The sequence below is a fragment of the Corapipo altera genome, unplaced genomic scaffold, assembly GCF_003945725.1.
Source record: "Corapipo altera isolate COAL_440 unplaced genomic scaffold, ASM394572v1 61167, whole genome shotgun sequence".
NCBI classification, from domain to species: Eukaryota; Metazoa; Chordata; class Aves; order Passeriformes; family Pipridae; genus Corapipo; species Corapipo altera.
Genome location: NW_020884949.1, coordinates 648,175 through 720,263, shown reverse-complemented (window position 1 = coordinate 720,263; position 72,089 = coordinate 648,175). Strand labels below are relative to the sequence as shown.

The window sequence follows — 72,089 nt, the reverse complement described above, 5'->3', positions numbered from 1 at the left end:
TGCAGTAAATCATACCATCAGACTTTTTCAGGTTCTAAAATGGGATTTACTTAGTTTATTGTCATTCATTCATAGTCCTGTTAAAATGAGAACAACACATGATAATATGTTTATGTTCAAGTTACATACGTAATGTTCTTAATGGATTTGAAGTCAGTTGTATTTTTGACAATCTCATGAGAAGAAAGCTCTTTTAAGGTGCATAACTAGAGCTGACCAGCTCATCACATATTCTCTTTATAATACTTAGAGTGTAACAGGCGCTTTCCAACTGTTCCCTTTTAAAAATACACTCCGAATATTTTTGCTTTTGTTTGTCTTTTCCTGCACAAGACGCCAGGAACAATGAATTTGCAGCCATGAATTCAGCATAATGAATAATGAACCATACATTTCCCACTATCATAGATTTTGCAGAAGACATGCTATGAAAGAAGAAGAAGGGTCAAACCAAGAATGGCTTCACTAAAGATATCAAAAAACCCCAAAATGTATGGCTCTAGAATGCATTTTTTTGCATATCTTGCAAGAATATTCCTCAGGACTGTCAGCAATGATGAAGCAAAACCTGTTGCAAAGAAATCTCAGCTAGATTAGCTCCTGGGCCCTGTGCTAGATAACTCCAGCCCTTGGAACTTTTTAAGTCAGAAGTGGATTGAGAACTACATCTGAAAGTGTCTTATATTTACTTGTAAGGGAGCTCCACCTTTGCAGGTGTTCTAAAATCAGAACACAGTCTTGAGTTAACTCACATGATCTTATCTCCAAATATTACCCATAACTGTAATTAAGACAATTAGACTTTATTATAAATTATATATGTAGCATAAATTTTCATCCAAAAAAAGGAAAAAGTGTCAAAGAGTGATCATGATTCTGCAACACAAAGATGTCCACCTTCTCCAGTTACAAAATGTGCAGTATTGGCGCACCATAGGAATGCTGTCCTCTGGAATTTGTAAGAACAATAAAGTCACTGAATCAGAAGATAAGTCAATTCAGTCAGATATTTGCAAGTAGAAGGTAGATGTTTATGGTAAACTTAGAACCTTGATATTCTTAGAATTTTGTTATTTTAAATGCTTATAAAAATATACATGTTCTGCTGTCATCAAGCTCATATGATTTCTTACTCAGAAATTCTGTTGAAGCCATTAAGTAATTTCTTATGCTGCATTAAATTTTGTGCTTGTCTCATGCTGAAAAGAACTCTGTTAGCATGAACTGCTTGAAAATTAAATTCATCAGTAAATGGTCTTGTAGTAAAAAAACTGAGGGGAAGAAAAATAACAGAGGAGTTCAGACAACACAAGGGAAAAAAATAGGATGGACTTTTAAAGGGAACTACCTGTTATATGCTGCCAAAAATGCTAAGCAGTACCTTCTGATGTTTTCTATGGAAGTAGAAAATATTTTATTACTACCGTGTGTTACAACTATGGATTAAAAATATAGAAAGCCTGTTTAGTAGAAGCAGCCCTGGTACTTATCAAGATCTAAAGAATTCATTCAGAAACCAGCCTAGAATAAGGTCCCTGACAATTTTCTTCCATGCTGAAGATAATAAACATTACATTTTTTCCATATGAAAAAAAATCTGTATTTTAGAAAGAGTAGTATTGCCCATGGGAACAGAAAGCACTTCTCATATTAAAGAGTTGCCTTGTACATTGCCAGAATAAACTGTTGGGCATTATTATCCTACAAAAACATTTTTTAGATCCAGAACAGGGTAGTATCAGTATAGAAATATTATTAATCTTACTGCGAAGGATGTTTGACATTTCATAGCAAATACTGAAAGCAATAAGAAAAGTAAGCATTGCTTTTGTGCACCTTACTGAAGCCACAAAATACACCTGTTTTTTTAGTCTTTCCTATAAATTACATATAAGTGTAAGACAAGTAACAGGGCTGCAGTTACGCTCTTTTGATTTACTAACCAGTGGAAAGCCACCCTCCCATGCTACAACCAGCCAATTTCCACAATAAAACATATTTCTGAGCAAAAGAGTGAATTACGACTAGCAAGATTTTATACTAAAAAGAATGAGAAGAAAACACAACTTGCACACTGTTGAACTACATGCAGAAAATGAATACATGCTTCAGTTGCATAATTATATTTGTATTTACCATTTCCTTCTGTTGACTTTTCATGCTTAGGCATCGTGCTTATTTCAGACGGCTGCTGCAGGTGCTACCTATACAGGAGAGAGTCTGAAGGTTGAGTGGTTCAAGATGAAGTGTACCACAACATCATCCTGTCTGTCACTGAACAGATGGCGCTGGTGAAGTTTCATTCACTGAAATATAAGAAGATACTAATTTCCTAAGTGATTAATCTTTCATGAATGTTTAGCTTACTATTTAGGTTTGACAGGTTAGGATCAAAAGAATCAAACATGTTGTTCACCTTCTTTATTATTATTGCTGAAAATAACAAAAACTCTCCTGCCATGTACTTACTTATGACTAACACTAATATTTAAATACTTAAGTGCCTTACTGAGCAAGGATGTTGCACAATGTCCACATGGACACGCTCTTATGCTGTTCACATGTGAAGGAGGATACAGGGATTATTTTTTTTTCAGGGAAGTCAGCTTATACCTTAGACGTATTTAAATTGCATGGCTTTAGCAAAACAGCCTAACACTGATTTAAAAAATCTTAGCAAAACTAGCAGGATGCTGATATATCTACTGGTTTCTCTTTGCATTTCCTTGGAGTTCTATTAAGACCCTGCCTTTATCCAGATATTACATCCTAAGTTTATTAGTTTTACCCTGATTGACTTTTTATCTAAGTTAATGGTGAAAGAAAGCAAAAATGTAGTTAGCAAGACAGATGAGGCTTGGAAGTAAAGGATATGAAATAATATATTACAAATAATACAATATGTTGCAGATAAAACAGCATAAAATATAATTCTTGGTCTGTATTTAACCAGGTTATTCCATAATAATTTCCTCATATTACTCATCTGAAATTCTTTCAGTGTTAGTCAGCTGAAAAAAAGTGTAAGCATCTGCAGAATACTCTGCATTCTCAGATTTTCCTGTTTGAACATCTGGTTTCTGGATCCTCTTACCCACATGGCTATGAATGCAATTTTTTTTCTTTGGAGCTTTCATTCAGATGTCTGAAGGAAGTTTATCTGGATGTTAATCCAGTGATGCTGGATACCTTAGCTTTTAATTTTCAAGTTTGGGCTTTTTGTTTGGGGCTTCTTTTTCTTGTTTTGTTTTGGTTTTGTTTTGTTTTGTTTTGTTTTGTTTTAATTGAAATGCATTCCTATTTCTGTTAGATCACTAACATTCTGTGTTTGGAATACTCCTGAAGAAATTAAGCTCACATATGCAATTATAAGAGTCCCTAGCAAATGTTTTCTGAACAATTATTTCCTTTATTGCATTCTCATATTAGTCATTACAAAATATCTAGATCCTGTGCTTTTAGATACCTGGGAAAGACTTCTATTTCAAACAAAGAAATGCAAGAAAACATTGAAATCATCTCTCAATATCCATAGTTGGACTATGTTTCAAGTTTCAGAAAAATAATAGGTTCCAAAAATTCATTTGGTAGACTTCTGTACTTTAATAACAGAAAAAAGAACGTCTTGGGAAGAACGGTGAGTATGGAATTCAAGTTAATGGTTCTGCAAGCATTTGCAAAAAGAAGCAGGCAAAGAATTCTAACAAGGTGTTTTGCAGTTGCAGTCCAATCAGGACCATAGAATTGATGAAACTGTATGAGCCTTCATCAGAATTTAAAGTTAATAATACCTCACTTACGTCTATTAGCCACATTGGAAAATATTTTACTGGATATATGAAAAGGAAAGGGACAAATATTGATGGCTGATTAATTAATCTTTCCTGAAAAAAAAAAAAAAGACAAAAAAAAATATAAAAATCAAGGATGCAAAGGTAATATTTAAAAAGACACCTAAGTAAAAGAATTAAGATCATATATGCAGTCTGAAGTGGTCTCTGGGTGAATATTTGTTATGATATATGTGAATTGCACATCCCATTTTATTTGTTTCTCAAGGTATCCTGACTCAGTCAGTGATCAGATTTAACTAAATACTTTTCTCACAGTACAACTACTTAGTGTAGACAAGCCAGATCCAGTCTGGTTTGTGGTTTATATTTGTGGCTATAGGAGTTAACTGTTTCTTTGAGTTCCATTACTTGCTGCCCTCAAAAGTGTGCCACTAAAAATGTCCATGGGTCTGCCCTGCAGACTGGGTCACTAATCAAAGCAAATAATCAGTTTCTTAAGTCAGCTTAGTGCAGTGATCCCATCCACAGCACGGTCCACAAACAATTGTATTAACACAGAAGTGGCAATCAAATTGTGGCATGATGTGGGAAAGGGCAGCCAGGATCAGGAGACAGAAAGAGGCTGCAAACCTTTGAAGACAGACGTGCCACTGGATATAACATAGCAAGGAGATACGTGCTATATTTCTCTTTAACCTTGGAGTTCAAATAGTGATCAGAGATTAAGAATAAACTGCACAGTTTTCATTTACACAGGGTTCTCTTTACAGCACACCAGGCTTAAAAGACAAAAAAAAAAACCAAAACAAACTACCAAAAAAAAAAAAAAAAAAACTCTTAAACAAAATTAGCTCTATTTAATAGTAATAAAATCAGAATAATGCAGAATGCTATTAATACATAAACATTATTAGAATGGCCCCAGTGCAGACAGGTTTAGTGAACTCACCTCATTCCTAACTGGGTTTGTTAAACACTGCAAAATTTTCCATTGTTGGAAAATACATCACATTTTTCTTCCTTTATTCAAATCTCTATCTTCTTATCAGAAACACTTACTATATATCCTAAGAGCTGAAGCATGCACGGTATGCCAAAGTTGAGAATGGAAATACACAATTATCTCTTTACCACAGCTGAAAACCCATAATGAAGGAGAAATGGAAAGTATTGGTTCATATTCTCTTCCACATCCCGCTAAAGTGATAAACCATTTGATAGCCATCTGCCAAACAAATAAATCTACCAAGGAAAAATAATGATGACACCAAATACTGTTGCCATAACTATGTTTGGTACAAACATTAGTGCCTCAGTAAATCTGCTAGCATCAATTTTGCTTTTAATTTACAGTGCCATAACCTACGCACAAAGAACGAACCACTATAATTTCTTTCCTTAGACTTTTGCACATCAGCTGTAAACGCTTTCTACAATAACTGAATGTTGATTTTTCCATGTTTCAAGGTGAATTTTTCCTTGATTTCTAAACTTACTGCAAAACTTAGGGCAAGAAATTGTTTTCTGACTTTATTGCTAAAGGTGATTCTTTTAAGGATGGGATTTTAAAATGCCATTTTGTTTAGAGGTACACAAAATGTATATTCTGCCCTGTTGAAGGACATGATACAATTAGGCAGTTCTGGAAGTAGATACGTAAATAAGCTGAAGTCATGGCACTGTAGCCATACTAGCTAAAATGCCTTTTTCATTCTAATGTAATACATAATGTAATACATAATGTTGATCTTTCATGCCAGAAACTTTCAAAATCTGGCTCGCATTCTTTTCAAATATTAACTCCCAAGTCAACAAGTTCAGCTCTTGAACATTGATTAAGGAATGTCATGTAACAGAAACACAAGTAATGTTGTTCTTATGCTGCACTGGTCTTCACAGAGAAAATAGTTACAGTTTAAGTCTACTCATAGACAAAATTTTAGTTGTGTAGAGATCTCTGAGGCCCTCATGAAAAGGAAGTCTAACAAATAAGTAAAAAAAATACATGACATTCTGAAAATACTACTTATAAGCCATTTGTAACTTTTCTGATGTTTCTGAAATACTATATTTCAAGTTTTTTCTGAAAAACTGGAAATTAAGCTAGAACTACAGTAGGATGTAATTTTCATTATATTCAGGTTCTTTAGATTCTCCTGGTAGACACAAGCACTGGGTTCAGAGAAAAAACAACAGAAATCACATGGAGAAGCCAGTTTAAAAAAATTTTCTGGTCAATCAATCTGAATTACAAGAAATTAGGGTAATATATATGATTTAAAGGAATTTATCCAAATTTATCTTGGTCACTGAACCTATCCTGCTATATATTAGTTATCAGAATACCTTATTAGAAGTTCAAAACCAACTTTAAAATCCTAAATATTCACTAAAATTCTGTAAAATTATCTGGTTTTGTTAGAAAGGAAAATATTTAGCAGAATTTCTACAGATCCATATGCTCTGTTCTTCGGACCCCTTCTGAAAATTTGTAGCTGGGAGCATTTGTGAAGTTCCTGTGAAGATATGACTATATATATTTCCTATAGTAATAATGCTACTTAGAAATAGATAATTCTACTTAGAATCATATTCTTGTCTTTATCCTAGCGAAAAGGAAGGATTGAATGAAGTGTCACTAATAGAACTGCTTTCTTTATTAAGATCCAGTATCACACTCTGCCGGCTACATCTGACTGCTCACAGCTCTATGCTCACAAATGGGCACACTGCTCAGATAATTGCATTTACTACTTAGTTGTGGCTGCATCTAGTGAAGGGACTCCAGATTTACTTCCATTACTGGAAAAATACTAGAATACTCCAACCCTGGACACACAAACTGAGGTTTAAAACACATACCTGAAACCATAAAATCCCATTCTCATTAAAATCAAAGCTATAAAGTTAAGTACCCTTGAAAGCATTATTTGTAACTTCAAAAATCCTATGAAAAAATATCATTAACTTAAATTTACTATGGCATGACACACAAAGCCCTTTTGGCTGTTGTTTCTAGTAGTAAATGGATGCTGACACGCACAAATTGACCTTCTCAACAATGCAAACTTGAGAAGAAAACAAGATGATCTGCATTCTTTAATCCATCTCTTCTTTCATCCAGAAGGGAAAAAAATGGGGGGGGGAGGAGGCCTGTTGGGTTTAGCAAAACTTTTGTTGTTGTCTATTACAGTATCCTTATGGATAAATTGGCCAGCACATACCTAGACAAATCCATAATATTTGGGTGATTGGTTCGTTGATGGGTCAGGCTCAAAGGGTGATAGTAAATGGGGTTACATCAGACTGGTATCCAGTTAACAGAAGGGTTTCCAGTGCTCACCTTTAGGGCCAGTGCTTTTTAATACTTTCATAAATTTTCTGGACACAGGAATCAAATGTAAATTCATTCAGTAATTTTGCCTAGCATGCTAAACTAGGAGGAACTGTAGAATCTGTTGAGGGTAGAGAGGCCTTACAGAGATATGTAGATAGATCTGGGTAATCACCAGCCATATGAAATTTAACAAGAGCAAGAGTTGGATTCTGCATCTAACATGGAGAAATTCCAGGCATTTATGCAAAATGAGGGATGAGAGGCAGAGGAGCAGCCCCACAGAAAGAGATCTGGGGGTTTGGGTTGGTGGCAGGTTGAATATGAGTAAGCAGTATGCCCTGGCAGCCAAAAGAGCCAACCATGTCCTGAACTACATCAAAAACAAAATCATGGGTTCATTGAGGGAGGTGATCCTCCCACTCTACGCTGCACTGGGGTGGCTGTACCTCGAGTCCTGTGTGCAGTTTTCGGGTGCCTCAATACAGGAACATCAGACTCTAGAGTTTGATTGGAGGAGGGTGACCACGCTGGTGAGAGGACTCAAGTGCAAGACTTATGAGGAGCAACTGAGGTCATTTGTTCAGCTTGGAGAAGAGAAGGCTGACGGCTAAATCCGTGGAAGGGTAGCAGCAGAGAGGGAGGTGCTTGTCTCCTCTCTCTGGGCACGAATGATAGGACATAAGGAAAGCAAATGCAGCTGCATCAGGAGACATTCAGATTAGTCATTAGGAAAAGGTTCTTCACTGAAAGAAGAACTTCCTGTCAGTCACCGGAACAGGATCCCCAGGGAAGTGGTCATCAAGTCTGTCAGATTTTAAGTAGCCTACAGACAACGCTCTCAGTCATGTGGGTGTTAGATAGTCCTGTGAGGAGCAGGGAGATGGACTTGATGATCCTTAGGGATCCCATCCAATTTGAGATATTCTATGATTCTGTGATTCTATAATTAGCTGTTTTGCCATTATCTATGAGTACATTGATTGAATGTTTCAGTGGAGGCACATGAGCTTCTGTCCCAAGATACCTTCAAAGGTAGCAGAAAGGATAAGGAATGGGAAGAACCATTATAAGTGAAGAACTAGGATGCTAAGATACGTATAGTTTGTCTGAGTACCAGCATGAAGACTTGAAGGTCTAGGACCTGTTGCAGGTCTCTGGAGGTCTGGGTCCTGGATGCAGTGGGAATTGCAAGGGTCCTGCTAGGGATGCAATTAACCCTACAGTCCTGGATAAAGGAAGACACACACAGTAAAGATGGCAGTGAAAACTACCATGAAGGAACTAATACAAAAGCTCTTGAAAGAGAAGCATGACTACTTGTAAGTACCTATTACATATGAAAAGAGCCAGTAGATGGCACACAAGTATATGTATCACTCTTCCCAGGGCTGACAAGGAGAGGTAGTGCTGTTTTACTTGCTACAGGTTGCTGTGTGCTGCTTTTTACACACGGGGGAAATTTGAATCTCTTAGTGATGTTAAAAATGCAGGTGCAGGAATGAGGCATCTCCTTAGCAGCCAGTACAAGCGCTCCTGGTATTCTCCACAGTCCCCAAGGTGCTGAGGGACCTTGTGGTCTCTACTCTGAATAACAAAAGTTTCTTTCCTGCTTCAGCAGGACAAGCTAGAGATGTCAGTTAGTCAAAGTTTATCTGCAAACCAGGGTTGGCAAGAGCGTAATAGAGGAAATTGTTTTAGAAAACAATGAGCAGAGGATATTTGTGCTGTGAATGCAAGACCCTTCTTGTCTTCTGAAAGGCTTTAAGTTTTTTAAGTGCTTCTTTTAAGGTATGTTCTTTTACTGACAGCAATGACTTCAAAATTACAGGTGAGCAGGTTTTTTCTCCCTTGGAGCAGTATTGGAGTACATCAAACACAGAATCCACTGGTCTTCACAGTGGCCATTACAGGGCTATGTTTTGCATTTGTGCTGAACAGGGGGTTGATAATATAGACATGTTTTTGTTATTGCTGAGCAGTGTTTACATAAAGCCAAGGCCTTTTCTGCTTTTCATACTTCCACACTGGCGAGGAAACTGGGGGTGCATGGGAGGCTGGGAGGAGATTCAGCCAGGAGAAGTGACCCAAACTGACCAAAGAGATATTCCATACCATATGACATCATGCTCAGTATATAAAGCTGGGGGGAAAAGGAGAAAGAGTGGGACATTTGGAGTGAAGGCATCTGTCTTCCCAAGTAACCATTATGTGTGATGAGGCTCTGCTCTCCTGGAGAGGCTGAACACCTGCCTGTCCATGGGAATCAGTGAATTAATTCCCTCTTTTGCTTTGCTTGCATGAGTAGATTTTCCTTTCCTTATTAAATTGTCTTTAACTTAACCCACGAGTTTTCCGGCTTTTATCTTTCTGATTCTCTCCCTGATCCTGCTGGTAGAGGAGTGAGTGAGTGGTTGTGTAGGGCTTGGCTGCTGGTTGGGGTTAAACCATGACATCATTCATGATAAATTTGGGGGCCTTCTATGACGGACGACTGATGGATAAGAAAAGAACAACAGACATCATCTACCCAGACTTGTGCAAAACATTTGACGCTGTCCCACATTACATCTTTGTTTCTAATTTGGAAAGACAAGGATTTTACAGATGGACTACTCAGTGTATAAGGAATTGGCTAGGTGGTCACACTCACAGAGTTACCATCTATGGCTTAGTGTCCAAGTGGAAAGCAGTGATGAGTAGCATTCCTGAGGGGTCAGTACTGGGACCAGTGCTGTTCAACATCTTTGTTGGTGACATGGACAGTGGGACTGAGCACACCCTTGACAAGTTTGCCGATGACATCAAACTGTGTGGTGTAGTCCACATGTTGGAAGGAAGAGATGCCGTCCAGAGGGACATGGAGAGGTTTGACAGTACAGGCCTGGACCAACCTCATGAAGTTCAACAAGGCCAAGTACAAGGTCCAACACCTGGTTCAAGGCATTCTGAAACAGAAATACGTGTGGGAGGGTGGAGAATGGATTGAGAGCAGCTCTGAGGAGAAGGACTTTGGGCTGCTGGCAGACCAGAAACTCAACATGAGTCCACAATGTGTGCTTGCAGCTCAAAAAGCCAACCACATCCTGAGCTGCGTCAAAAGCAGAATGTCCAGCAGGTTGAGGGAGGTGATTCTGCCCCTCTACTCTGCTCTCATGAGACCAGAGGAGTGTTAGGTCCAGCTCTGGAGTCCTCAAGATAAGAAATGTTAAGAGATATTAGTTGTTTATTTATTAAATAAGTTCAAAGTAGAATGACTTATAATACTGCATGATTTAGTATTGTTTGTTTAAATTTAATTTCATGCCATGAGTAGCTGAATTTGCTGAATCCTTAGGCAGCAAGCTCTGAACATTCACCAAGATATGTTGTCATCTGGAACAGAGCTAATTTTCTTAGTAAATTTCCCAATAGCTAGTACAGTGCTGGGTTTTGTCTTTAATGTGAGAAGACTATTGATAGCACACCGATCTTTTGGCTATTTTAAAGTAATGGTTATCCTAAATCTAGGGAGAAGGACAAACCAAATGACAAGGAGACTACGGCATCAGCAGAAGCTACAACTCAACAAAATAAGAACAGTGAACAGCCCACCTGCAAGGACAAAGAGAAAGATGATTCAAGAACTGGAGCGCTTCTATGAAGACAGGTTGAGAGAGTTGAGGCCCAGAGGATGCTCCAGGGAGACCTTAGAGCCCTTTCCATTACATAAAAGAGGGCTACAAGACAGCTAGAAAGGGACAAGGGCACATAGAGATAGGACAAGGAGGAACAGCTTTAAACCAAAAGAGGACTGGATTATATTAGATATTAGGAAGAAATTCTTTACTGTGAGGGTGGTGAAGCACTGGTACTGGTTGCCCAGAAAGGTTGCGAATGCCCCATCCCTGGAGGGCCAGGGTGGGGGTTGGGTGGGGCTTTGAGCAACCTGATTTAGTGTAAGGTGTCCCCGCCCATAGCATGGGGGCTGGAACCAGATGGTCTTTAAGGTCATTTGGTCTTCCAACCCAAATGATTACATGATTTTATGATAACTTGGATAAATGAATCTGTGTCTGAAAGAGGGTGGAAAACATTCAGAGATTCAAGATATTAGATCTGGGGAGCTGTCATTTACACTGATATAAATTCTATGTACTCTAGAGAACATACCCTAACATGCAAATCAATGAGACGTGATAGGACACTGTATCTATACAAGCTAGGTTCAGTGTACAAACTATAGTCAGCATTCCTCCTCCAGCAGATTTTCAGCTTGGCTAGGCTGGTGCAGGGTAAGAGAATATTGTGATTATTTTGTTTCTTCTTTTATTTCTATTTTTGTGTGTTTTATTATTATTTTATAGCGGATTTTTAAGAATTGACTGAAGCATACATGAATGTATTTTTTTTCTGAGACTCTGTGAACATAAAATGAAAGTGTATTAACCTTCTCAAGGACTAAAAAGAACCATTGTTGACCAGACCCAGCAGACTGCAGTAGAGGTTGCCCAGAGGACTAGTGGAGACCCTCGTCCAGGTGAACATTGAAGCACATGCTCATGTGAAGTATTTCAGGAATCTCATCCATGAAAACAATTAGCTGTATTTAGGTGACTAAGCATGTTTCTACTTATCATATGGCATAAATATGATATGTTTCATTCTCAGCGAAGCCAACAGCAAACCCCCCATCGAAGAATTGACCATATCAAGGTCAGTGACTCGAGGTCACTCCAACCACTTTCATCAAAGAGTGTCCAAATTAAACTGTGGAGTTTTATGGAAGTCTTTGCACAGATGATAAGACACTGTTGAAATTCACCATTTCATTATTCTGGTTTTGGACATGTAAATCCATCAAAAACTAGTTTTGAACCTATAAAAATTATGTGATTCATCAGTGAGCAAATCTCAAATCTTTTGTGGCAATTATTTTTTTCTTCATCTTAACATTTTACTTAGAATTAACGACGAACTGAAATTCCTCTCTCCACTCATTTTCAGTTTAGTCTGTTATAAGAGATTGATCTCTCCTTTACTCCTTTTTCTTCCCCTCATAGTTTAGTTTTAAGAAATACTACATGGACCATGTATGTTCAACAAAAAGATTGACTTCTGATGAGATGAAATCAGAATAGATTTCATTATTGTATTTTTGTACTAATATGCTATTTTTCATGTTCATTTTTAAAGTCAAAATTTTATTTATATAATCATATAATGAAAAGAAAAAATACAAAATTCCATTTTTGCTGCTGACACTGTTTAGCTACTGTGCATATATATATGACTGAAATTTCAGTATCTATATTAATGAGCTAACATGATCAGTTTTTCTCCCTGTGTTCTTTCTGAGGGATAGAGAAGAAAAATGGTCCTCCAGAAGGAGATCATTAGGAGAGTGATCAGTGATAGTTTCTCTATTAGTTAGTTTTATAGTGATCACTAAAAAAGAACTTATTCATATACACACACCATTTGCAAGGATATGCAACTGGATTCTGTGCCTGTCAGAGTAATTAAATCATTACTGTCAGTTAGTTAATCAAGCCTGTGTAGGCCGTGCAAGATTGCCAGTGGCCAGTGCTCAGTTGCTTTTGTAGAGGGCTTGCTCAAGAAAAGTAAATGACTCCTAACTGGCAGACAACCCCAGAACAAAACTGTAACCAGAAGTTACAATTTGTGCTTTTTCTCCAGTTTTGTACAGTTTAGACAGCAAACAATTCAGCATTTGAGTTTTGTTTTGTCACAACAAAAAAACCTCATGCATTTTATATCATGGCTTTCTTTACATGTGCTGGTTTATTGTGAGTCACTATAAAGAGAACAACCATGGTAAAATGTGTTTCAGACTAATTACCCACTTGTGGCATTATGCCAGTTAGATTGTTTAATTGCATTGATCAGTGCTAGATATAAGAAGTTCACATGTGCTAATGTTTACACAGCACCTCATGATTTAAAAATGGAAGATGACTTTCCTGTTTTTAACCACACTGTTCTGTCATGTGAGAGTTCTGCTATTCTTACAGGTGATGCCAAGTCTAGCTAAGTTACTCATTGCCTCGTGAGCTAAGAAAACCTTGCACTGGATGATGCCCTATCAAAGACCTCGCTTAAATAAATTTTTGGTGAGCTGAGTTTGTGGGGTTCTAAGGGCAGCTTCTATACCAGAGGCACATGTGAGGACAAATAAAGTCTTTTAGACACCTTTGTTTCTCCCAAGGACAGAACACAGAGCACAAAGGAAGATATTCACTAAAATGCAGCAGAACAGCCAGTGAGATTCACAAAGGATGTTTATGTAATGGGACTCTTAACACCCACTGAAGCTAACGAAGCTTAATCAGAGTCAGTTCCCAACGAGATCCGCATCTGAGCACCCAAATACAGAGCCACACTAAATCAGTGGGCTCTCACGAAAGCACTGGCCTTAACAATAAACATCATCCTCCATGGTGAGTCACAAGTACTAAAATGTGTAGGAACACTTGTTGCAAGGCAGAGACTGCCCTCTGGAAATCATTTCACCTATATTTTGTAATTTCCTTTGACCTCACAGAATTCTTAAAAAATAATATATGACTATACACTTATGACTAACACTAAGAGCCTATACAAAAATTCTGAGTTAAAATGTTTCACCATGACAAGGGGGGAAATCATCCATTCATGATGAAGACCCCCTGCCCCCAGTAATGTCAGTATCCCTAACTACAGACGAACATTTTAGAAACATTTTAGATGAGTGAGTAAAAGAGCAATATGTTTAAAAAGCATCAGAAAAGATCCTCTGTCATTTTCTAGGACGTTTTACAAAGTAACACTCCACTCTTTTAATGGTTTTTTATTTCAAAATAGGTTGTGAACTTTTGCACAAATACAAACAAGAACAGCCCTTCTGGAATGGGCAAAGGTTCCTCTTGCTGGTAACACTGGCCATAAGCACAAGCTATAGAAGACAGGAGTCTCTAACTCTTCTCTCTAGTGCCCTCCTCACAGCTTTCACCTTTTTTAGTTCACAGACCTCCTGAACCTGTGCATTAAGCAGTCCTCAGGGAACTTCTTCGCCATGAATTTGTCCCTCAACCCATGCATAATTTGGATGATCTTTCACTCCTTGACCCCATCAGCCTGTTGGACCAGTATCTCTGCTTGTTGGTTCCTCACTCTTTTGGAAGAGTTAGGAAACACACGTCCCTGCCTGATGCATTGACAGTTCCTTCAGGAGAAGCCTCACTGGTCTGATATCTCAGACGTGGCCAGTCTCTGACAAGCCCTGCCACTCACCATGACATACACTGGACACCTGAAGGTTTACCATCCAGGAATCACTACTATTTTTTCTTGAGACAGTTACAGTGAGATCCTGTGGGGACACACTAGGATAAGTCACCCCAAGTTACAGTCAGAGATGCCTGCTGCAAAGTAGAGCAGGGTTGATTTGGACTCTTGGAATCTCTGGAGACAAGTATGGTTCCCAGAGTAAAATCCATGCATTGCCACTGGGATTTAAAGAATCTGGCTCTTGTTTGTAGGTTTTGTTTGTTCATTTATTCATTCTTGATGCTTTTACGCTTTCACTGACTGGTAGAAAGTGAAGGAAAAAATCCAACACCTACAGAGGCTATTGAGAAATGTTCTTTTCTTCTACAAGAGGAGAGGGGGAGTTTGGCTTTTTACATGATAAAAAAATGACTAAAACAATCTGCTTCACCCTGTGAAATTCATGTGTGCCTGCAATAAGATTTTTTAAGTCTCCTTCTAACATCCTGAGTCAGAGCATGCACATTGGAAAAGATCCTGCTTGATATGGCTTCTGAAGTTTTCTCTTCCTGCCCCGGTCCCTCTCTCTCCACCTTAGATGCTCTCCCCAGCTGAGACTCAGTGGCAAGGTACAAAAACAAGGTCCCTGCAGGTTTGCATGCATAGATACTATATTGTTGCATGCCTGGAGACCACAAAAGTACATTTGAAACTCCAGGCAGAGAACCACTGCACCACATCGAAAAAATCCTTGAGCCACCCCAGAGACTAAATCTACTCTCAAACACACAGAGGACTGTTTCTATTTGATCAGAGCTGTTTTCTGCATTAACTCCTTAAATCAACTGTTCAACAATTCCACATTTGTTTTTAAAACCAAGTCATCATGGAAGATGGAGTAGCCAGGTGCTCAAATCTGTGTCAGAATTTCAAAACAAATATTGAGCAATGTAAAAAATGACTCATTCATGTTATTACAGGGTTTCTCACTGGTACAGTTGGATGAAGTGAGTGAAAACAGAAAGAGAAGCATGAGCTGATACGACTTTTTTAACCCAGAGACTATAGGAGTGTCTGCTCCATAACCCCTGAAGATGCTATCACAAACACATTTTGCAGGATCTTCTGCACCAGCGAGAAGCTATACTCTTCAACAAGCCATTTCCCCTCTTTGCTCTGGATTACACAAGAAACTAAGCAGATGCTTATAACATTGTGACTGCAAAGCCTGACAGTCATTTGTTCTTGGCGGAAAAAAAAAAAGCTGTAAATGAATTTAGCACAATGAGGTTTTCCAGTCCCTTTGACAGTTTTTTATTTCTCATTTCCAGGCCTGGACTTGCAAACACACCAATCGGTAGCCAAAGAAATGTCAGGTTTCCTCCTGACCTATTTTTAAACCAGGGAAATATTTTTCCCTGGAGCTGATATCAGATGTTGCTCTCAATTAGACTACATGTTAGGTCAACCTGGGTGGGAGCACTGAAAATATCTGCTTTCCAGACACTGTTTTCTTGCCTAATATGTCTTTGCTAGCAAAATACATCTTCTCATGCTCTAAATTACAAAAGCTCAGTGTTAAAAGAGCTCAGTGTTAGCCTGAGGAAAAGTAACTGCTGTCATCCCTCCCTCCCCCTCTTCACCATGTCACACTGGCTGCAGGCACTCTGGGAGCATAAGGCAAAAGCACGAGTCATGTCTCCCTGCTTTGTATCAGGGGGTGAGCAGGAAGTAAAGCTGAATGACGAATGCAGAGCTGACTCCAAACCAAGTTATTCACTAGTAGCTTAAAGAAGGGAAAAGGCTAAGATGCTGTACTACATGACATGGGCAAGAAGAGGGTTCCGATGAAGTCTGAAATATTGGCGTGATTTAGTTTAGCTAAAAAATGAGTCTAGTTGAGTTAAGCAAAACTAAGTAATTTTCAGGAACTGAAGATGCTGTGCATGCAGTTATCTGTCACTCATTCCACTAAGCCTGGTCCTGCAGAACAGAACACCACAGGCAACCAGGGCTCAGAGACTAGCTCTCTCAGTCTCAATACAGCTGAGCCTGAAATTTCTACACTGTGAAAAGACCATTTTCAGTTCCCTCCTTTTTAAGTATTCATGCTGAATATGGCTAATATATCTGTGGTCATCTGAGGCATGGTTCTTGTGTTCTGTTCAGTATGACTCTTCTAGACCAGCAATTTTTATTTGTAGGGTGCTACCACCTAATACATAACTTTTAAAATGTCTGAAGGACCCACGTGTTTTTGGGTTTATTCAGTATATCTTCAGCTATCTGATTTAGATACTCTCTTTGCTAAGATAAATGGAGGATAGTAGTTTGTAATGTGCCAATTGTTATGACACAGAAAAATACGCCTGAAGCAAGTCTTCTCATAATGTTCTTAATATACTTTTTTGTTTCAGTGAGATAAAGCCCTTAGTTCTTAGGCAAAAGACTGAGTGCTCAGGTTTTATGCTGTAGATTGATATATAAGAAATTGCCACCTACACACTAGATTTTAAAAAAATGAAAACTAAGGTGAAGCTGAGACCTTTAAGATATTGTTGAGATTTTGTTGTGATGGGAAGGACATAAATTGAAAAGTACACCAAAATGGCATATGGTGCTCAAGTATAGGCATGAGGAGCACACAGATGTGTCCTGGATACCTGTATAGCCCAGAATCCACCTTATCTTTCAGATAGCTTTCTGTTGACTCTCATCAGCCGTCTGGGAAGAGCTGACAATTAGAGCAGTGATTGACATTCCCGAGCATGAGAAAAAAATGTATGAAGATTTTAACCTCACATTGTCCTCTTCCCTTTCAATAAAAGTAAGAAAATACAGAAATTATCTACTTTGCAGCTGGAAATAAATAAACACTTCCACTGGTAAATAGAGTCAGGGTTCTGCTTTCCTCTCACCCACCTTCCTGAGGAAAATATTCCTTCTATTAGTAAACAAAAAAAATTTGTCTTTTCTGTGTCATGTCATTAAAACACTACCTATAGGCAAACCTGCTCTATGAGCTGAATCAGATATTGCAAACCAAAGTGGGTCTTCATTTTCTTGGTTTTAGTCTGAGCTAATGCAGGACAAATAATCCCCAAATTTTAGGCCTGCTTTAAAACTGGTTGTAGCTGTAGCTCATGGAAACCTCCAGTGTGTACAGTGTTCATAAAAACAACTTGTCAAATTTCCTCAAACTGGATTTCCCTGAAATCACAGCAATCTTCAAAGCTTTATCTGTTTTACAGAGCCAGACACACAAATTGCAACTCACTGGAATGCTAGGAGAGCAGAGCAGGTGCTCTCTGGTGACTGTACAGCACACCTGAGGAATGGTGCATGATAATTTCAACTCACCATGCCAAAAAGCACAATACAGGGAAGGAAGCCTTTCACACCCAAACAGCATGTTTATTTATTACCAAAGCAGCTCACCTCTTTCTTATGATAGTACCACTGGCAAAGAAGTCACAACAAGTGGAACCCAAAACTATGCATTTCACTTAATAGCATTTAAAAATGAAGCTTCCTCAGAAAGAAAAAAGACCATAACCACTATTTAGGGAAGAGTAGTGCTAGATCAAGATTTATACACTTTGTTCTTCTATTAAGTCAGCAGAGAAGAATAAATAAAACTAAAAGGTATACTTGCAAATTAAGAAGCAGAGCAATTTTTCCATCTTCTATTGTCAAGAGCCATCTGCAATGCCTCCTTATATATATAGCTTCTGAAAAGAATACCTTTAGAAATTCATTTCACCTGTGACAATGAAGGGCAGAGTTGAGGTTATGCAAGTATACCAGGATGAGAATAAATGAAAGGGGTAAGAGCCTCTAACACAACACCACCACTAAAAGAAATGCTTATCAAGTCAGAGTTTGAATTTCTTTATGAAAAGTAGCTTTCATTAAATGATATTTTTGCTTAATTTCCAAAAGTTATTTATGAAAAGTTCTTGCTATGCAAATGTAGTCATGATCAACTGGCTAAAGAACTAAATTATATGTTTCTATTGTCTACTGGGAGCTCATAACAGATAGTTTTAAAATAAGCAGTACAAAACTTGAAATGTAATATGATTGCATAATACAAAACAACAGCAGTTATAACCAGTTCCAATGAACAACCTGAAAAATGTGATGCACGTCTTCCGAAAATGTGTACATGTTTTCTCAAGTAGTAAAACTGAGTATCCTCAAGGACTTCAAGGATATGACTCTCTGAAAAAAAATAGACCATTTTTTAAGTTGAAAAAACAGTATAAAGTTACTGAGATGCTTAAGCCTCTTCTAAATACTACATATAGGACAGGGAGTTTGTGCTCCAGATGATCACAGCTCATGAGATTCCATTGACTAAAGCAAGCCTTTGGAAGGTAACCTTTGCTCTGCTGGTGGCAGCAAAAAGTTGGTGAAAATAATCTCTTCATCCAAGAAAGAAATGTTCAGAATTGGGCATTTTAGATGATCTAGATCCATTTTAGATGATCTAGAGCTTTTGGGGATACACTCAGTGGATGCTGTCCAAAGTACACTAGTGCCAAGAGATCTCTTTTTCTACTGGTAGAAAAAGAGATCCTCTGTGACCATATAAACCTCCTTCTTTCAGACTTTTATCAACTAGCCAAGTCCTTAAACAAGCATCTTGAAATTAAGAGGACGTTAGACAGCAGGCATGTCCAGGATCAAGTAAAGCTGGTCATAGCACTACCGTAAAATATAACAACATAAAAATACAAGGAGGTAGGGTTAGCAGTTATTGTTTTTCATTATCTAGAAAAATGTTAACAGTTCGTGTTTTTCATTCTTTTGTGGGAGATAAAATAGTCCTCAAGGCTGTGAATCCTGAACACTGAATTCACTACAGAAAAGAATGGGGGGTATATTTTTAAGGTAATTTTTAGGGTATCTCAGACATTTAATAGATGGAATTCTTTGATGAAAAAAGGCTCACTAAGCTAAAAAGATAGTATTATGATAAGCAGTATTATTATAACCTTATTATTATTATATTCAGTAACATCACAAGTAAACATGCTACTCTGCAAAAGCTTCTTTAGACAAGCACTGAATAAGCCATAAAATCCCTGCCTTGAGGAAACTGCAGTTGAAGCTCAGGTACTCTTGAAAACAATTGTGATACGCTATTGTTCTTTAAATATGTGTATCCTAAAAATTATACTCAATAAACGTCTGGTTTGGCAGTCCTTTCTTGTCCAGAAAGTGATAGAGTTGACCATTAGGATATATAGATTAGAAATATAACGAAGTGTATAAAAAAAGTCACTAAATGTTTTCACATGAGTTTAAGAGTCTTGCTAAGGTTTAATTAGTTAGAATTAGCCTTTTTTTCCCCACCTCATTCTCTCTTTATCGCCTCCCAACAATTTTATTATTATTTGTTCCAAAAGAATCATTCCTTTCAGCAGATATTTGTAAGAATATCTTAATACTTCTAGCAGAATCTATGATTTTAAAAAAATAATTTAAAAAAATTAAAACATGAGACCAGTCATAGATTCGATCAGTTAATCTAGGAATCCCTTTCTGCAGCACTTTTTTTTTAGTGGAAGTAAGTGCGCCATAGCAAGATGCAGTGAAGTCACCGCAATGATTCTTCAATAGGTCCTACTCCCCATTCCTCACCACTCTCACTGAGTCACCAAAGGGTTTCCAGTGTTCTTTTTCAGTCAGTGTTTCTTACCCACTGACATAATCTCCACTCCCATATCTCTGCTGATCTCCCATGATTGTTAGTCCCACTAAGACATCCTCTTCTAGATCTTTAAGTATTGTCTTGAAGTATAGGAGGAAGGCAGACTGCTACACTGTTGTCTTTATTCTGGTTATGTCTGAACAACAAAACATGTTTCAAGCCTCTCTTACACTCACGCTGTCCATCATTACTGAAAAATTGTTTCCCTGGTTACAAATGTAACCTTCATGTTACATTTGTTTGAAACTTGGGACTGCGCTATATGATGTTGAAGTACTTGCAGCCCTCACCTTCTGTTCTCTTTTCAAATTGCTTTTATACCCTTTTTCCATCTCCTCTCACGTAGAAAGGGATTTCTACTCTGATAACTCTTCCATATGCAGCCCCTTCAGGCTGCACAAAACATTTTCTCTCACAGGTTAGATTGCACCAAATGGTGCTGTTTGTTGTTGCTGCTACTGCTACCACTGCTGCTTACACCAAAGAGTACCTACTTACCATGGAAGTCATGACAATGAACGTGGTATAAAATTTCCAGGAGTAATAGGACAGGAATAAACTCTGCTCCTGCAGCTATGTAGGCCATAAAGAGTAGGATCAAAGCAGCTGAACATTGCATTGGTTCATACTCCATCCAGATTTCACCTCATTCTAAATAACCAAAACTTACTTCAAATAGAAATAAGGAAGGATGCAAAATGGAAGGAGAAAAAAATAGGCTGGAGACATCCAAGGAGTACAACCCACAACCGTAGCCTTTGGAACAAATTAAGATCCTTATCCCTAGTTGTCAGACTTTTTTTTCCATTTTCAAGGTTCTGTAATTTTGTCTCTCTACATTCACTGTCTCTCGTGTCACTCTGCTAAGCAATCATTTATGTCTCTGTGACTGGCAGTTTCTCACAAAGTCATTTCTGTACCTTTGTTGATAGCCCTCCTCCAGCCCATGCATGAATTTCTCCACAGGCCAACATTATTTCCACTTTTAACCTAATTCTGACTTTAATCCCCAAACTAAACACATTACTGAGGTCTTTAGGGACTTTTGTCTATCTTGTTTTTTACTTGTGGACACTCTTGTTTGTCTCAATAACAATTACCTTTTGCTGTTCTACTTCCCTCTTCTGTCACTTTGCCTTCCTCTTAGATGTTGACCCATTGTGCTACAGACTCTTCTGTGCATTTGGAAAGTACCTCACATGTCATTGTCACTGTACGTCATTGTCCCTGCTGTAAGCAAAAAAATCTTAATTTATTGCTCATGAAATATCACTTTATTTCTTGAGATTTGTACAATCATGTGGTCACCTGTGTCTTACCAATCAAAACACTAAAACAATTCAGAGGAAACATATGAAGGATAATTTATATTTGTAACCAGTTTGGTCAGACAAATAAAAATCTTAGTATTATAACCATCTGCACTTCGTATCAAGACTCTACCCTTTAATAATTCACTTTTAAGTGTAGGTTATTCAAACAGAAATATTTTTAAGAAATATCAATATTTCTATAGGGACATCCCCAAATCTGTCCCTTTTTACTTTATGTAGATTTATTTGCAAATAAAATCCAAGAAACACTTACTAACTGTACTTCTTTAGTTGAAACAAGGTAGATGCCTGTCAGAGGTAACTTAACTGAAGAATTCTAGCTTTGGCTTGGAAGAGTGTTGTGAACCCTCAGTTTACTTGGGACAAAAAAGCTTTCCTATATTGAATCATCCTTTCTATGAACACACCCTGCTAATAAGTCAGTAACATCCCAACTCTTCATTCCCTCACTTGGTTCTCCTACAGGAATTCTCTTTAAAACAAATTAATTGAAGAGCCACCTGTTCTGTCAACCTTTTTATGTGTCTGAGTAAATCACAGTCAATACAATTAAAGAATAGGTTTAGTTGGGTGGGATATTAAAGATCATCTCATTCCAACCCCCTTCCATGGGCAGGGACACTTTTCACTACAACAATTTCCTCAAAGCTCCACTCAACCTGGCCTTGAACACTTCAAGGGATAGGGCATCTACATCTTTGCTGGGCTACTTATGACAGTGCCTCACCATCCCCACAGTGACAAATTTCTTCCTAATATCTAAGCTAAACCAACCCTCTGTTTAAAACCACTACCTCTTGTCTATCTCTATGTGCCCTAGTAAAAAGTCCCTCTCCAGCTTCCTTACGGCAGTCCCTCTTCAGGTACTGGAACACCCTACCACCACTCTAAAACCTGATCCAGCCTCTTAAGAAATCCAGCAAGTGATTCTTACCACTGAGTGACTTCCTAGAAACTTACGCCCAACAAGAACATCACTCCATTTACATTCCTGTGTGATCCCCTGCACCTGCCAGCTCACCAGCTAGTGTCTGCTGGACTGAAGTGGCCCCACATGCACGGCAGGAGATGAAGCTGGACTCCTGGCAGCCCACAGCTCTGGAGCAGACTACAGGGCTCACCCAGTGCCTCCTATCTTGTCATTTATAACCCGTGTTTTTTTGAGCAGCTCACACAGTTTAACTGTAGTTGGAAAATACCAAAGGGACAGTGTGGAAATCCAATACGTTAGTCTCTGTCTACCTGGGTTCACCCACTCCTCATACACATACTGATATGTCTTGTCTCAAATGTTCAGCAAAAGGTTACTCACATATAACTCCTACTTGTCCATACTCATATTTGATGGAATTTGTGAACTGTTTTCAGGAAGAAAATTTCATCCTTCCATGCACAAATGCGTGTTAACTGGAGGAAGAATGTGCTGGGTAAGGAATCTAACTGATGAGTCTATTGATTCCAACGTGGGTACATCTTATCCTTGCCACTGTGACTGATTAAGTACTTCTCTTTTGTTCAGGTTTTGGGTTTGGAGGGAGGGAGGGTGGTAGTGGTGGTGTTGGGTTTTGTTGGTTTTTTTCACTGGTTGAGTTATTTTGTTTAAATAATGCTTGGGAATAGAAGCAAAAAAACTGCCTGAACAATTTCTTCTTTATCAAGTACAATACAGGCTTGAAGCAGCACATAGTAGTGTTATTTTAGCACATTATGTGACAGAATATGTACTTCCTTTACTGTTAAACATGTGAAATTCAGTGAAGGAAGTCTTAAAAAAAGATGAGTTTTTAAATGCCAATTGAAACTCACAAACAAGCAGCAAAATTCTTTCCCCTGACAAGGAAAATGCTATAAAAACAACTACATTCATAATAATCTAAATCAAAGGAGTATTGGAAGCGTTGGACAGGCTTGAAAATATCTGGGGCATGACTTTCAAATCTAAAACATCACCTAATTAATATCAAGCAAGGTATCTACCTTTTTTTTTTTTTCTTTCCAAAAAGTGACATAACACTGCTATCAGCATCTGAGGCTAGATGTGGTAGAAACTTCATTATAGTTCTCTTTTTGTGAATACTGGTTTCCAATATATTTTTTTCAGAAAGCAGCTGAAGCTTCACTTGCTTTTATCAGTGTTTTCTTATCAGCTCTATGATATCTGCAAAACAAGAACTGAAAAGCTTAGCTGATTAGGTCTTGTCAATTGCAATGTAAAAACTGAAAGGAATTTACCTCATATCTTGGAATGAGAAATGATCAAACAGCAGCTGAAATAAAGGAGGAGGAATGATAAACACTCTTGGTGTAATTGCTTTTTGATTTTTGGACCTCAGCAGGAGCAGAAGCGTTCTTTTTACTAATTACATGGATTACCATAGTCTTTAAACAGGTTCGAACTTTAAAAACTGTGTGAAAACTGTTCTTACACAAAACTAATGTATATGTCTTTAATTCCAGCAACGCGTTAGGACCTTTCCAGATAAGTACCCATATTGTCAGCAGCACGCTGCATGTACAGGGCTGTGTCTTATCCATCTTCCAGCTGAGGTTCCACATTAAATTGCTTTCTCTCCTATGTTCATGAGATCCTCCCTGGAATATTGTATCTTTGTGATATTGTGATATTAAAGAGAAACAACACAAAAGTCCTCTTGCTTTTTCAGATGAATAAGTGACTTTCAACGCACTATTGTTTTGTGTTGAAATTAATGAATTTTTCCACATATTATGAGCACAATATCTTGATCATAGCATCATGGACCTCCATGCAGTCCTGTTAATGATTGTGTTTCTGTGAAGAACTCGGCAAGGTCTCAATGTCTTTTGGGGTGACATGGCAGAAAGAATACAAATATTCATGCACATGCTGGATGGAGAAAGATACTCACTTCTGCCAAGTACAAGAGAGTAGAGGAAGAACAACACAAAGTCTCAGTGACCTCTCCAGTCCCTGATCCTGAATTCCAGCTTAGGTCACACTCATAGTCATACCCACCACCCTATACCCACAAGAACCTCTCCAAGGATTAAAGGGAGTTCAAGGGCTCCTTTGCACTTCCCCAGTGGCCTCCTACCAGCTACTAAGCCCTTCCAGATCCCAACCTCCCCTCTCCATTGAACACAGATGGGAGACACACGGCTAACCATTTTCCAGCGTTGCAGCTTCACTTCTGTGTCTCGTTGGGGCAGTTTTCCTGCACCGTCACCAGTTTACCAGACAGAAATAAATGGTATTTCAACCAGGGCTAGGATTGATTAAATAACTTTATTTTTCCTACACTATAAAGCCTGAGCCTCACTGTAATTAAGCTGTAACAGTGGTAAAACTCTTGATAAATGCTAGCCTAGACAAGTCTAAATGAAACAACAGAAAATGTTTGCTACTGTTCTGATGACTGATTTACATTTATTGGCAGAAGGGTACAGTCTTCCATCTTAAACCTTAATACCATGATTCTTTAATCTTGTCACTGTTTATGTAGCTGAGCTCTTATCTTGATACCCGTCACCAAACCATCTGACATCCCACAAGGATTATATTGACAATAATAAATCTCTCATCTTTCTCATCATGTAGTAGTTGGAACTTGATTAGGAATAATTTTAGGCATTGTTATTCCTGTGTTCCCCTCAGGGAGTAAACACCTCTTGTTGACTGGAACATTAGTAAACAGGAATATGATGAAACAAATTACCAAAGTAGAAGAGCTGGGGTGTGAAGCTCAAAGCATTTATAGAAATGCATTAGTCATACCTTGGAAATCAACCAAGAATTTGGGGAAGGAGGGGGCAGAAATCTAGTGAGGTCAAGAGGCAGGCAGAATCAGCTGTAAATTACTTCCCTCCAGATAGCTGACTAACACAGAGGGCATGAGCTGAAACTTGTTTATTTGAACCCTCTGAACCCAACACATGTTTCTGCTGGTTAAATATCTTGAAGGCAAATGCAAGTGGTGAAGGTTACTCCCTATTTACCACCATCAAAAAGCAACATGCTCTCCTGCATCTCTTCACCCAGGGCTGGAACAGGGATGACCAAAGAGACCCTTAAACCTCTGGGAAACACAGGGATGACAGGTGGGAACAGCACTGGAAAACACCCTGTACATCCACCGCGGGTCATGTTTAGGCACCAGATGTTTGGTACAGCCCAGGAGTAAGCAAGGAGAGGAAGGTAGGACAAGCTGCTCTGGGTTTTCTCATTTATTTACTTGTTTCCTGAAAATCCTCAGCTACTCAAGTTGAAAGAAACAAGGGGAATCGGAAGGGTCCTTATCTTCCTCAGCATCTCTCCTCCCTCCTGTTTTCCTTCTCTGCCCATGTCACTTTATCACATTGACGCTGATGTCTTCTGTTGCTGGAAACACATATTTCAGCAAAAACTGCAGAAAAATAGAACTGGGCACCAGTGAAACCACCCTTAATGAATGTGGAAAAAAAAAAAACAGACCAAACCAAAAATACCTTCTTAGAAGAAAAGGTTTAAACAGTCTCTAAAACAGTAGGAACTGATTATTTTATCATTCTTTTGCCAGTCAACTTCTGGGTAGTGAGCATTCAAAATTCTCATCAATGACATTCATTCCTCTGCAGACATTGTATATATTTTAACATGTTTTCATGATAAAATTTAGGGAAGGAAATACTAGGAGTTAACTCACACAGAAAATTATTTCACTGCATTAATTAACTTCTCAATCGCAGTACTAAAGCTGAGCTGCAATGAAGATGTCAAATACTTAAAACTCCTGTAGTGTTCTAAACCCACTTAATGGTCTACTCTTGCTGCAGCTCAGGTCACCTAGAATCAGTCTGTTGATGTCTGCCCCACTTCACAACTAAACTCAGAAGATATCTAAAATTAAAAGCTGCATGTGTTTCCTTCCAGCAACCTGAGGCTGATCCTTCCTTCCTGAGATCAGAATACCTCAAGACACTCTGTTTTACTGTTAGAGTGAAAATATTTGTTCATATATTCAAAATCCTGACACAAATTTTAACAGGAGGAGGATGAAGGCTGTATGCAATTGCCAGCTGAAGTAAGAATAGTTTTGGAGTTCAGTTCACAGCAAGGTCACTCCAAAACCAACTTTTTCACAAAAACATTCCTATCTCTATGGTAGTGCCTGCTTTCCTTTACTTTCATAGTTATGAATATCAGTGGAAGGAAATAAATGCTCCCTGATGCCCATTTCTCACTGGAAGGGAAGGAGAAAAATAGTAACTTTGTCATTTATAGAGTTGATTTAAATTTCCTTCTGAAACCTTCACATGTTAAATACATAAATTCAATTGGATTTATCTCCAAATAAAAATACCTAATTTTTCCAAAGGAAATGCCAAAATGACATTATTCTGTTTGAACTCTATTTATATGTCATCTCATTTGAGTATATCCAAATAACAACTTGTAGGACTTTCAGTACAGCAAAAGCTATAAAGCTATAAAGCCAGCTATAAAAAAAGAAACTGTTTCAGACAATGAACTAGTTCTTCAACAACATCAATTACAAATTAGCATTCATCACAGGACTGGAACTTTGTTATTGTTATTTCAAGGGATGATATGAGCATTAGAAAAATAATAGGTTAATATCTATAATAGGTTAATATCTATAATGTAGGATAATTCAGTGAGCTTCTTCGGGAGGAATATGATAAGGTATAAACAAGTTTTGACTAATTATTAACTAGGTTAACATAACATTGTGAGTGTATGTGTGTGTGTGTGTGTGTGTGTGTGTGTGTGTGTGTGTGTGTGTGTTGGATGAAAATACTACTCTCACAAAGTATTGTGAATGTATCATATCTGCAATACTTATTACTCATCTCTGCTTGCAGACAGACTGAAAGTACTTGCTGTGTGTACCAATTTAGTCATAGAATCACAGAATATCCTGCACTGGAAGGGACCCACAGGGACCATTAAAATCGAACTCCTGACCCTGCACAGGAGAACCCCAAAAACCCCACCATGTGCCTCAGATCATTGTCCAAATGTTTCTTGAACTCAGGCAGGCTTGGTTCCATGACCACTTCCCTGGGAAGCCTGTTCTAGTGGCCAACCCTCTGAGTTGAAAAACCTTTCCTAATATCCAACCTAAACCTCCCCTGACATAGTACCCTAGTGGATTAAGTGGAAAATACAGGGTGCTGGTGATGCAAGTATTGCTGCTTGGTGAATAAATTTTGTTGGGATTTTTTAAACATTTCCTGTTCCTTCATGTTACTGTAGCTTCACCATCTTAAGTAAACTAGAAAACCATGTCTACAATTTAGCTAGTATTAACCCACCATTACATCAGAGGAGTTCTGAGTTTCCCCCACACTGCTTTTTGTGCAAAGTTCACAGGATAAATGGCCTTGACTGAATCCACAAAAGCTCCTTCAGTTGTACTTTCTGGCGTTTAACCCACAAATGTCAAGTGACATCATACATCTGCACTCACCCTTGGCCACTATATAGCTCTATTATACTCTTCTGCAGTTAATAAGCTAAACTTAAGCCCTACATGCAGTACCTCCAGTCATATCCTGGTGATTGGCCAGACGCAGTTCCTTTCCTGGCATCACTATCAGTCAGGAATTACTGATACAGATCATTATACTCACAGTTTTAAAAATGCTTTCCACTTAACTGTTCCGTTAACTAGCAGTTTGAGAAACCACAGCAACTGGTCCGTAGGATGTTTTTGTATTATCTGTTGCATGGAAAACATTATCATGTTGATGGAAAACATCACACTTCTACAGTATTGTTTCAGAACAACTGGAACATTCATATAAAATGAAGGCAGTAACCCTAAGGATCTTCACAGGATGCCAGACTTTGTTGACTTTCCTCTTCCTCACAGCCTTATAGGAGTGAAAAAAGCCAGATTCTTTAAAACTGTTGGCATTTATGAATGAATTAGCAGTGTAAAAGTTTTGAGAGCCTCAGATTTATACCTACAAACCAAGAGTCTGAGATATCAGTCAAAGGTACCATTTCCAGGGCACACAGTTTCTGATGCCTCACATTTGGCTGACACGAGTCACGGCAAGAAGCCGAAGTGTTCCAATTCCAAGGCTGCATCCCAGGAAACACAAGAACAGTACCTTCAGGTCCCCAGCCCTCTGACCACCTGCACACATGATCAGGTTACAATTTTGTTCATCATTTTTACTACATCTATTAAAAGAAGAAAATTGCTAGTCTAACTAGCTGGAGATAGCAAATAGTTCCTACAAGCAGTGAGCTCTGTTTACTGTTAATAAGCTTGTTTTAAAGTAGTACAACCTTGCTTTTATTTTCAACAGAAAAGCTTTGGATTTGAGCTGACTTCTAAAATATTTAGAACCTCACAGACTACTTATAGTGGTTAAAAATTACCTCTGAAAAGCCCAATTTTTTGTGGATATATTCCAAATTAAGTACTCTAAATTTAAAAGTGGAAAGACATAACTGAAGAGGTTATGTTTCAAATTTTATAATCCTTTTCAATGTAGACAAAATGTTGCAAAAAAGAGAAAATACTACTGGCCTAATGTTTTCTTTTCCACATCCTGTTGTGTAAAACCCAGTCAAGATCGGGAAAAAAAGGTCCAAAAAACCTCTCTTCAGTTTTCAAACCTCAGAGTGATACAGCTGTAGTACTACTGGGATGAAATTTTCTTTTTCTTCATTTTAACCAGAACCTGTTCAAAGCAGGACTTAAGACTGCACAGCTACAAAATCTGTGCCATAAAATGCAGTCTGTGGTCAGTATTACGAGCCTGCTTTATTCATGCAAGTTATCTCATTAACTTCAATGGGACAACTCGTTTTCTAGGTTGATCTATATTCTCCTGTGTTTGCACAGTTTGTGTTAAAAATATCTATCGAGGGAGAAATGAATTATTAATGAATTATCAGCCTCAATATGCCTTCTATACTTAACAAGATCTGAGTTTAAAATTTTAGCCTTTCACTCTGCTTGTGGAAAACATATATCCAGGACTGTAACATGTAGAAGGACAGCCTGCCACAGAAGAAGGATAGAACAGGGAGGAAAGAAACCCTCTTTCTTGTAGAAAAGGAAATAGCCTTCACACAGACCTTAGCTAGTGATTTCATGAGAACTTTTGTCCCCTCTGCAGTAAAGTTTTCTCATGTAATTATTTTCACCTTTCTTCAGGTCAATTTAATTAGAAGTTTATAATTTTAAATGCCTGGAGGGTATACCTAATATCCAGACTAGTTCAGCCTGGAATCTGTATGCACAGGGAACAGGGACCAAGACAAGGCAGAGGTGTTTAATTCTTTCTTTGCCTCTGTCTTCAGCACAGATGATGGACCAGGAGGTCTCACTGCCCTGAGCTGGACGATCATGACTGCGAGAATGATCAGCTCCCAGCCAACCCTGAAATTGTGCAGGATCTGCTCCTCCAGCTGCATCCCTACAAATCTATGGGGCCTGATGAGATTCATCCCAGAATCCTCAAAGGGCTGGCTGATGTCATCACAAAATCTCTCTCAATGATTTTCAAGTGGTCTTGGGAATCTGAAGAGGTCCCAGCTGACTGAAAGCTGGTCAACATTGTCCTGATTTTCAAGAAGGTCAAGAAAGAGGAGTCTGGAAACTACAGGCCTGTCAGTCTCGCTTCAGTGCCTGGTAAAATCATGGAAAAGATTATTCTGGAAGGTATTGAAAAACACCTGAAAGAATGCAGTTACTGGTCACAGCCAGCTTCCTGAGAGAAAAGTCCTGCTTATCAAAATTGATTTCCTTTTATGACAAGGTAACTGTAGTGGTTTTCTGTGGCTGAGTTTTGGTAGCAGCGGGGGCTACAAGGGTGGCTTCTGTTAGAAGATTCCTCTGTCTCGTGGAGCCAATGCCAGCCGGCTCCAGGAGGAACTTCCTGCCACTGGCCAAGGCCAAGCCAATTAGGAGTAACAATCACCTCATGGCTAGGCTTTACGAAAGATTTGGGAAGGGCTCTACCCACATTTGCTACAGGCATGTTGGTGGCTAAAGAGGCCAATGAGAGACAAGATCGTTGCAAAAAGCACAGCAGAAAGACTCCTTGGATAGTATCAGCAAGACAGGATTCTTTCTGCGTTGTCTTTTCTCTTTGATGGTGATCCTGCGTGTGTTCTCAAAGGAAGCAGCAGTGTTATAGATGGTGTGTCTCCAGACTTCCCGATTGGAGGCCAGAGTAGACCAGTTATGTTGATCAATATGGCCAAGGATGAGATGTTGTTTCAGGGAGTCCTTGTATCTTCTCTTTGGGGCTCCTCTCTTGTGGCAGCCGGTGGCAAGTTCACCATAAAGCAAGATCTTAGGGAGGCAGTGGTCCTTCATCCTGGAGATGTGCCCTGCCCAATGCAGCTGTGTTCTCAGCAACATGGCCTCAATAGTTGTGACTGCTGCTTGTTCTAGAACAGACATATTAGTCATATAATCTGACCAGTGGATGTTTAGGATTGTACAGAGGCAGCGTTGATGGAAGTGTTCTAGGAGACGCAGGTGATGGCGGTAGATGACCCATGATTGGGAACCATATAAAAGAGTAGACAGCACAATGGCTCTGTAAACACTGATTTTGGTACTTTTCTTCAAGTGTTTATTTTACCAAACTCTTTTATGGAGTTTTCCAGAAGTTCTATATGCCTTTTCTAACCTGTTGTCTATCTCTCCATCGATCTTACCGTCCGAGGAGAGGAGGCTGCCTAGGTAATTAAACTGCTGGACTGATTTGAGCTCTGATTGGCCAATGGTGATATGGGGATGATGGAAGACTTCCTGAGGTGCAGGTTGATAGAGAACTTCTGTCTTCTTTAAGCTGACTTCCAGCCCAAAGAGCTCAGCAGCCTCAGCAAAGCAGGATGTTAAATGCTGCAGAGCTGCTTCTGTGTGAGCGGCGAAGGTGTCGGCGTAAAGGAGCTCCCAGACAAGATGATTTAAGGTCTTGGTGTGGACCTTCAGTTGCCTTAGGTTGAATAGGCTTCCATCGGTACAATATCGAATGTAGATACCATCTTCTTCATCGAGGCCCTTTGGAGCATCATGCTGAAAAAGATTGTGAATAGGGTTGATGCAAGAACACAGCCTTGTTTCACACCATTGGTTATTAGAAAGGGCTCAGAAAGTGCATTGCCATATCTGACTTGGCTGTGCTGGTCCTCATGAAGTGAGATGATCATTTTAAGGAACTTTAGGGGACAACCTAAACATTCCAAAATCTGCCACAGACCTTTTCTGCTCACAGTATCAAAAGCCTTTGTAAGATCAACAAAGGTTGCATAGAGACCTTTATTCTGTTCCCTACACTTCTCTTGCAGTTCTCTGAGAGTAAATACCATGTCTGCGGTATTGCTGTTGGCTCTGAAACCACATTGGCTTTCAGGAAGAAGTTCTTCTGCTATAGGAGTAACAGTAATGCCTCTGTGATAACATATTTAAGAAAAGAATGTTGTGGCACAGAAAGAATTCCAGCCAGGGAAGAGCAGAGTGAGAACATGGGAACAACAAGGTAGGCACCAAGGTCAGTGCAGAAGGAGGGGCAGGAGATGCTCCAGGCACCAGAGCTGAGGCCCCTGCAGCCCGTGGTGCAGACCATGGTGGAGCAGCTGTGCCCCTGCAGCCCATGGAGGACCATCGGGGTACAGAGACCCACCTGCAGCCCACGGAGGAGCCCATGCTGGAGCAGGTGGATGCACAAAGAAGGCTGTGACCCCGTGGGAGGCCCAAGATGGAGCAGGATCCTGCCGGACACCTGAAGTCCATGGATAGGGAAGCCCACGCTGGAGCAGGTTTTTCTTGGGTAGGTCTTTTGGCCCCTGTGGGGGACCCACATCAGTACAGCTCATTCATGAAGGAGTGACCCACAGGACAGCAGTTTGGGAAGAGCTGCTGCCCAAGGGATGGACTCATGCCAGAGAGGTCCATCAAGGACTGTCTCCTGTGGGAGGGACACCACGGGAGCAGGGGAAGGACTCCTCTCCCTGAGCAGCAGCAGAAACAACTCACCTTAACCCCCATTCCCTGTCCTCTTGCACCGCTGGGGGGGAGGAAGAAGAACATGAAAGGAGGGGTGGGGGAAGGTGTTTTTAAGATTGTTTTATTTCTCAGTCTGGTTCTTATCCTGTTAGTAATGAATTTAAGTACTATCCCCACTTTGAGTCTTGTTTTGCACATGAAGGTAGTCAGTAACTGATCTCTCCCAGCTGTTATCTCAACTCATAAATCCTTAGCTGTTTTTTTTTCTCTCTTCTCTGTCCAGTTGCAGAAGGAGAGTGAGAGAGTGGCTTTAGTGGGTACCTGGTATCCGGTCAGGGTCAACCCACTACAATAACCCACCTAATTGATCAAGGGAAGCCAGCTGATGTAATCTTTCTGGATTTCAGTAAATCTTTCGATCCTGTCTCTCACAGCATCCTTCTAGACAAAATGTCCAGCAGACAGCTGGATAAACACATCATGTGGTAGGTGAGGAATTGGCTCACGGGTCAGTCACAGAGAGTAATAGCGACTGGGGTAACATCAATGACGTGGGGTTCTGCAGGGCTCCGTCTTGGGTCCTGTGCTCTTCAACATCTTCATAAATGACTTGGACACAGGATTGGAAGGGATACAAAACCTCATGGGAGCTGTTGATTCCCTCGAAGGCAGAGAGACCTCAAAAAATTAAAGGACTGGGCAATCACCAATCATATGAAGTTTAACATGGGAAAGTGATTGTGGTACCTGGGATGGGGCAAGCCTGGATATTTGTACAGACTGGGAATGAGATGCTGGAAAGCAGTGCCTCAGAAAGGGACCTGGGAGTCCTCCTGGTCTATTGCAACTGTAACATGAGTCAGCAGCGCCCTGGCAGCCAGTAGGGTCAACCATGTCCTGAGGGGCATCAAGGAAAGCATCACCAGCTGGTCAAGGGAGATGATCATCCCACTCTGTTCTGCATTGGTGGGGCCTCACCTTGAATATTATGGTAGTTTTGGGTCCCACAGTGTAAGAAAGACATAAAGCTGTTAGAGAGTGTTCAAAGGAGGGCAATGGAGATGGTGAAGGGCCTTGAGGGGTAGGCGTATCAGGAGTGGCTGAGGTCATTTGATGTGTTCAGCCTGGAGGAGACTGAGGGGAGAACTCTTTGCAGTCTACAACTTCCTTGTGAGGGGAAGAGGAGGGGCAGGTATCTCTTCTCTGTGGTGACCAGTGACATGACCTGAGGGAATGACCTGAAGTTGTGTCAGGGGAGATTTAGGTTGGATATTAGAAAAAGGTTCTTCACCCAGAGGGTGGCTGGGCACTGAACAGGCTCCCCAGGGAAGTGGTCACAGCACCAAGCCTGTCTGAGTTCAATAAGCACTTGGACAATACTCTCAGGCACGTGGTGTGGCTCTTGGGGATGGTCCTGTGCACCATTAAGGGTTGGACTCAATGATCATTGTGGATCCCTTCCAACTCAGCATATTCTGCGATTTGTGATTCTGTGACTATTTGGGCACGTGTATTTGCTTCAAGATTAATAGTAGAGATAATATATGGACATCGGGGTTTACAGAAGAGTCAGTTAAAAAATTTATTTCAAAACCTGAAAAGTTGGCATGTTGATGGAAGGGTAGAGCAGGAATCATCACCACCTTAGTGACCCTAATGGCTTTACTTACTTCCTTGCCTGCTATTTGTTGATCTAAACACTGTCTCATTGCCAGGTTATTTTGCAACAGAGAAACCTTGGATCTGCTAAGAAAGTAAACACTGCTTAGACATGCCCATTTCCTGAACATTAACAGACCAGAATTTCAGGACACAAGTGAGTGACATTGCATGGGAGACAATAAATTATTACAACACGCTTATCTCTCTTGCCTTTTGCCTCAGAAGGTGCAACACTACCTTTCTGTCTGGTATCTCATGGTCATAAACTGACAAGCAAACTGTTGATACCGGGCCAGCAGTTTAGCCACCCAGGCAGACAGGGCCCAACTCATGTTACACAGCACCTCTTCCAACAAGACTGCATCCCCAGCTGACCATCAGGAGTATTTCTTCAGGTTGTTAGCGAGCTGTGGTTAGACTCCCAATCCCATGAGGTGTCATGCAGATTAGTGTGAGGTGACAATGGCTCCTCTTTTTTGAAGTGGGGGTGCAGATGTAGAAGTGCCAGCTGACTCTGTACATCCCTGCAGATTGTCATCCCATCCTGTGACTTAATTCTTTCTTCCCTGTCCCCCGGTGGGCTGGGAACAGAATAACGCTGTTCCTCACCATCAGCAGAGGTCAGAATAACACAGAATGAAAAGATTGACTGCCATCCATGCTCAAAACCACAGCTCTTACTCTGCATTTCTAAATCATGCAAAAGTCTAAACCAGGGCCTAATTCGGCCTATAAGTATAATTTTTGTTCATGCAGGTAAGTGAATCACAAACAGAAAACCATGTCTGATTTTATGATGGATATTTAGTTCCCAGTGTGTGCACTTATTACAGAGATCCTTGCTATTTCTGAAAGAGATTAGGTTTTGTTTTTTTTTTTTCCTGAAGGAGAAAAAAACAAAAATACTGCGAACACTAAAGAGTTTAAAGCTAGAACAGTTCTGATTTTTGAATGCAAGGAGTCAACACAACAGGGCTGGCACAACTATTTTGCTCACAAAGTGCATCACTGTCCGTCAGGAAGGAGAATGATGAATTCTCAAAAAGGTGGATTGTTTTTTTCAGTTAGTGTCAATGAGGCCCTGCAGGCCGAAATGTGCCCATGTCAGATGGGTTAAGAACTTTAATTGAGTGGTTCTCGCCAGATGTGAAATAACTACTGAAAACAATATCAACTGTAAAACTGCACCAGTGTGGCTACACCACACTTCCTCTCCTTATACCATGTGCTAACTGGTAGAATGTGAGTCATAAGAATTAAAGATAGAAAAGATCTTTTAACTCCTCTATCCTTCTACTGCCAGGCCAGTTGTATCCTCTGACATATATTCAGTACTGCTTTCAAGTCCTTTTATAAAAGCTGTATACAGACTTCCACCAATTCTTTGCCATTGTGCAAGCCTAATGGTTCCCAAGTGAGAAAACCTTTCTTAAAGTGTAGCTTTAGCTTAATTTCATGGCATTACTTCTTTGGTAAGTTCTACGTACTTTTATGTCTCTTTCCTTTTGTTTCCACTTCTGCCACATCATTCCTGTCAAACGCCACAGCAAAGAAGCAGATTTGCAAAGGTGACCGCTTTTACCATCCTCAAAATTTTTCAAAGCAGCCCAACATAGAACCACATGGCTGCTGGGGTGGATATTTGGTGACCAGTTATTAAAAGGGAATGCAGAATTATACAAAAGTGCAGGGACAGACTTCTGCTAGTGGAGGCATGACCAAACCCTTACTGACAAGCAGCATGCTTTCCTGAATGTTACTACATCTCATGCAGTCTGTTTACAAAATGCTAACAAGAATATATAAAGAAAATATAGTAAGTTAAAATTTGAGGTTTCCTCTTGCTATTTAAACCTTCTTATAATGGAAACTGAAAGATTTCTGTCTGGGCAACTCTTCTGCATTCTTAAAATGTCACTTTCACTCGTGGGTAATTGCATGTGTTGGCTGCAAGTACACAGGTAGCTTCCTGTATAATGTATTTTCTGTTTATGATTTCTACCTGTTCTTCAGACTAAAATTGCATGCCTTGCAATAAATATCGCACTTAGAGCATGCCAGTTGCTCATTATGCTGAAGCCCCATGTAAAGGAACAGGCTCTAGATTACCTTCCTACCTGAACTTCTTTCCTCCCACTACAAAGGTGACAATGCCATAGAAACTAGAACCACTTGTGTGATTTATCATTTGCCATGAGGTGGTTCAGCATTTGATTTAACTGAAATCTTCAGTTGCCTCTATCCTCCTTCTTCATTGAAAAAGTTGCCCTACTCAGCAAAGAGTAAGAAAATCTTACTACTCGATAGTTATCTTCTAAATTATGTGGTGGGCTGGGGGCAAAGCTCAGAATGGTGATTTATCATTTTCTGACAGTGGTAGATCACAGGCAGCAGGCTGAGCCTGAGTAATACCCCACATTTTGCTATTACTGAATATGGGGTTAGAAACTGATGGTGAACACTCAAAGCTTATTTTAATGGCTTAAAAGTACATAGTACAGGGACACAGAATCAGAAAAATAAAGGATAGGAAAGCCATTTTTCTTCATCTAGTCTTATGCTATCCTGTTCCCTAAAACATATTTTCTAGATTGTAGCTGTCTCAAATCAGTTTCTTCCACTTTCTCTGAAGTGTTATATCCAATCTATGATCACCACCAACGCTCCGAAAATACAGAAGTCATCACTAATAATGAGGAGTGGTAGTTTTATGAAGGATTTTCACTTTTTTATTCTTTTGAATGGCAAACAATCAAAAAATTCAACATTCTTCATGAAGGAAATTCAAGGACCTGGGGAGAAAGGGTTTGAGTGGTAAAACATCTTCAAATTATCCTCTATTAATGTCAATTTTTCAACTCTTATATTGCATTATATATAACATAAGCTATATTATACACATACTTAATACAGAAAATCATTTATTAAACACTGTAAATGTTCCACTTAAATATTGATAGGGAAATCTTCATGTGATTCAAACATTTTCCTATTCACTTTAAGAGAAGTGCCAGCCAGCAAAATAGGCTTGATTTCTTCTGCATTTTGATATTAACACACTTTTGCTGCACATTTTCCAACAGAATGCTTGCCAGAAATGTAGTCTTGCACCCATTATGTTTGTTTACTTCAACGATAGTAAATAAAACCTAGACAGATGGCAAATACATTCTTATTTTGTTCCTTTCCTGTATACAAAAGTACATACAGTGTACATCCCTCAGTGAACCTCAACACACTCTGAACATAAGTATAAGTGTTTTCTAATTCATCACACACATAAACCTGTTGTGCACAGCTCCTTAAATAAATTTTATTTGAGAGAGAGAAAACCACATTGTGTTTTAGTTCAAAAGAAGGAAAGACGTGTGGAAGGAGGTTTTCTAATCAATTCTGAATGGATGAAGGAGAGATACTGTGCTGTTGTTCAAAAGACACTTGTGCAAAAGTGCCTGTAATTTTATACTTTCACAGAGACTTGTCATAGTTCCAAGTTCTCCAAGACATTGTGACAACTGCTAGAGTTCACAGAAGAACAGCACTGACAGCTGTAGGAAATGTTCAGCAATAGCATGGAGTCAAACATGGCTCATATTGCATTATTTTTATTCATCTATATTTTAGGAATGATGGCAATTGGCATCCTCTCACCACATGCAGAGAAAAGACGCACACATCCACACACATAGTCTTCTTTCGTGCAGTTTGGGGGAGAATTGAAATTTTGGCCTTATGTTTTGTACAGCTAATAAGTAAGCAGCAGCTATCTGTAAGACAAAAAGTAATTTGATCTCAGTCTAAATACGGCTTCTCTTTATTAAATGTTGGTCTTCATTACAAAGAAAGCTGGACAATTAAATGAAGATGAGAAATTTGTGAACAGAAGAAAGGAGTTTGCTCCCCGTTGTTACTTTCATCTCAGCATTGTCTCTATCAGTGCTTAGAGTGGCAGCCTGGTTTTATTTTCATGCACTTAAATTAACATTTTCCTCACTCAGTTACTGAAGAAAAAGAATGGTGACACTTGTGCAGCAATAATGAAGCAGTGAGATAAACATCCTCCATTTTCCAGCCATTTGCTGACAGACTTTCTCAATTAGCGTTGAGGGAATTTGCAGTCTGCTGGTCTAGCAGTATCTCTGAATACAGCAGTCTTCAGTGAGCCTGGCACCTCAACCTCCATACTCTGACACAGCTGTAATTCTGGTCTGTGGCAATATACAGATGTTGCTATTTTGAAGTTAGGCCATAACTTGGAACAGAATTGGAAAGATAACACAACTGCTGGTTAGCATATTTACTCTCATATTGGTAGCCAATCTATGTAGTTTTTTTCTGAGATATTTTGGTAATGAAATAATGTTGAAGGATTTCACCACCAGCTTTGGAGCCTTGATGCAAAAAGGCAGGAGTACACCCAGACTGTTGAATGCTATATAATATTATTTTCTAAAGAGAAGCTAAATTCTAGTGTCATGGCCATAATTATTCTAGTTTTGGGATCACATCAAGTAAGTCAATAAAGTCTCTAAAAAGCGGTCTAGAACAGTTGCAATGGATACATACAGCTCACTTGTGCAAGCCAAGCCAAGCCCAGACAGGAAATGACACAGAGCTAGTCTGCTTTCTTTGGGTTACATCAAGAATATGTAATTCACGGTAAGTGTACCATCTGAGCGGGCACACATTGGCAGCACTCCAGTAGCTTTCATTTTACAGTGACTTAGTGCTTTCAGACAAGGAAGATTTCCTCTGATGGTTTCACTTGTTTACAACAGTGCTGACCTCCACTCCCTGTGGCACTCTCCTAGTGTTTGGGTGTAGGCTATGGAGCAACTTAAAACTGGTATGCCCCACCTTGGGATCACACAAGAAAAATTATGGGATGTTCTCCTGCCATCTCATGATCTGACCCTTTTGAACAGCCAGCACCAGAAAACAGCCACAACCACTGTAAAGGCAAGCCCCACTTCAGTTTGATAGTCAGGTAGATGCGCTACACCCACGGTGTGTATACATTCGACCCTGATCACTGCAAGCTGGTCACCAGCCAAGCATTGTGCTAGTCAGCAGCTGTGACAGTGGCTCTAGGGGCCTATGCTGGTTTTGGCTGGAGTAGAGTTAATTTTCTTCACAGTGGCTGGCATAGGGCTCTGTTTTGGATTTGTGCTAAACACAGTTGATAATACAGAGATGTTTTTGTTACTGCTGAGCAGTGCTTACACAAGGCCAAGGCCTTTTCTGCTTTTCGTACTGCCATGCTGACAAGAAGACTGGGAAGTGCATGGGAAATCGCAGGTCAGTCTGTCTCATCTACAGCTGCCCAAGAAAGAGAACAAGCATGAGGCAAGGAAAGAGAAGCCTGGATACCTGCTTCAGCAAGGACAACACAGAACAGCTTCATTTAACACACTATGAGAAATAAAAATATGGGTTTTTTATAAATAGGCGTATCGTGAAGTTGTAAGATATCCCAGTTCCAAGAGTTGAACTTAGGTATCAGGGTCTCTTTCAGCGGGATAAGGGAAATGAGAAAATTCTTAGAAATTAAATCTTTTAGGGCCATTTTGTACACGAGGTTCCTTTTCTCCTTAGGTTAAGAACAAAGGAAGATCCATCACCTTTGACAGGGAATGGCTTGCAGCCAATTGGGATAAACAGAAAGCCCCTTTTCAGAGAAAAGAAACCTTTTTAGGTAAAACATTAAAACATTTAGGTAATACATTAAAACTTATCTGAGAAGGGTAGGATTTTGGAAAACTATAAAATGTATAAGTTGTACGCCCATGGGGTCTTTCTCCCCGAAAAACTTGGTGAGAGAAGGACCCGGAGTGCCAAATAAATTCTTTGTTTCTTTGTTCCCTGAATTATGCCATCTTTCTAAATTTAAAAGAAGGATTTTTCCCACAACATTGTTTTTCTGGGAGCATGTGCTGGCTTAAAAGTAAACCCGTGAGAGAAATGAAGCCAACTCAAGACAAATTCCAAGTCAGAGTTACAATTTACTAAAAAGATTACAATAAATATAATCATACAAAATAAAAACTGATTTTAACCTCCAAATACAAATGTATAACCCAGGACTCTGGGACAAGAACAGAATGGTGTTCGTTAGCATCACATGGCCCCTGTGCGTGCTAAGTAAAAGGAAAGGAAACCTGTTGTTCTGGATAATGGTCACAGTTCTGTCGAAGCAATGATCGCACTTTTGTTGAGAGTGGCAGCGGCAATGGCAGTCCTGTTGGAGTTCTGATCCTCCTCTAGATCCAACAGGTGGAACCAGAAGTCCCAAAACCCAAAGATTATATATGCTCAGGTTCAGGTGAGAATGTCCAGTACCTTGACTGGGTCGGGGAGGAGGGGGGTGGGGGGGGGGAAGGGGGAAGTTTCACCATGGGTGATTTAACTCTGTGAATCATCGGATATTTTTGGAATTGTTGATGGTCTAGGTGTTGCAGCTGCCTATTATGCCAGTCCAGTATGGCCCATTAGCTGATGAATGTGAAAGTGCAATGCCTCCCTGGAGGGGAGTTATCACAGTGGAGTCATTGGTGTGAAGACAGAGAAACACTCCCCTGCCTCACAGAGTTCTTTAACATCCAACTTGTAGCCTGAGTGTCAGGTGTGCCCTGGGCAGCTGCTGCAAACGATCCAGTATTAACAGTCCATCAGAAATGACACAGAGGGTGTAGAACACACAGTTTTGATTATACACACAGAGTGATAAACCAGTCCTGGCCCCTGTAACTAGAACAAAGCAATAAAGGGGCACTCTCTGGGAGAAGAGAGCAATGCATATCTGCAGAACACAGAGATCTGTGTGCTTCAGCAACAGGAACATACACATAGGAGACTCCTGCAAGCACATAGAGCACCTGGAAGTTCATGATGCTGCATTGCTGCCTGCAGAAGCTAACCAATATAGTGCTGATAGTCTTACAGTCAGAACAATTATGATGAAGGGGGGGCACATCTCTTAATTCAATGTAATTCCATGTAATTCAATCTCTTGAGTTACATATATTGCCACTGTCTTCCTCTCAGCAGACCTCAAGATTGCTACTGATTAGATGCACAGACATTATTATGTGTTTTCCTATCAGAATCTCCCTGTTTACTTCAAGCTACCACAGCTGATGAAGACTTGCTTATACCAGGAACTGTCTAACATTCAGCTAAGCAGATGGAGGGTAACCACGGAGCATGTTTTGGGAAAGAGTGATCCTTGGTGGGTAAGATCAACCTCAGAATCCAATTCTGATGTATTGGCTGCAATATTGTCTAGAGCAGTACAGGAAGCATTGCAGAGAAAGACATCAATTTTCCAAGCAGTCTGAGTGCACTAGAAGATTCCACTTCTTAAGGGAGAACTGCTGGGGATATGGGACGTCTCACATAGACATGAAGACATTAATTCGGCAAAAGACATTTTTGCTAGTATATTGGTTCAGTTGTCCTAGTTCATGGGGTGTGACACCACTAGCCAAGGTCCCTTGAGAACAGGCATTTGCTTCACCTGAAATGTGCCTTATTGAAGTCACATTTGTATGAGATACACTTTCTGACAAGAAGGCGCTAACTGTACCTTTGCTAAGTGATCTTCTTAAACATTTTCACCTATTAGCTCAAAGAAAGGGTGGCTACTCTCCATGGAATATCTCCTCAAATACTTTGTAAAATAGTATTTTCCAGCTCTCTATGGGCAGTGGAATTCGGTTTAATGAGCAAAAAGAGAAAATTCAATTTCATTTGCACAAACAATATCTCTCTCTTCCTTAAACTGCAAGTGCTTAACATGCTGTGCAAACAGTGCAGGCTTGAATTGTAGGATCAGAGGGATCTTGGTTTGAAAACTTTAATCTTTGGACTCAAGGTTCCTTGCCTCTTGGAGCCCCTGTGGAAACTCAAGAGGCTGAAGGAGTTCATGAAGCACCAGCTTCATCTCCAGAGGCATCAAAGCAACACAGCTTCCATAGGTCACTGTTTTCATTACAGAAGGGTTATGACACTTCAAGGTATGATTCTGGCAGGAGGCAAAGTAATTTATGCCTGTCAAAAGGAAATCTTCACCAAAATTCACTGCCTAGCAGTACCAGTCCCTGCACTGACTCTTCACAGAGTAACAGTGAGAAAGAAAGAAAATATCTCACCAGCCCCTAAATTTGCTGAACATTTTCCCAGTGTCCATGAAGACTTTCTGTATACAGCTCTGATTTGCTATTTCCTTTGAAGCATTGTTATTGGAGTTTCTGAGTTACAGGTTCTCATGGGCAGTTGTTCCTCTTGAACGCGGCTTTCAATGACTGCAGCTTATGTGACTTCAGGTTAATGTACAGGCAGTCAGACACCAAAGTGGAAGAAGTAGAAGAGCAACAGGAAAGTATGCTTTGTTAGTTCATTTGTCCATAAGATCAGCTTCCGCAATGCCTGTCCAGTTCCCAGCATATAGCAATTTTCCTTTATCAGCTATTCCTAGGTTTTGCCTCCTTGCCCTGCTACTTTGTTGATTGTCCTCCATACATAACCCCTCCAAAGACAAGCTCCTCTCCTCCATTTCATTGTGCTCACACAGGCTACCAAACATTTGTTTGCAGATGTCGTGTAGCACTTATCAGCAGTGTTCCAGGAAAGCTCTGATACACTCTGAATGTACATTTTCTGCTCCTCATCATTCAGGCATTTTGATAGGGAAGTCAAGCATGAAAAAAACCAGCAATACAAAAGCTGGCAATCATGTTAAACTAGGGGAATACACTGCCTATATACAGACCTCTGAATCAACGTAGCTCAGGTTACTACAAAGTAAATTCAACCCACACAAAAGTCCCCAGGTACAATCAATACTGATCCACAAAGTTAATCTTTCCTTATTGTACTGTCCATGCTGCAAGGACCTGGTCATGCAACACTGAAATCAACTGAAACTATTTATTAAGAGTTAATGAAGGCCAAACTCTATCAGAAAGTTGTCCTTGTGAAATAAAAATGGAGGTGAAATGTAAATGCAGACCCACAAACCCACTTAAAATTAATCATAATTTTACACATAAATCAGTCATCATGCTAATTGCACATACTGCCGTAGTAACTATCCAGACTATAGCAGCACTGCACAGAGACTTTTAACCAATTTATATCAAATACAGGTTGCCTGTGTGATTGTTAATATCTCCAGCCTACAGACGACCCTGAAAATTCCATTCCTCTCCTCCGGACTAAAATTAGCTAGAGATGACTCTAAATTTGGTTTTGCTCAGTGAATGCGAAACATTGTGGGGAAAAAATATGCTGTATTGGATAGCATATCATGAAGCATTTATATTGTTTCACTGATGAAGAGCCTTCCCAGTTGACGATGATACTCTTAATGTTTAAAGCTCAGCAGAGGAACTGATAGATATGAGGAACAAAAGGGTGGGTCCTTGAGCCACTCTCCGGCACCTCATTCCAGATAACTTCAAGTCTTGCTGTATATTAAGTGTGAGTCTCTGCCCTAAGCATTTGTGTGCTAAGCATTTTATCTACATGGAGAGATTTATGGGTCAAATAATGTTGGTATAAATATCTCAGTCAAGTTATATCAGCATGAATCCTTACATGACACTCTTCTTCCTGACTAAGATTGCTCACATGGGAATTAATTTCAGCATAACTATAGCACTATAATTAGATCAATATAGTTGATTGGACAAAATTCCTATTTAGAAAATGCTGTCAAAATTACTAGAAGAAACGCTACCATCTTGCCTTCATTTGTTCAGCCCCATTTCTTCACTGCTACTTTTTACACATAGAGAAAGGAAAATAAATTTATTCTCTATATTATGCAGAAGGGAGATTTTTTTTTTCTTTTTTTTTAAATTGTCTGGTATTATCTATTTTTCTGTGTCAACAGTGATTGCTAAAAACTTCATATCAAGAACATGGCAGTATAATGTAACTCAGAACCCAGAGAATCAAGAGGAAAAAGACATCCAAAAAGTCTCAATAGAGCTTGGTGAGCTAAGATTAAGGGGTAAAATGGCAAATTTCCCATTTGCGCTAATTAAATATAATCACAGCTGACAAGTAACTGTTCCCCTCAGGGCCTTACTGAATCTGTTTTAAAGATGTAATTCCAGATTAAATCAAAGTACAAACAATTCCAAAAGGCATCATAGACAGGATGGCCACCACTTCAATATTAAAATATAACATCAGTTATCTGACACAAATCAACTGTTTCTTATCTGGCATGTTCTTGTCATGATGAAAACCCCTGTTAATTCCAGTTCAATACCATTTTTTTCCTCTGCCAGCACTCAGTAATTTGCTCCTTTCTTCATAAGCAGCAATGAACTGTGGAGGTGGAACAATGAACCTTTTCATGGCTAGAAAGAGAAAAAAATAAACCCCCTTTCACCGGATATCTTTTGTACTTGGTCTCTCTCTTTTCCCGAGACAATGGCTGCCTACACGTTTTCAAAAAAGAGAAGGGTAAAGAAGAGATTATTAAAGTTATAATGGCCAGAAGACACTCTTTTCATAGCACATCTCTTGCCTATACAGTTTCAAAGTTCAAAGGGCTAGATCCTTTTATAAGTGCTGAAGAATGTCTGCAGGCACTCACAGTTTGACGCTGTCTCTCCTTGTGCATTTGGGGCCTCCGTACCACAGGTTGCTGTAGCAGGATGGGCTTGCACACCTTGGATGGGTACCATACCTTGCACACCTTGGATGGGCTGATGCAGACACAGGACACTGCTGTGCTGAAGCACAGGTTTGGGGAGTGAAGTCAGAACTCCCTATCCCCCTGAATGCATGGAAAAGCCAGCACAGCTGTGTTGCACAGTGTACAGAGGGATGCACTGATCTGACACACTACAGCAGCACAGTGCAGGTACCAAGCTGGGCAAAGCTCCTCTGTGTAACACAGCACAAGTCCTTTACCTTGACTCACTAGAGCCACTCTGGTGCAGTTGCCATCACCCAGCCAACATAAGCCTATGTTGATACAACTATAAAGCAGAGACCAAGCACTGATATTCCCCAAAGCTGCTGGTTATGTCCATTTTAGACTTTGATATCGACTTCCTCAAAATTTAAGCCCCTCAAGATTTGAATCAAACTTTTCAATTTTTTTTGTAGTTGTTAATCAGTAGCTATAGCTAGACAGTTACAATTAAGCAATTGCAATGAGAATGTTGTATGCTTGGCTAACCTTTTTTTTTAAGAGAAAGTGAAGACAAACCCAAGACGAACGGGCTGGATGACAGTCACTAGGACTGAAGTCAGCGGAACTGAGCAGTAACTGGGAGAAAGGTAATTCTGGCAGTGGGCCACCACAACCACCAACTTATTATCCACCAGCTCAAAACAGACTCTAGAGTCACGTGGATGGAAGAATTGCACCTGCGGACTAAGTAGTATGAGAAGCAAGAGATACAACTAGTAAATGAGGGTTCAAGCATTAAATAATGAAAAAAGTCATGCAATCTGTAACCAATGAATGCCAATGCCTCTGTTTGTTAAAATGCATGAACAATGTAAAGTTTCAATGATCGACGAGCCAACATTTTGCAAGTTACCATGGAGTTCTCTACTTTGTGCAAACTAGAATAAAAAATAGAAACACCTCACCCTGGTGTGTCAGTTGGCACTGCACACTGGGTAACGAGTTCATGTCTGGGACCATATTACCCTAATAATCAGTAAAATCAGTGGAGCTTGTGGTGGGTAAAGGAGTTTGCCCATATGAAGTAACTTATGACATTGGAGCTTTCTTCTCTCTTTCGGTGGTGCACCAAGGGGTCAAATAATTACTTCCATAAGGATTTCTGGATTTTTTTTTTAATCAGATCACAACAGAAGCTTATGGTTTTAATTACAGTTGGAACTGAAATCTGTATTCCATCGTCCCAGCCTCAAAGATCTTTTTCCATGAGATTTTGATTTTAAAAATATGTTCTTATTGTTCCTCTGCGTCTTTTCAAATGCCTGTGCTTCTTTAGGAACAGTGTCTTAGGCTGCCTCAAGGGCCTTGTTTAAATATTAATTTATTTAATCCTCCAACATATTCTTTTCATTAGAAAAATAATTTGTCATTTACTGCATAGCCTGGGTCCTCTGAGAAGATCAGTAGCTCCTGCAAAATGCAAGTGCTTAGCTCCTCAGAGGATAGGTTCAAGACAGCATCCCTTGGAGAGCACTGAGAGGGAAGTAGGGAAAGATTGAATGCAATTTCCATCTACCAGAAAAGCAGATGAATAGCTGCTACAACAACAAAGCCTGTGTTCATTGGCAGAACAAGCTGAAAGTAATACAGCATTATAGGCCTGGAACTTTTATTCTTCTTGGAGCATCTTCATATTTATACTCAGCCTCCCAGACTGGAAAAGGGGAGGAAAAAGGAGAGCGCTGTATGTCATCCATCAAAAGAGGCCAACAGCCCAGGTTGCATTACATGTCTCTGTTTTTGCTGTTTAGCATTTTAGGAAACATAAGTCTATAGGGCTGCTACCACTACCAGTCACTGCTTTAGTTCAAATAGTGAGAAAAGTTTTAGGATTCCTTATCTCTGTTAAAGACCCATGTGAAAGGTGATTTGGAGAGCTCTTTGGCCCCTACTACACCCAAATTCACTAAGTTTGCTCAAGAATCCTTATTTCCATCTGTGGGATTTGCTAGCCTAGTTGTAGGTCAAACTCCAATATGCAGAGATCACTGACAACTGAAAAAGCATGAAAATTAGGAAGTGTTTATGTAACCTTTGAAAAAGCAGATGAAAAAATCTTTCAGGAGCTCCTGAACCAAGGGACACTGATGAAGATTGTGCACAGATAATTTTCAGAAAAATCAAGATTGTTATTAGCAGATGCTAAGATTCTTCAGTAGGTGATAACCACTAACAGACAGTTCCTGTTCATTCCCTCAACCAGTAAGAGTTTGCCTAACATCAGACATGAATCAATGTGTGGATTAATGGTCTCATGATCCCCAAAGTTACAATATGCTATAAAACTTCACCTAAGTTTTCAATTTCAGTAATGTAAGCAGTACCATATACTGAAAATCATTAATATCAATATTAAAAAGGATCGAAAAAGTCCTTGTTGGAGATGCAATCACATGCAATGACTCACAGTAATTACAGATTATGTACAAATAGACTGTTGTCTGCAAAAATCAGATTCATTACTCAGTGTGCAACAAGCCAGTAGCTACACAGCTGAGAGAGACATTGATTATTTATTTCAGAGTTCCACAAGCCTGGGTACCCAGTGGAATTCCACAAATCAAGCATACCAACTACCAAAACTTTTTACAATTTGTGCATTTTGGCAAACAAAGGAATTAGAGTTCATGGCCCACAAGTTACATAGTTCTCTTGTTAATTAGTATTCTATCTTCAATTGGTTAATGATTCGCTCACTTCTTGTGCTAATTAGTCCACATATTCAGTCTTCCTCTTCTTTTATGTTGGTAGGTTACTTGGGTCTGTGGCTGTGAATCGGTGGTCGTGCTGTCTCCCTGCCAGAATTACCTTTTACTCAGCTGGAGTGGATTCAGCACAGTTGCTGAGTTGGCTTTGTTAGTTTCTTCCTTATCTTTGGAGTTCTAACAGATGTCCCATAAATTCTGCATTCTTTGTGCCCACTAACAGCAGGCACCCTTTTTTCCCAACCCTTTGTAACCTCCCCCTAGATCTGAGATCATTCAAGCACATCAAGTCCTAAACTTTAACAAAGATTTATTTTTCTAACACATAGACATCACTTAGAGCTTGCTTGTTAGCTGTTATCTGTTTCACGGATTAAATTTCCCCTCTTGTTAGTTAGGTTTGAAAGTGTACAAAGATTAAACATCAAAGAACATCCTTTCTTAAGAAAATTTTTACATATTCCACATTTTGCAACAAGACTGCGTATCAAAGATGAATATAAACCTTTGCAGCTGTTCTGTTCTTATCATTTCACCCTTTAGGGTCTCAGTTAAATGCACGTTTTTATAATGCTGTGTTTTCTGGAAAGATAGTCCACAGGATTATTTCTACTACCAGCCCCTGTGAGCTGCCAGGTAACTCCTCCAATTGATAAGGTGTGACCAGAGCCCCACATGGCTCTTTTGTCAGCCCTTCATTACTGTACAGTAGGTTGGCTTCCCCTGTGCTCTGCCTACACACCCTGATACCCTGCTATGTGATGTAATTTCACTCTACTCTGACCACAAAAAGGCAAAGAGAGAGGCATTTTTATGTGTCATAATTAAAAGGGATAATTTTACGCACTACAGTGGGATGGGGATTGGGCTTGAAGTCCACAGCTAAAGAGCAGAAAAAGGAGCATGATAAACTTTCCCAAAAGGTATTTCAGATGTGAGAGCAATGACATGCATCTTTTCTCCAAAGTGTAACAGCAAGTAAAAGGTAGGGAGGAGAAATTAAAGTACATGTCATATCAAATCCACTGCCCACACTGTGAAAAATAATTTGGAATTTTGATTAGGGGAAAAGGAGTAAGCAGAGTATCCAGACACTGGCACCAGGTAAAATGCCACGCAAAGGCACACAAATACAACCCAGTGAGCTCTGCAGATTTGAGCCAGTAACCAGTCAGCAATCCATTTAAATCCTTTAACAAAAGCCACAGTTCATGACTGTAACCTCCTCAAAGTCACTAACTCATCCGCTTGGCACAAGCACTTACAAGCATGACTAATTTTACAGTTGAAATCAGAAGAGTCCTTGCACAAAGGGGAGATGGGAGCCAGAAGCATGGAAAGTCTTCCACAACCCTCCTGCCCAAATCTGGACACAAGAAAAGGCAGCAGCACGTGGACAAGTCAATCCTTTGTCTGCTTTTTTTTCCTAGAGCACACAGTAGCGCTGCTACAAAACAGCTGCAAGCTGGAAAGGAAAGAAACACATTCACATTTATCTGCTTGTCCAGGAGTCAAGCCACTACAGTCAGTTAGAGTCAGTAGGGACCCACAAGGATCATTGAGTCCAACTTCTGGCACCGCACAGGACCATTCCAAAGAGTCACATCCATGTGCCTGAAAGCATTGTCCAAACGCTTCTTGAGCTCTCTCAGGCTCAGTGCTGTGACCAGTTCCCTGGGGAGCTTGTTCTCCTAGTTTTGTATGGTCTGCAGACTTGCTTAGTATCCTTTCCAGTCCCGCGTCCAAATCATTTAGGAAGATGTTGAAGAGTACTGGGCCTAAGATGGAGCCCTGTAGAACCCCATTAGTGACAGGTCACCAGTCTGACATTACCCCATTTATCATTATCCTCTGTGCTTGACTCGTGAGCCAATTGATCACCTGCCATATGATGTGTTTATCCAGTTGTAGACTGGACATTTTGTCCAAAAGGATCCTGTGAGAGACAGTACTGAAAGCTTTACTGAAATCCAGAAAGATTACATACACCTGTTTCCCTTGATTAGCTAGGTGGATTACCTTGTCATAAAAGGAAATCAATTTTGATAAGCAGGACTTTCCTTTCATGAAGCCATGCCAGCTCTAACAAATGACTGCATTGTCTTTCAGGTGTTTTTCAATACTTCCCAGAATAATCTTCTCCATAACTTCACTAGGCACTGAAGTGAGACTGATAGGCCTATAGTTTCTAGGCTCCTCCTTCTTGATCTGCTTGAAAATAGGAACAATGTTGACCAGCTTCCAGTCAGCTGGGACCTCTCCAGACTCCCAAGACTGCTCAAAAATCATCAAAAGAGATTTTGTGATGATGTCAGCCAGCTCTTTGAGGATTCTGGGATGAATCCCATCAGGCCCCATAGATTTGTAGGGATGCAGCTGGAGCACTAGATCCTGCACAATTTCAGGAGTGACTGGGAACTGATCATTCTCACAGTCATGGTCGTCCAGCTCAGGGCCATGAGACCCCCTTGGTCTGTCATTTGTGTATGAAAACAGAGGCAAATAAAGTGTTAAACACCTCTGCCTTGTCTCTGTCCCTGTTTGGGAGGTGACCATCCTCATCCTGTAACAATGCTGATATTTCTATACTGCCTATTGCCACTAATATATTTGAAAAAACTCTTTTTATTGTCCTCTATATTTCTGGCCAGCTGCAACTCCAGCTGAGCTTTGGCCACACAAATTTTCTCCCTGCAGTGGCAAGGAGCATTTCTGTATTCTTCCCATATCACCTGACCTTGCTTACACTGGGCAACCCCTTTCTTTTTGCCTTATATCCAAGAGAAGATCCCTGCTCAGCCAAGCTGGCCTTCTGCCTTGCCTGTTTGACTTCCAACATTTGGGAATTGCCTGCTCCCGTGCCCTTAGGAGGTGATGCTGAAAAATTGACCAGGACCAATGGACCTCAGCAGCTGCACAAACATTTCTCCCAGAGGACCTTCCTTACTAAATCCCTGAGCAGCCTGAAGTTTGCTCTGCTTATGTCCAGAGTTGAGGTTTTAGTGGCACCTTTCCTCCTGTCAACAGAGATTTTAAACTTGACCACTTCATGGTTTCTGTGGTCAAGATGGCCACCAGTCTCCACTTCTCCCATGTGTTCTGTTGACAAGCAGATCAAGGAGGGCATCTTTCTGCATTGGCTCTCTTAGGACCTGTTCCATAAAGTTGTCATCCAGGTTTTTTAGGAATCTTCTGGCCAGGTTTGTACCAGCTGTTTGATGCTCCCAGTTAATTTCCAGGAAGTTGAAGTCCCCCATAAGGACAAAGGTAGTTGAGTTGGAAGTGTCCCTTAGTTCCTCAAAGAATAATTTGTTAGCATTATTGTCCTGGGAGGGATGGGAGGTCTATAGCAGACTCCCACAGTATATGTGCATTACTTGTTTGCCCCTTGATTCTTACTCAGCTGTGCCATTGCCACCTGTGAGCTCCAAACATTCTACCCCTTCTATAATATACAGTGCCACTTCTCCGCCTCTTCTGCCCTGCCTATCCCTCCTGAAGAACCTGTAACTGTCCAACACAGCACTCCAGTCACAGGACTTGTTCCCACCAGGTTTCACTTATGCCCTTGATGTCAAGTCTCTGGGACTGGGCCAAAGCTTTGAGCTTTGACGATAAACTCAGAGTTTCTCTTAGTTTATCGTCGATGTGTTGTGCGTTGGTGTAGAAATGTTTCAGGTGTGGTACATTGTAGCTGACATCTGGTGAAGCAGATTGAGGGATCCCATAAGTGCTTGTTTTTTCAAGTTTTGGCACACCATCCCATCACTCATCACTGGACAGCCTGGGTTTGCCCCTTTCCCCCATTCACAGTAGTTTAAAGCTCTATCAACAAGCCCTGCTGTCTGCTGTGCTAGAACCCTTTTTCCCCTCTGAGAAAGGTGCATCCCATCAGGAGCCAGCAGACCAGGTAAAAAAAAGAGACATTCATATCAGTAAATTTGCTTCTCAATAGGAGCACTGTGAGCACTAATGGAGTCTCCTATGGATTAAACAAAAATCGCAGGACACCAGGCTCCTGTGGTCTTCCTTTGATTCTCCCACTGTGATCATGTGCTCTTGTCCCAGTCTATTAGGTAAAAATGTTCAACTAAAGTTAGGTACATAAATCCATATTAGGGATTAACCTGATTTCTAGAAATGTTTAATATAATTCCCACTTTGATCCCAGTACAGCAGGCCCTCTTCAGTCCAGGAGAGAAATGCATCTTATCCCAAGCAACTGGGGCTTTATAAAAGAAGCAGCAAATGTAATGAGATCATCAGCAGGAAAAAGGCTATGCATTTTATGTATTGATATTAAAGATCAAAGTTGTAATTACTGGATTTTTTTATTATTTCAGATTAAAATGCAGGGAAGCATGAAGCATTACCCAAAATGTCAAGACAGTCTGGTAAGTGAATCTGAATAGACAGTTCTCCCTGCTGCCATCTGCATTCACTTCTGTATTACCAGCATCTTATATTCTGGGTAAACACTGCCTTTATTTTTTTTATAAGTGAATTCTCTTCATTTCTTTATTTGTAGTAAGACTATCAAAGGAAAAATCAGAAGCTAGAAACTGGTGCCATCAGATATGTGGAACTGGGTCAGGAACACACAGAAAAAGAAATCTCCAAGTGCTGAGAAATGAAGAGGCAGATAACATGAAGTTTTCTCTGGGTTTGTGGTGCCTTTAGAGTGCAATGAAGTGAACGCTTTCTCAGAATTGCTAATTTTGCATGTTCTTTATGTTTCAAACTGCATTCTCAGCAGTGGCTATGTATTTTTTCCAAACATATCTTACTTCTGGAAATAAAACATGAATGTCAAACCACCATCTTAATGAAAATTACCTGCATTTGTTTTCATTTACAAAACTTTTAAAACAGACCGTTACATAGAATTTAAAGATTTGCCTAAACAGGCACATGGACACTTCTAAAAGAGTCTGATGCAAATGGCTTGTGAGAGTAAGTTCTTCATTAAAGTTTTTATATTCCTAAGTTAAGTAAACATCATCTGAGAATGCCACAGCAAAAATATTCGGCTGGCATGCAAAGAATTCCTTTGCAGAAGTCCAAACTGGTCACTACATGAAACTAGCTGTTGTGGAAATTAGACTAATACGCATCTTGGTTTCCTTGAGTGACTCTTAAAAGTCACTTAAATGAAGATTTTCAAAAGAAAATTTAAGAATTTTGGCTAGACAGATCTCTAGATAATGTACTTTGGATACCCTGGAAGGACACATTAAACTCATGTTTAAGGTGGGGCTTACTTTGCCAAAGCATCTTCTTTAAAGACTGTCTCAGTCTGGCTGTGCACCCAACTGCTAGTTTGTCTGGGGAAGCATTGTTTTAACCTCTGTTTTAACAACTCTGTGTGAGTTACAGCAGAAAGACTAGGGGATACAATGCAGACATTTAAGCTTTCTGGAATGCTTTCAAATCTAGTGATATGTACAAATTTGGTCTTAACAGTTAATGAAACTTTACTAATGAGTATCTGTGGTTACAGAGAAATGCCTATTAAGTCGCCTTAAACTGCAATAGGTGCTACGATGTCGTTTCACATACATGCATACAGTACAGCACATTGAAATACTGTAACTCCATCTTCCACATGCCACTGAATGTTTAAAAAATCCAGAATAATATGCAGGACCTCAGAACCATGTTAGCATTTTGGTTAAAAGGAGTGCATGGATGCTCTCCATTTCACCAAGCAACGTGCACTTTTTGAAGGTGATACACTTGACACAATATAGACCAAATTTTCAGTTGGCCCTTACTGTCCCAGAAAAGTATCTTAACAAAAAAGCCCCTAGATTTGCAGAAAAAAATTATCTGCCAATCATCCAGTTTTGCAGGCATGCAGATATTTGTGGACTCCACTTTAGAATTGAGCCAAAGTTCAAACAAACTGCTTTTAAGTTTCCAGCACTGAAGCAGTCTCTCCTCAGTGCAAAGATGTAAAAAAGAGAAAGTGTGTATCAAAATGGAAAATCTGCCCTCACTATGTTATCTCCCTCAAAACATGCATTGTTTCTACGTATGTCCATCTAAAGCGCGTGAAATTTTCCTGTTTATTTATGTAGTTTATTTTCCAAGCACAGAAACATTGCTTGTAAAATTGTTATTTTCCTTTGAAGTTAAACTGTATTTAATAGTCTACTTTGGATAATGATTACTATTTTCTTTAATCACAAATTAGGTGGATTGTTATGTACCCATATCCAGCTACAAAATTCAAATAAAACTATGAATAACATAATACAAAATTTAAGTAATGTTATAACATAATTCAATAATGTAAATAACTCTTAGGAATGAGAGGATATCAATTGCTTTTCTCCAGAAAGGCATCTGTCAGTGAAAAGTTAGCATAATTCCCATCCCTCAGTTGTGGCCTGTTGGAAATGTAAACAGAAAGGATATTTTCAAAGACCAGTAACTCAGAGTACTGTCTCACATTAGCTCTAGTCTCGTAGCAGTAGCCTGTTTTATTCCTGTTACTGGGGAACATTTTTGTCCCGATAAGCAAGCTTCAGTTAAGCCTTTAAAATCACAGCCTTTTAAAAGCTCCATATTTGTCACAAAATAATTGTGGCTTCTCTATATATGCAATACCCCAGAAACCTGTTCATTACAATGCTGCTAGTATTGCATGAGTCCCCATATAGCAGTAGATGTAAAGCTTTTTCCTTTCTATGTCATTGATCCAGTCTTAGCTCCAAGGCATAAGAATTCCTGGGGCTCTTCTGTGTGAAGGATCCAAGCAGCTTAAAAACGTAAGTTTCTTTTATGGTTCCACCAACTCACAGCCAGAATTTTCATTCCCTCAGGAAATTTTATAAGTTGGTTTTAACCCTACACTCTGATACTCACAGGATCCCCACTGAACACCACATGAAAGTGCTGGAGTACAGGGAAGGGAGATTACACATTATTTTCTGAGGAAATTGATGAATTATTCCTGAGCTCTTCCCCAGCACCAGAGAAAACAAAAATAGTATTGTCCTGAAAACTTCTGTGAGGAGAGTTAAAGTTAAGTTGTTTGTGGGGTTTTTTTTCTTCCTTAGACTGAATGAGGACATTCATAGACCATTACCAATGTGTCCTGCCAAATATTTACATCTCCGTGAAAAGCAAACGATAAGCCACATATCCAAACTAGCTCAAAAGAATCCCACTCTGTAAAGATAGAAAGATGAACTGCTTCAAATGAAGCTACAGGAACCTTTTTATGTCACACAGAAATCTAAGTGATTGCTGTGTCTGACAAATTTATCTTCTGTATCACATACATCCCAGTATTGGACAGAAAGGACTAGTTTACATTTACATCAGCCACAAATAATGGTACTAAGAAAGGCACACTGTTCACATGTAGAGCTGGGTAGGCTAGCAGGGTCTGTACAGCTACACAGACAAAAGAATGTGGCCACCATCAAGGTCATTATGTGAACTGGGACATTACTCACCTGTATTGAACAAACAGGTGCTGCAGATTCACCTGCTTTCATACTGCAGCTTCTCTGCCTACCTCACTCCTCTGACCTCTTTATCTATCAACACTACAGCCACAATGTCCACCTGCAAATACTCATCTCTTGTGGGAAAAATTAAAACATGTTTGATTCTCCAGGACTGAGAACCAGTCCTGTTTCAGGCTTTCTGCATCAGGATGTGTGGTCATATCACACCACAAGTACAGCTTGGTCTTTGCCTAGGAGATACTCAAAAATACAGAGAAATCCAACAAGGCAAATTAAGGAAATGTTTTGCTTGTCAGATATATAAAATAAAATACTAGATTGGGCAGAAACTCACTGCAGTCTGAGTGACTACACCTGGATCATATTTAACTGTAGCAAAAAGAAAATATAGAAAATTAAGACTATCAAGAGAAGTGGATACACACCATCAGTACAGCAATTTTCTCAAGAAAATAATTAAGAGGAAGATGCATGGCTGAATAAAGCAAATAGTCAATCCTTCTATTGCATAAATGCACTCTCCCCAAAAAAAACCCCCAACAAACAAAACAAAAAAACCCACACGCACAAAACCAGAAACCAAACAAAACCAACCAACCAAACAAAAAACCCAAACACACAACTGACATAATTTAAATCGGTCATCTCCAAACTCTTTTGATCATGCATTCCTATTGAAACATTGTGGAGAAAACATCCTTAGTATACATATTTTTTATCAGTTACATACATACTTTACTAAAGTTTTAATATTTTCTTCCTGCACCCCATTGGATCCTTTCATGTACACTGATTTAGATGATTTGAGTAACTTAAAAAAAAATGCAATGCTTTGGATGAAAGAAACACCTGGGCTTCTTCCTTGCAGTGTTGCAGAAAACAGTTGGATGCAGAAATATATAGGCCCTATGGTCACATATAGTTTGCTAGTCATCTTAGGTGAAAGCTTACAATTACGTACCATAAGGCAGTCCAACACATTTCATAGATGAAGAATCTGTGGGAAAGATGGGCGCTTATCCCTCAGTTGGACTGCTCATCATCTATGTCTAAAAACAATGCATCACCACCAAAACATTTCAGGGATGCTACGCTTCAAGTCTCTCTGGAAGGCAGATGCCTTTCATCAGGAGGTGAGGTTGCTCTTTCAGAGGAGTGCCCAAAACCCTGCTCCATACCCTGTCACCCTCAGATTCTCAGACCAGGTATTTCCTGCTTCCCTCACCTGCCAAGGTCTAGGTGCCCACATTCTTGAACAATTCACAACATACAACCAGGAACAACCGCTGTAAGACAGTGGCAGTGGTATGTTTCTGCTCTACAATGAGGATATTCACTTGAGACTTCTTCAAAAGGATCAGTCTCTAACCAGTCACCGGCTTCTTCAGAAGCGTAACTTGCTTGTGATGCCACTGGGCAAGCAACATGAGGTCCAAAATCTTCTGAAGCTGTGGTTTCGAAGACGCAAGTATCTTTTATTCTCTAGATAAAATACTAAGTTTACCCTGGGAGTGTTCTATCTTTATAGGTCCCAGATATTCCAAACATCCCGAGTTAAAGAGGTCTGTCTTCAAGGCAGTTTCTGTGAACCTCACAGTATTTTTGAAGATACTGGCCTCTTAGAAGATAAGATAGTCTTCAAAACAGGAGGCATAATTTGCTCTTCAGCATTGGATTAAGTAAAATATGCGGCTACTTCCTTATTCTTTTTTAATATGTGAAGGTCGGACCTCCAGAGCAGGGAAAGGATAGAGTGATCAGACAGCTGGCCATGAAATTCATAATTGAGAATTTAAATTGAAAGTCTCTTCTGTTTCGGGGTAATACCGCTGCATTTTTGCTTTCGATCTCACAAGATCTTGTAAGGTAAATTTAGGTCAAATAAAAAAGAAAAAAATACCCTAGAAAATTACATTTTAAGGGCCACCTGCGTTCCCTACGATTTTACGCAACGAGCCGACGCCGAGAGACCACATCCCGCGGACGCCTATCGGCGAGCAGGCGCTCCCTCACGGAAAAACCACCCCCGCCCCGCCCCGCCCCGCCCCGCCCGCCCTCCCCGCCCCGCCCGCCCTCCCCCTCCCTCCCCGTGCCCCGGGGCTCCCGTGACGCGCGCGGGACCCGCCGGGCGCGCGGCCAGGGCGGGGCTCACGGCCCCAGAGCGGCAACGGGCGGAGCGGGCGGGCGGCAGCACCACGCATGTACCGGCGGGCGGGCAGCGGGAGGAGCCGCGGCCGCCGGGCGGGCTGCGCTCCTCCCTCCTCCTCCTCCTCTTTCTCCTCCTCCTCCTCCTCCTCCTCCTCGCCGTCCTCTTCTTCCCCTTCCCCGTCTCCCCGCCTCCAGCGCTTTCCCGCCGCCCGCCCTCCGCGCACGGCGGGTCCCGCCTCGCGCCGCTGCCGACACGGCCGCCGCTGCCGCTGCGGGAACAAAGGAGCGACGCGGCGGCGGCGCGGCCGCCAGCTCGGCGCCCCCCGCGCTCCCGACAGCCGCCCGGAGCCGTCCGCGGCGCCTTCTCCGGCACCCGCCGCGGGGTTCGTGGCCCCCGCCGGGAACAGGTGGGTGAGGGGCGGCGGGCTGGGCTCGGCTCCCTGGGGCCTTTCCGGCAGCGGGGTGTGCCCGGGCCTCCTCGCGGGCGGCTCCTACGGCCGCCTCGTCCCGCCTGGCCCACGGCGCGGGGCAGTGCAGGCGGGAGACGTCGAGGTTCCTGTGCCTGGCGGCGGCTGAGGCCTGGCGGCGACGGAGCCACCGTGACTCAGGGGGTTGCGGGGAGCGGCCTGGCCGGTCATCCCCGCCCGCCACCACCGCTCCTGAGCGCGACACCTCCCTGGTCTTTTGTGTCCCGGCGTCGGGGGAGGCGAGGGGGAGTGGGGGGCCACAGTTAGGGCCTGAGGCGCTGCGGGCTCTTGGCAGGGGCCCCCCCTTTGTCTGAGTCAGCCACCGGACTGCACCCGCCTGGGGAGCGCCCGGTGCCGGCTCCCTTCTCCCCTACCGACCCTGGGCTCTACCTCGGCCGAGCGCGTCCCTGACAGGCGAGGGCCTCACGCAATGCCTGTGCCACCCTCCTTTTGTTTTGTTTCTGTGCTTCTCGTGTTTAATCGTGGCCTCTCTTGGGGAGAGAGATGCTGAGGCAAATGGGTATTGAGGTCAGCAGGCCCATGGCTGAGGCAGTGCCCGAGTTTTATGGCTGTTTTCAGCGCCCGTTTGTGTCGTTACTCCGCAGACTTGGCTAGCCCGGCGGGACGGGGCCGGCCCGGTCACGGCCTCGAGGCCGCGGGGCGGGGGTGGGGGTGGGCTGAGGAGCGCGGCCGGGGTCGGTAACGGGATTTACCCGCCCCCTCTCCGCGTTGAGGCGGTAACGGCGGGGGAGCGCGGCTGGGGCTGCCGGCGGGATAATATGTTCGGGAGACCGCGGCCCTGAGGTGAAGACCTGCTGCTGCTGGTGAAATGAGACCTTTCTCAATGATCTTGTTTCCTTTCCTCGAAAAGGAGCGGTTGGGTATAACCACCCCCGCGTTTGTGGAGCGGAGGCTGCTCCGGGCCTCGGTCACGCCCAGCAGCGACCACAGCGCTGGCGGGGAGAAGGGCAGCGGGAGGCGGCGGGCTGGTGATGCCGCATTTTCTGGGCTGCCTGTAAGCACCCGCTCTCCCCTGGAAGGGAAGGGCGGTCGGATTTCGCTGGCGCCTCCTCCCGCCAGAGCCGGCGGCCTGCGGGAGATATAAATAGGGACTGACTTCAGCGGGCGGCGGGGGCGGCCGGGCGCCCCAGGCCCGTGACTTTCCGCCTGATGGGCGGAAGCGCACTCTCGCTCGCCATGTGACCGAGCGGGCAGCGAGGGCTCGTCTGCCGCCCGAGCGCCCGGGGCAGAGCCGTGGCGGCGGGGTCGGCCGGGGTGAGTGTGCGGCTGGAGGTGGGCGCCTTTGGAGTGAACCCGAGTGACAGCCGGAGTGCATCCCGGAGCCTGGAAAAGCTCGACTTGTTCAGCGTTGGGTAGCAACGACTTGACCTTTCCGTTAGGGGCACGTATTTCAAGTGGTGGAAGAACGTGCAGACAAAAGGAGCTGCGGAGTATGTAGTTTGTAGTAGGATAATAGTAGCGTTAGTACCTAAAGCAAGATTTAGTAAATGGTGAAATCTGTTGTGGCACACTGACTTGGAAGTGAAGCAAGTAGATTGAGGTCGGTGTTGGCAGTGTGTTCGGTGGCACTTAGATCTTACCGACTTAGTAATGAAGGCTGGAGTACAGTCTTTATTTATATTATACAGATATAGGTCTTACAGTATAGGTGACAGGATTGTTTTTAGATTTCTCTAGGTGGGTCATGTTTTTTCTGGCTCACTTGCCTGGTGTGTGTGTCTGCCAAACTGTGTCAGAGTAAGTGTGAAGCTGTTTTGTAGCCTGAAAAGACACTATTTATACCTGGAAGGTATTATAAAGCCATAAATAGTACAGCTATTTATATCTGGAAAATTGGGTCCTGTGACCACCAGCAAGCAAGCAGATGAATTTTGCTTGTTTGCTTTCTTCTGGTTTTTGGTTTACTTTGATGCTAGGAGTTTAGTTTAGCTAGACAAAGGCAGCTGTCAGTTGCAATTTTCATACTCAATCTAAAGTTTACACTAAAATGTCTTCGGGTGCCATATGCATGGCTTCTACTAAATTTATATTTTAGTGCAGTATTCTTACATGTCCTCAAATTGTAGCAGATTGTGTGATTACTGTGTTCCAGTTTTATTGTCCTTGGGAATCAAGCATTTGGTTGCTGTGCAGTTTTCTACTAACCTTGCTTTGCAGAGGTTAGCAGATGATGAGGTGAAAATTTTTATGTCTGGCAGAGAGTTGGCACTGACTGCCTCTGGTAGGCTCAGAAGTCTTGCTATAACTTTATTAAGACACAGGGGGTTTTTTTCTTTTGTAAGTGTGTAAGCTGTTAAACAGATTGAAGTTGTTAATTTTATTTCTCTTGGAAGAGTATTGTGAGAGCAAGAACTGCTAGTAGTGGAGTTAGCCTCAAAATGACGCGAGTTCGGCACTGAAAAAGCGAGGAGTTAGGAAAAGTAAGCTGTATAGTTTGCCAGAACTGTTTTGTGGGTATAAACTTGGTCTTGCTTATTCTGCATTCTGTTAGTGCTCAGAGATTAGTAATTAAGGAGGTTTTTTGGCTGTCAAATTAAATTAACTTGTACATGCAGCTCAGTGCCCAACAGGTACTTTTTCTTCTCTTAATGGTTCATAATGATATTACTTAGCAATACAATTGGAATCACGAATGGCATATTAACATTCGTATAACCCTCTTTAAGAATGCTGATATCACTTGGGGGGCAGGTGAGCAGACATACTTTTAATTCTGTAACCCTGTAATTGATTTTGGTGACATGCCAGCTCCTAATGCAGTTCTTGATTTTATTTACAGCATCGAGATGACTCAGGAGACAAACCAGACCCCAGGGCCTATGCTGTGTACTACAGGATGTGGATTTTATGGAAATCCTAGGACAAATGGAATGTGTTCTGTTTGCTACAAAGAACATCTTCAGCGACAGCAGAATAGTGGTAGAATCAGCCCAATGGGTAAGGGGATGTGGTGTTGATTTTTTTTTTTTTTTTGCTTCTTTCAGAGTTAAACTATGGAAGATTACAAGGAATCCTAGAAAATTTTTTAGGAGAACTTCTGAAAGTTATGTACTAAAACAATGAATATCCAAGAGAATACTACTTTAAATCACAGTAAAGATAAAAATACGTTTCTGTATAATGTATTCTGATTTGCTTGGCATTCAATCATAACTTGCTTTCCCACTTAGCCTCCTCTGTTAGTGTATTCTTATGCGGTCTGTATTTTGTTTAACAGTTTACCATGTCTTTAAGTAAAAAGTAACATGCAGTAGCAGTGAAGATTTTATACAGACAGTTCATAGCTGTATGGGAGACTGTTTGACTAATGTGTTTGCTACAATTCGTTTGTAACGTGTCAAATTCTTGTTGTACAGGAACAAGCAGTGGCTCAAACAGTCCTACCTCAGACTCTGCATCTGTACAGAGAGCAGACACTAGCTTAAACAACTGTGAAGGTGCTGCTGGCAGCACATCTGAAAAAACAAGGTAAAACTGAAGTATTACTATGAGGTTTGAATGAGCTGAGTATGCAGCAGGTTGAAGGCTTGCAGCAATCCTGCCCTATCATAGTGAGTGTCTGCAGAGGAAAAAGGACCCGTGACCTGACAGGGCTTTAAGATAATCTGTGTAAATGAAAAATTATTCAAATATTTGTTGCACTGATTCAGTTAAAAGAATGTTCTTTGTTTATCTGCTGAAATAATTTGCTACAAGCTTGCCTGTTTTCTTCTGTGGAAACTAAAACAGTAAAAAAATCTGTTTTGAAGATAGTAGAAGCACATGTCAGGAAAATGAATCAGTAGTAATTGAACCAGTAGTTTATTAAGGTCTAGACTGGACAGTTTAAGCTTTTATCATGAATGTAAAACTAATGTAAATTGTGTGTTTCACTGTACTTAAACAGAAACGTGCCTGTTGCCGCTTTGCCTGTAACACAGCAAATGACAGAAATGAGCATTTCAAGAGAGGAAGAATTAACACCCAAAACAGAGACTGAGCCAGGTATGTTCTCAAAATAACACTGGGTACGAGCAGTGACTTCACACAAGGTGGAGGGTTTGTTTATCTTCTGAGTAGCTGTCTCCTGTTGCAGTGATGGTCTTGAGGAACTGTGTTAAGGGTGCTTTTGAGTACTCTCTCCTCAGAACTGAGAAAAAGGACTAGTTCCAGAACAGAGCTTTAAGATACATGTTCAATGTTAGTAAAAAAAATTGACCCCTGTGAGTGGTTTTGAATCCCAAACCTTTGTTTTTAAAAATGAGGCATTCTAAAATTGCATTTGGTCAAGGTGTTCAGTTTTGAAATCAAACTATTGAGATTCTGTGTATTATCAAGCACTACAATTCCAGCTGACTCATGGCAGTCAAAATGACTTTTTGCGTTTGGAGAACGGTGCTTAATAAATTCCATTCTACAGAGGAATGAGGCTGTGGGGAAAAGGAATATGTGGCCTAAAAACATTAACGAAGCTGCTTAGGGTTCTCGAACTTATTGAGTAGTCAGTAGATGGAACCAAAGCATTGTTCCAGGAATGTAGGATAGTTGTCGCTTTAATTACTGTGTATTAATTATCATTTAACAGTTTTATTCTCATGCTGGATTGTTACAGCTGTAGTAGTTAAACTTCAAAGTGTAAACTGTTCCATGGAGGGAGGGATAGCTTGCTAAACTACAACTAATTAAATGATTAAGTGATTAAATCTATATCAGTACGTTCAAATGGACATCTTAACACGCTTGATTTGTACTTAAACATATCCACAATGTATTTAAGAGTTGTGGCACAGTTTTGAAGATTAAAAGCTGACGTTTAGTAGGAAGTCTGTTGATTCAAGCTGAAGATAAAATCCGTGTTTTCATTATGAAGTCAGTAACATGAAAATTGCAGCAGATGCTACTCAGCATTGTATCAGAGTGATTTTTATGTAGTTATATCTTTGCTGACAAAGACTCCTCTGACACTTGATATTTAATTGCTCAGTGCTTGTACAGAGGATTTTACCATTTGCATAAGTCATGCTAAGTCAAGGTTCTCTGACACGAACAGTACAGTTATACAATATGTTGGGGTTTTCATTATGTATGGACTGAGGGGGGCTTTTTTGCAATTATTAAATTCCTGTAACTGATGCTGTCTGAAGAGGCTTTCATTATGTAACTGAAAAATAATTAAGACTTTGATACAGTATTCATTAACCCATTGGGCCTTGTTATGAAATCCTACCTGAATGTGACAAGAAGGAAATAGCAATACATAAAATGGTAGTAGTGATGAGGTCACAAGTGACTTTAAATCTTAGAACTGCTGTCATGTTACCAGTTGTAAAGGAAATCTTTTGTTATTGTTGATATATTACCTGTTTTTCATGTACTGTGAGTCAACTGTATGATAGTGTCACATAGCACACTATTGATAAAAATGGGAGAGAAATCCAAAGCAGCTCAAGATACTTACGTATTGTAATAAATAATCTCACAGGTTGAAACCAGTAAAAGCTGTCACAAGCTTGTGTAGAGATCACTGAAAAACTACCAAAGAACTTAAATGTCTCTGGAAAAAACTTGAAGAGCAAAACTACCTTCCTGAGAACATCCCTGTAAATTTGTGAGGCAACCTCACCTGCTCTAATGTCCAAGTTCCCTTTTAAGTATTATGGTTTGGCACAGATCCTAGACAGCATAAGATAGTGTTGTTGTATACTATTCTTAGTGTTTGTTGGAAATCCTAAATAACCAATGTTGGCTGTATTCAATGGTATGTTGACCTGTGTCTTGCAGGCAAGAGAAGCTGGCCTAGACTTTTTATACAAAATTCCTGTTGTGTCTGGACTAGGCAGATTTTTTTATCTTCCTTTTTCCAGTAGCATCTATTATGTCTTTCCTTTCAAGGGCAAACTGAAACAATGGTAAATAATTCGCATCACTTCATAACAAGGAAGCTAATACTTCCTGTGAGGTGTAATTCTCTGAGATAATGCTGCAGTCATGAAGTAGTTAATGTATCACAGGCTGGCTGTAAGCATAGTCTGATCCTAGCAACAGTTTTATTACCAGGTAGTAACAGATCAATAACTGTATCTTCAACAGTATCAAGTCACATCCTCTTCTGCAGATTTTCATTAGCAAATGAAATTTTGTATGTTTTCCTTACAAGCCAGAAAGTTAAAAATAGAATTACATCTGATCAACTAATTTTTTTAACAGTCTGTAGCATAAAATTATACTTGCTTGCTTTTGGAATTGAAACAAGTGAGTATAGAAGGTGGAGGAGTTGAGAAAAAATTAAACAGTGAAGCATAATAAGTTAGATTTTCTTCATTTTTGGGGAGGGGAGTCAGGTTTTTTTTTCTTCTTTGTGCAGGTTGAGGTTTCAACCTGGATTCATTGGTAGCAAATACGGTGCTGAGACAATTAGTTGTATCTTAACATTTGAAGGCAGGCATGATGGATAGTTGGTCAACTTAGTTGGTCACTTAGTTGATTGTAATTCGCTTATGTAAGGTGCTGTGTGTTCATGTAACTGTAACTTTTTAGTTCAACTTGCTTTGTTGCAATTTCATAACTGAACAGTGCCATGTGTTCAGTGCAGTTGTGTCTGAATTTCTCATGTCAAAGAAACTTTATCTCCAAACTCAAACTCATAAATTAATGCTATTTACAATACAGATTTTATAGGATTCTGATAAGCTTTTGTACTTTGTAAGGATTGAATTTTAACAGTCTTGAATTATAGAAATATGATTCACAGTTGCGTTTTTGCCCTGCCGAGTTGTAGGAATTAAATGCAAAATTTAGCAAACTCTATTCCGTTTCGTGGGTTATGCTGTCAGAGCAATATATCTACCAAGCTAGCAAGGCATAGTGGAACCCTTTCTTAAGGAACTTGTTTTGCTTGTTTTAGGAGGTATTTAAATGGAAATAAATGTGTAAAAGAGAGTTAAATTAATAGTAACCACTAAAAATAATGGCTTTGGAAACAAGTATGTTTAAAAAATTGATTTGTTTCAAATCACAGCATATTTTCAGCATTTTATGCACTTTTGTATGTCATTATCTTGCTGAATGAACAGCCTCTAGTCAGATCTGTCAGAGTTTTCAGACACAGTATCAGCATGTGTGTGTTTCAGACGTTCAAGGTACTTTCTGTGGTTGTTTTTTGTTTTTATTATTTCAGGAGGTTTTGGTTGGGTTGTGGGTTTTTTTAAGGCAATAATAGCTCTGTTTTAGGGAGTAGTGTGATTAATTATTGTTTGTAAACCCACAGCTGCAAAGTAATACTGCTTACAAAAAAGTAAACCAGAAAATGAACTGATAATGGTATTGTGTAAATTACATTTACTGTTAACTTCCACCCATGCTGTAATTTACCCTTCCATTTCCCAAATTCACCAGTAGCAGTGTTGGAAGGCAGTGGGCAGTGGTTGGTTGGCACACATCTTTTGACTTCCTACCAAGCCATTACGATTAGAGCTATTTTAGAGCTGTCCTTCATTCAGGTTGAGAAACCCTTGCATATGTTGTGGGTAGAGCCAGTGTGTTACATCTGCGATGTGTACAGTGTGTTGCAGGTATTATTGTGAGTAAGATCTAAGTAAAGTAGCTTATGAGATATTGTAGGCTCAAGATGGTGAAGTACATGACATGCCTTAGGTCTTGTTGTAATTCCGTTTCATTTTCACCTAGGGCTGTAGTAGTTGAGCTGTGTTGCTATCATAGACAGTTCTGTTGTGACTTGGTAATATTGTCTGATGTGGTAACTCAGTATTGTGTTGAAAATAATTAACTTTCCTTCATTTCCCATGTGTGCTGTAGCTTTGGTAGATGCCCCTGATTGAAAAATTTGTGAAATGGAATTTCTCGTAAGCCCTGAAGCTGTCCACATTGTATAATGAGGCTGAGGACCCAGCTGCTGGTCCTATGCTTGTTTGTGATAGGATGCTATTACTACTTTAATAACAATATCCCACAGACATCATCTTTATGATGACCATATTAAACCATATGACTGTGATACTGAAACTTTACGTTGTATTAATGTGGCAGTAAAGATATTAAATACATGTGTTAGAGTTGGTCATGTGGGAAATGAGTTTCGTGCTGCAGAATATTTCTATTCCCATTCTTTGGCATGAAAGTAAGCTTGATGGAAGTTTATTCTGTGGCCTTTCATTACAGGACCTGGGTTGGCATAGCAATTGTAGTTCCTGAATATAGAAAGGTGTTTACATTCAGGAAGCTTGATAAAGCATAATAAGTACTGTCCATCTTTTCAGACTAAAATTTTATGTACAAATACATTGTTGTCGTGGATTAGCACCAGCTCGCAACTAAGTACCACACAGCCACTTGCTCAGTCCCCACTGCAGAGTGGGGAGGACAATTGTGGGAAAAAACCTAAACCCTGTGGGATAAGTTAAAACCAGTTTAATAATTAAAACAAAGTAAAATAAGCAATGTCAATTATAATAACAACAATAATGATTTTAATGAAAAGGGAAGATAGAGGAATAAACCCCAGAAATTCCACATGTGATGCACACTACAAATGGTCACCACCTGCTGACTGATGCCCAGCCCAAGCCCCAGCAGTGATTGGCAGCTCCCAGCCAACTCCCTCCTGGAAGGATGTTCTGTGATGTGGAATAACCCTTTGGCTAGTGCATTCAGGTCAGCTGTCCCACACAATCTATCCTTCAAATCCCTTTTCCTCCAGTTTGGAGTAAGGATGAGGAAGTGCATGTGTGCCAATCTCTGGTAAAGTAAAAGAAACTGTTTTTGCAGTGAGGAGTTTGCTTCCTCTGAACACGGTTCCTGCGGAAGCAGATCTACAGGTACTAGTAACGACTGTTTTCGAACTTTCAGTATTTTGCTGCTGCCTGTTCCATGGTGATGATACAGAAATCACTTAGAGCAGTTTGATTAACACTGTGTGATTTCTGGCATGAAATTAGTTTAATGTATTGAGGATTGGAATTGTACTTCCCCAGCTGGATTTGGCATCTGTGTTAAACGAAGCCTTTTGTGAAAAGCAATTGTAACAACAGTGGTTTAGTTTAAATGAGCTCCTGATGTCATGGCAAAACAACTACAATTTTCAATATTTTTCATCTAAGCTACAGGTTGATAAAAGAGGAGTTTTATTCTGAGCTTTAAGTAAGGGGCGGGATAGGCAGCTTTGCTTCTGTCCTGGCCATTACTGAAAAGCACATTCATGAAAATTTTACACTATAAAAATTAATCATCAGACTTAAATCTGCTGGTGTAAATGAACAGGAGAATCCTTTATGGGGAGTAATAACGGAACATTTTAATTTGGACTTAGGGGGGCTATGTCCCCTTGTCTTGGGACCTTTTAGTGACCATTACTGCATATTGTGTACTGCTTTTCCTTCTTAAAAGATGTTGTAGTTCTGGAGGAAGGATTCTGTTCAGCAACCTGTGCCACTGCAATTTCTTATAATCACTTTAATCTCTTCACAGTTTATGGTCTGCCAGTTATCAGTTTTTTGATGCAAAGAAGAAAGTATACCTGTAGTAGTTGGTAACTACATGGTATTTGTTCCCAGTGTCTTTGCTTTGTGGTAGAGTGTTCTACTAGTATGTTGCTTTGACTTGGTAGTTCCTGGAAAGTTGTTTCCATTTTTACTTCCTTGTTGACATGTTAGACAGTGATATAAATTGTTCCTCTTCTCATTTTTATCTTAGTGTATGTTCTGAGTGACTTTGTCACTTTATCACTGTTTGTTTGACCCTTCTACATTTTTTTTGCATATGATTGAAACAGCATGCATACTCCCAGACCAGAAATTTTTAAGTTAATTCTGATGCAGATGAGGCTTTCCCCTAGAAAACTACACACTGAATTGCGAACTGTGTGAGTGTTTCTGGTTCCTCCTTTTCATCTGTTGTGGCTTACAATTAGCATTTCATTTTTAAACAAACTAGCAATAACAAATCTAAAAGGATTTGACCATGCTTTTTGGAAGGTGTTTAGTCTTTTTGTCATTTTAAGGCCATAGCTGATGGCTGTTAGCTGATGGATACTATGCACCTTGGCTATACTCTGTGATATTACTGGTTGTTAACCCGGTTTTTGGTCACAGGCTCTCCGGTAGAGAGAGAGCTGGTGCTTTCTTGGGATTTAAAGACAACTTCAGGGGATCATATTTGTTCATCTAGAAAATGGTAATCAAGACGAAGTTGTTTTCTCAGGGGAAAAAATCAGCATAAGTAACAATAGGAGTAATGATTGTAGTACTGGTACTGTGATATTTTTCTTATCCTTTGTACTTGGCAAAATAGCAGTAACACTGAACTTCCCAAATTTTTTATAAAAAAGATCCATGTGGTGTGACAAAAAATCAAGGCAGGAAATGGCCTTGGTTGTTTGTTCATTAGGACTGTTGCTGTAATGTGTAAGTAAACTATAAGAAAATATTAGCAACAGCTTGTTTTACTGCATGAAATTTTTTGGTGATGAGCGCTGAAGGTTCCCTGTTACTTCTCAGAGGCTGTCATGTTTAAATCTTGTTCTGATTATGCAGTTGTCTTGCCTGGGACCTTTCTTGTTGTACAATGAATTGTGAAGCTTTCTTTGTGTTAGTGGTAATAGTGATCTGATTTTCACAATACTTAGGAATGGTAATGCAAACACACTTTTAAAAAAAAACAGTACTGATCCAAAAGATCTCAACTAACAAACCATATTTGTCTGTATAAAGTTAATTACAAATAAGTCCCTAAGGCTTATGTGCTCCATTTATTCTGGAATGCATTTTGTAGTTTGTTCTGTTCCAGAACAGTAGATGTTATCAAATAGCTGGGAGTGGTCAGCAAACCTGTACCAGGAGCAGATTTAAAGTTGTGTACAACCACACCTTTCTCAGCTTTCTTTGGTTTCAGTTTGGATATAAAAAGGATATCAACAAAAAAGAATTCTGAGAAAAAAATTGCTCTTTTAAATAAAATGAACAGATTGACAGAAGGACACATTTTTATTCTTCAGAGAACTTCAGTAAAATTTGACTCAAGTTTGTTTAAAGATGTTCATAAAAGAAGCAATTGAGAAATTACTCATTTTGACTATACCTACTTTGACAATAAAACTGGATAAAGAACAAAAATGCAGATATTCAATCAAATCTACACTTTATTTAAGTGAGAGCTCTTTTGAACTGTGTGTTTTGTAGCTGTGTTCTGGATCTGTCGCAGAATTAGTGGCTTGCTAGCTGCTGTCTTGATGAACTGTTTTAGATACCTGACTTCGCAGGAGTAGTGGCAGAGTAACCCAGTACTGTGGTAGTAACATATTACTGAATTTCATTTGTTTCTAAAGTATGTTAGTTATATTTTCTACAGGTATTCCTCTGTTCAGCAACTTTAGCTGTGACAGTGTTGTTACTGTTTTAGATTGTTACTTGATCAGATGATTTATTTAAATATTAAATGTGTACATGGAATTTCTGGAAGGAATTTTCAAGGCTGTATAGGTGTAATGAATAAGTGCTATGTATTTTGTAGCTGGTGGAAGTGTTGGGGAAAATCTGATTGCCTCGAGTAGAGCCAGAAGGGGTGAATAAAATACCTAAAAAGCTCTGTTTCTGATTCATATTTTTGTAGACTACTCTGTGTAAGTACTTTAGACAACAAACATCAGGGGCTTGGTGGGTGAATTAAATCTTTAATACGTGTATGCTGCTGAATACCTAGTGAAGTCAGGAAAAGCAAATTTAACCCTGATTTCCTTTCCTTGCTTTAATAGTTGTTACTCAACCAAGCCCATCAGTTGCCCAGCCTAGTACTTCAGAGAGTGAAGAGAGAGCTGCTGAACTGCCGAAACCAAAGAAGAACAGATGTTTCATGTGCAGGAAGAAGGTTGGCCTTACAGGTATGAGAACACTTTGTCAATTTTGGACAAATCTGGATGATTAGTTACATCTTGCTAGATTAAACTTGATAAATTATGTGTTCTACTAAATTTATTTGCAGCCATTCATTTTTCTTGCTCTGTATGTCAATGTAGATGAACATACCCCCTTTGTGGTAACTATGCTTTTAATTAACAACTTTAACCTGATTAAAAGCGAATCTTCCTAGTGATGTTGCTTCTTTTTCTGTGTACAGGATTTGACTGCCGATGTGGAAACTTATTTTGTGGACTTCACCGTTATTCTGACAAGCATAACTGCCCATATGACTACAAAGCAGAAGCTGCAGCAAAAATTAGAAAAGAAAATCCAGTTGTTGTGGCTGAAAAAATTCAGAGAATATAAATTAACCTGCTTGTGAAAAGACTGACTGACTTTTTGTGGGGCTTTTTTTTTTTCAATACATCCTAAAAAACATGAAAGAGCAGGTGCATGGCCATTTTCCTTTGTACTTCAAAATTTTACTTCTAGTCCTGTCTGTCTAAATGATATTTCGAAGTGTTTGGGTGTTTGTTACAGGCAGAATTGGATAGATACAGCCCTTGAAAATATACATGCCCTTCCCAGAATATAGTTGGATGATCAGAAAGCTGCACAGGAATACACATGCACAGAGGACAGACTCTAGTTCACGTGTGCCAAACAGATGTGTGCTGTCTGCATATATGCAGCAGATCTGCCTTTTCAGATGTGCTTGAGGTATTTAGTGTTTGGCTGATGTTACTGGCCTGTTTTGGAGAAGGATACATCAAAACGGTGGCAGTCTACTTCTATCATTTAAAATCTCATTCTAGTTTTAGTTTCCACACTCCATTTTAATTTTCCAGCAGAATGTGAGCTGTATAGAAGGGTCCACCATCCCAGAAGGATGAGTGTTGGTGCCATATTTAAGCCACTTAACAATTGCGCTGAGAAAAATGGAAAAAATCAGATACATAGAAGAAGAAAATTGTTTCGGAAAAGATTACATTGACTTTGAAATCTTGAAAAGATATTCCCAAATGAAATGTCCTGTTAAGAGCTTATGAACTAGCCTGCAACAGAGTTGTCTGCTTTTCCCTGCATAGCTAAAAATGTGTAGCACAGTATTATAAGATTGGTTTACAGAATAAGGTTACATATGTTTCTAGACATACCACAGCAGCTCTATCAAGCAACACGGGTCTAAATAAGTTGAAGTATTAGAGCAGTTTATTATTCATATACTACTTCTGTTCTGTGTGTTCCGAGTTCGAAAGAATATTAGGAGTTAATTTTTGTAGTTTTAAATGTAATAACAGTTGCACCATTCTGCATGGAAAACCATACCCAACATGGCTGCTGTAGTGGTAGCTGGAACCACTCTTGGAGGGCTGCTTTATCATTTTTAATTGTACTTGGGTATAGGACTGTAGTGTTCTCGGGTGTATTGCATGGGCTGCATTATCTATGGCATTGTACAATAACAACTCTAGAAAAGGCAGTATTCTTCACTGATGCTTGTCTGGTAATATATATCACTTCTGTGTTATAATGGAAGGGGGTTTTGTGATGTATGAAACTTGTGTTTTTATATAAACAAATACAGTTTTAGACTAGTGTTGTGGTAATGCCTGTTCCCATCTGTAAATAGTTACGTATGTACACAAGGCGCTACTCCTGACCTTCTGATTTTTATTGCCAGTGTTCAGTCTTAGTTTTTACTTCACTATTAAAAGTGTCAGGTTTTTGCTTCTAACTTTGTTCTTCTGAGTTATTAGGTATGCAAACATGTACAGATAGTTCTTATTTATGTATTGCACATAAGCTACCCAACATCTATGCTATATTGTATTATGTAAATAATAAAAATAATGTACAGAAGGAAATACTTCCTTTTGTGATAGTTCATTGGTTTTAATTTTTGCTGTAGTGAGGATATGACCTTGTAGAAGTTGAGGTGCAAAGTTTATACTGAGTTGTTACAGATGTTGTCTTTATGCTTTAACCTGCCTACGTCCTTATTTCTTATTTGGATTTACCAACTTCTTTGGAGACAACTTTCATGAGCAACTGGAGTACAGGTAACTACTTGATGGCCTGACAAAAGTGCCAGCAAACAACAGTGTGCTTAAAGGGAGCAAAGGACAGTACTAGCAATGAACTTCAAACTTATTTCCAGTGGATCTGTTATGATAGAGCCAGTACGCTGACTACATCATTCTGTCCACATCTCATCAGCAGACCTGGGCAGAGTTACTGTCAGTGTCAGCAGCCAAATACAAATGGTAAATATGCCCGATTTATCCTTCCCAGTGGGGAAGAAAAAGGACACAGTACGCAGCATGTGTTACCATGGAGGAAGACATCTTCGCTACTGGATGTTGCACAAAAATTGCTTGTATCAGAAATGGATAATGTGTATGCCACCAGTCAGCTGATAGTCAACATAAGTTAATACTCCAACCACTGTGTATACGTCCAATAAGGAAACACAGGCATGCTCTGGGACTTCATTTTCCTGGATGAATTTTAGGATGTCATCATGGAACTGCTTTAAAGCACTAAAGTTATTTTTCTACCTTTTGTATTAAAGCAATATCAGCAACTCCACTACAACATAGAATGTTTTTC

General features: G+C 40.2%; 2 protein-coding genes and 1 long non-coding RNA gene across 6 annotated transcripts in view; 2 read left to right on the top strand and 1 right to left on the bottom strand.

Moving 5' to 3' along the window:
* TMC1 (transmembrane channel like 1) overlaps positions 1-2,170 on the bottom strand; it is a 60,927-nt gene extending 58,757 nt beyond the window's left edge. The window contains exon 1 of the mRNA XM_027662889.1: positions 2,137-2,170. Within this exon, the coding sequence (XP_027518690.1) occupies positions 2,137-2,170 (34 nt within the window). The remainder of the gene's footprint in view (positions 1-2,136) is intronic.
* Positions 2,171-57,135: 54,965 nt separating this feature from the next.
* On the top strand, positions 57,136-71,344 carry ZFAND5 (zinc finger AN1-type containing 5). 4 transcript variants are annotated; one of them, XM_027662882.1, is made up of 6 exons: positions 57,136-57,507; positions 60,368-60,525; positions 60,945-61,056; positions 61,475-61,572; positions 69,332-69,457; positions 69,694-71,344. In XM_027662882.1, the coding sequence occupies exons 1-6, from the start codon at positions 57,152-57,154 to the stop codon at positions 69,840-69,842; spliced, it is 999 nt and encodes a 332-aa protein (XP_027518683.1). In that variant the 5' UTR covers positions 57,136-57,151; the 3' UTR covers positions 69,843-71,344. The 4 variants fall into 4 exon arrangements, with proteins under 4 accessions (XP_027518683.1, XP_027518685.1, XP_027518686.1 ...); XM_027662884.1 differs by lacking the exon at positions 57,136-57,507 and adding an exon at positions 58,318-58,371 and having other exon boundaries at positions 69,694-69,912; XM_027662885.1 differs by lacking the exon at positions 57,136-57,507 and adding an exon at positions 58,370-58,391 and having other exon boundaries at positions 69,694-69,912.
* LOC113956375 lies at positions 59,028-60,231 on the top strand. Its single transcript, XR_003530825.1, has 3 exons — positions 59,028-59,809; positions 59,922-60,008; positions 60,201-60,231. It is a non-coding gene; the product is annotated as an uncharacterized LOC113956375 (long non-coding RNA).
* Positions 71,345-72,089: the final 745 nt, after the last annotated feature.

Coding starts and splice junctions, on each gene's coding strand:
- ZFAND5 (XM_027662882.1), top strand. CDS start 57,152: ATGTACCGGCGGGCGGGCAGCGGGAGGAGCCGCGGCCGCCGGGCGGGC. Junction 60,526..60,944: donor TGGTAGAATCAGCCCAATGG/GTAAGGGGATGT, acceptor CTTGTTGTACAG/GAACAAGCAGTGGCTCAAAC. Junction 61,057..61,474: donor AGCACATCTGAAAAAACAAG/GTAAAACTGAAG, acceptor GTACTTAAACAG/AAACGTGCCTGTTGCCGCTT.